Raw genomic sequence first — 72,089 nt, forward strand, 5'->3', positions numbered from 1 at the left:
GGTGAAAAAATGCAAAACGGAAGTGCAAAAATCGAAATTTGCTGTTTTTAAGGGGTTAAGAGCGTTACTCATATGTCTCAAAAAAACCAATGTAGGCATGTGTGCGGTGTGGAGCTGCTAACTAGTCACAGCTGGCAGGAAATCTTGCCAGTAATCACGCCTCCCTAGCAGTATCAGCTTATAGGAGACAGCAGCCTCAGAGAGGAGCCGTCCTTGAGCGCTGACACTCCCAGGGAGGCATGATTGCTGGGAGATTTTCCACAAGCCGTGACTAGCAAACATCTACACTTTGAATTTTCTTTTAAATGGGTTTCTTTTTTTAACTAATAATAAAAGTTCATTGTAAAAAAAAAAAACAATGATAGGCCAAACATGAAAATATTACAATATGCCCCCCCTCCATAAGTTATTCGGAATATAAAGGCTTGCATTCATACAGATCATATAACTCTACCATAATCTATGGTAGAGGGTAGGGCTGGGCGGTATACCGCAAAAATACCGATACCGTCACTGGCGTCGGTTAACCGACTTCAACTTGGCCAGGACGGTATTTGCGGTATTTTTGTATTTCTGTGTCCCTGCGCCCGTCCTGTCAGTGCCCCCCGCACACACACGAGCGGCCCGGCACTAGCGCTGGTATCAGCGGGAGGTGGAGGAGCAGCAGCAGGGTCCAGGTGAGAATGCTCCCCCCTCCCCAAGCGACCGCCCGTCCGGTCCGCGCACCTGTCCGCCCTACCCACCCGTCCGGTCCGAGGCTCCGTCCCACCGCACCTGTCCTGCCAAAGCGCCCACCACCCGTCCGGTCCGAGGCTCCGTCCCACCGCACCTGTCCTGCCAAAGCGCCCACCACCCGTCCGGTCCGGCGTCCCTGCACACTGAGGTGACTACAGGAAAGCCGCCGCCAAGTGCTGCTGTGACATGGCCGCGCCGGCCGGGTGTGGGGGCGATCGGATCGGACTGGTCCGGGACACACACACACACACACACGGCCGGCGAGCGCTGCACATGTTGTCCTGTGTGTGCAGGGACGCGGCCATGTCACAGCAGCACTTGGCAGCGGCTTTCCTGTAGTACAGTACAGGACTGTAACATAGGAGGAATAATGGGCTGCAGCAGGCAGGATAAGTTATAGGAGACATTGCTGTGTGTGGCATCCTGCCTGCTGCAGCCCATTATTCCTCCTATGTTACAGCCCTGTACTGAGGGGACTACAGGTCCCAGCATACACCTCCCTGTGCAGTAATACACCCCTATATAGTCATACACCCCAATCCGTCCCCCCCTATATAGTCATACACCCCAATCCGTCCCCCCCTATATAGTCATACACCCCAATCCGTCCCCCCCTGTATAGTCATACACCCCAATCCGTCCCCCCCTGTATAGTCATACACCCCTATCCCTATGTGCCCCCCCTGTATAGTCATACACCCCTATCCCTATCCCCCCCCCTGTATAGTCATACACCCCTATCTCTATCCCCCCCCCTGTATAGTCATACATCTCTATCCATATGCACTCCCATGTATAGACCCGTACCCCCATCCCTATGTACCTCCTGTATAGTCATACACCCCTATCCCTATGCCCCCCCCTGTATAGTCATACACCCCTATCCCTATGTGCCCCCCCTGTATAGTCATACACCCTTATCCCTATGCCCCCCCTGTATAGTCATACACCCCTATCCCTATGTGCCCCCCCTGTATAGTCATACACCCTTATCCCTATGCCCCCCCTGTATAGTCATACATCCCCTATCCCCCCCTGTATAGTCATACATCTCTATCCATATGCACTCCCATGTATAGACCCGTACCCCCATCCCTATGTACCGCCTGTATAGTAATACACCCCTAGCCACCACCCCCTCCCACCCCCGTATAGTCATACACAACAATCCCTATGTGACCCCCTGTGTATACACATCCTGTAGAGGCTGTATACCTGTATATACATGTCCAGGTCCCCTAATAATGACTAATAATAATGATAATAGACTAACCACGGGTTGCTGCTCAGTGAGTTCTTTTTTACTTTTTTTAATCAAAATGTCGTCAGTTTGGCACGGCAAGTGGGTGTGGTTTGCAAAAAGGGGCGTGTCATAATTATCGTTGAATTATCGTTACCGCGGCTACATGTGCGATAAACCGCGATATTGATTTAGGTCAATATCGCCCAGCCCTAGTAGAGGGACAGCACTGATTTACATACGAGCGGCCCGGCACTAGCGCTGGTATCAGCGGGAGGTGGAGGAGCAGCAGCAGGGTCCAGGTGAGAATGCTCCCCCCTCCCCAAGCGACCGCCCGTCCGGTCCGCGCACCTGTCCGCCCTACCCACCCGTCCGGTCCGAGGCTCCGTCCCACCGCACCTGTCCTGCCAAAGCGCCCACCACCCGTCCGGTCCGAGGCTCCGTCCCACCGCACCTGTCCTGCCAAAGCGCCCACCACCCGTCCGTTACTTTTTTTAATCAAAATGTCGTCAGTTTGGCACGGCAAGTGGGTGTGGTTTGCAAAAAGGGGCGTGTCATAATTATCGTTGAATTATCGTTACCGCGGCTACATGTGCGATAAACCGCGATATTGATTTAGGTCAATATCGCCCAGCCCTAGTAGAGGGACAGCACTGATTTACATTAAATTCCTTTGGGCCTAGTGCATCACTCCGGCTGTTATGCCAATAGATTGGCTTCCTGTGATCACTTCACCACCAATGACACTTATTGCTACTGTTGAAATGCTGCCATCAATTTACACAGTGGTGCTGTGTCCTGGTACCCGAATCTCAACTGCTGTACTAAAGGAACACTGTTATACTTTAGAGGAACATTTCTCAATAAAGTTGCCATTGTCATTTGAATCTTTCAATATTGTGAGTCTAACATGTATGAACAGTATTTCTGCATACACTGTAGTGCAATGTACAAGAATTAAATATTTCTTTGTGCTGCCAGCTATAGTGTATAACGTGTTAAAGATGGAAGTTTGGTCACATGACCTTTCCTCAGACTAGATTCAGCTAGAAGCTGCTAGAAGTTTCTGCAGAAAGAGTCTCCAAAATCAAACCCTCTCTCCCCAAAGAGTTGGATCACTCTACTTTAGCTCAAGCTAGTGGTCAGTAAAGTCTCTGAGCTGCAGAGATTGGGAAATCCCACAGACAAGGTCTGAGGACACCGGGAAGCGTGGATATGTAAGTAATAACTTTATTATTTTATACAGTGGCCACGCTACCTATTACACATAGCAAAGCGCGGTAGGCAAAGACAATGATCAGCCGATAATCAGCTCTTGAGCTCCCGATTCAGCCTGTTGCTGCACATAATAGGGCGCTAAATGTTCCCAGTAGTTCTTAATTTACTGTCTGTATACAGCTCTTCATACTGTTTATTTGTTTTTGATAGAGAAGATAAATCTAACCTACATACATACACTTTTAGGGTATGTTCACTCAGAAAATGTGGCGGAATTACACAGCGGAGCTCTCCGCAGAGAAATCCCGCCTGCCTTAGTGTAAAATTGTTTTTCTATGGGAGGGTTCGCATGCCTCTGCTCTCCTCTTAAAGAATTGACATGTCAATTCTTTGAGCAGAGAGCAGCAGGAGCGGAGGCGCGCGAGCCCTCCCATAAAGAATTCCGCTGCGAAACATGCCCTTAGTGCTCTCTTGTGCCATCTCTGGTGAACAGAATTGCTCTAGCTTTATATCTTGGAAAACTGTAATGAAGGGGAAGGAGATAGTGTAGTTTACTAGCTATAAATACCCAGGTTTGCCTAACCTCATGGGTAGGGATGAGTGTGACAGCCCACTCAGCTAATCTGTGACTGCTGAGACAAGAAAGCGTAGCAGCCAGTGATTGGTTGAGCAGGCTGTCACTTTTATCTGGAGAGTGACAGCCCCCTCAGCCAATCACTGGCTGCAGCACTGTCCCGTATCAGTCAGTGATTGGCTGAGCTGGCTGGAGGCGGCTGAAGACACCAGACACACAGAGGAGGACACCAGGCGAGCACAGACAGGTGAGCAAATGATTTTTGTTTCACAAACAAAGCTTGCCATTTTTTTATTTCAGTAGCCCAACATTTCGGACATACATAATTTTTTCACACAATCACTCCTATTATAATTTAATACATGCGTGTTATCTGTCACTTGTTTGAACGTGCATTGCTGCATTATATTATATTATTATTATTATTATATTATTTTGGCACCTTTATTTTACCATATAATGTATTACCAAGCCGCAAAAAAGTTATTTGCAAAAAAAAAATGCAATTGCAGAACTTGTTGGCCAATAATCCAATGGTAAAATTTACAAGCTATGTTTGTTCTATGGATCATTATGGTTTCTTATTATTATTCCAAGGATGCCAAATTTGTACTTTTATACAAATGTAGATAAAGCAGCAAAGTCACCACAGCCACCCATGGAGCTACAGGCTCTATTTACATAGCATACACACAGAAAATAAAAAAAATGCAACAGCTCACCGCAGTGGCAAGATACAGACCCACTACAGACATGAAAATAGTTAAAAGCAGCGCCGCGTGTAAACCACCCTACCAACAATAAGGTGGCCCCAGATGGGGGAGTGGCTGCCTCTACTTGGTTGTGCACTCCACCCATCCCACCCAGGTGGTGTAATTACTTTTGCCGGTATAAGATGGATCTTGCATGCCCAGAGCATAGGCGCATTACATGCCATGGAGAGGCCATAGTACAGTTTAGGTCCACCCTGGCATGGGGCCACCTTATCATTCGTGGGGTGGTTTACACTGTTTGCAAATGGTAACCAAGAGCCCCATTATTTTTGTGGGGATTTTTTTTTGCAGTTGGGGGGGCTGCTTTTAACTATTTTCATGTCTGCAGTGGGTCTGTATCTTGCCACTGCAGTGAGCTGTTGCATTTTTGTATTTTAGCCATTGCAACGTGCTACTGCCTAGTGTAAATGGTGTTCTAGGAGTGCTGACCAAATTTGTCTTTTTTTCTGTTTACATAGCATCCCTTACTTTGCAGAGGCAAGGTCCAGATTCCAGTTGAGGGATACAGCTTACGGCTATGTTCACATGGCAAAAGACACCGGCCGTTCTATGACCCAGTACTGCAGTACTGGCTGGATGATCTGCACTTCTGCTGAATTCGGATGCGGAGGGGACAGGACCGGAGAAGAAGAACCCAGAGGGAGCGTGAATATGTAAGTATAAAAAGTGGCCTTTAGAAAATAGCTAAAAACCTGCAGTCAGGGCCCCGGAGGACAAAAGACACACAGGACAAATGGGCCCTATGGCACTGAGGACAAGGAGAGTAACACTAAGGACAAGGCGAGGTACACTGTGGACAAGGCAAGGTACACTGAGGACAAGGCAAGGTACACTGAGGACAAGGCAAGGTACACAACCAAAAGATAAAGAATGGTAGAAACAGCAAATGGGTAAATAAATAAGAAATATAGACTGAAAGGCAAAAAGCCTGGATCTAGCTGAGCAAGGCTGCACAAGAGCCCAGACTGAGAGGAGAGAAATGCTTATAAGGAAACACAAGTCCCACACTCCAAGCTGATAGGTGAAGCAGGAGAAACACAGAAAGTCAGAGGTGAAGAGACCTGTCCATCAGAAAACAGCAGAGACAATTAGTGAGAAGACCACAGCAAAGGAAAGAGCAGGGAGAACTAAGAAACATGGAACAGATCACAAAAGACTACAACAAAGAGCATTATAAGGAGAAGCGAATGGAAAGTGTAAGAGCTGCAGCCCCAGCATTGGGAAGCACATTGTAAACTATTAGATTTTCTTGAAAAACACCTTTAATGGCCTGTCCTAAGATCTTACTGGATTAGGAGGACCAATAGCTTTGTGAGGTAACTCAATAGTTATTAAACCAAATGCAAATGTTTGTTTTTGTATTTTTCCTTAAGCATTAAGAGCTATTCTTACATGCTTTTTTCTCACAAGGGGAGATGTATAGCAATGTCTTACAAGATTCTCTCTGCTGCTTATTGGAACCAATCACAGCTTAGCTTTAAGAAGTGAAATTAAATAAAAATTGAGCGAGCTGTAAATTGGTTCCTATGGGCCACTTTTGAAATTTTGAGTAAAAAATATACTTATGCTGTATACACGTTTTAACCTTTTAAGAGTCGTTTTTTTATATCTAATCATATCAGTTTTAGTTATGTTCTCTGTGCTTCTTACGCAAGATTTTAATCTGTTGCATTTCACATTTTATATCTGCTGGTCCTGTGCTCATTTTTATCAGTCTGATGGAAAGTGAGATACAGAAATGCTTACATAAGTTCCATCAGGTAGCATCTCCATGGTTTTACATAAACTGTTAAAGGGAAATTGTCACAGACGCCTAACAGTTGCTCATGCACAAAATATGTCTAAGGACCTGAAGCTCTTGATATCTTTTAAGCGACCTTTTCAGTGGGTTGTCCAGGGTAAGAAAAGCACAGCAGCTTTCTCCTAGAAAAAAATAGGCTAAATAGGTAGCCCAAATATATAACTAGTAATGTATCTCACAAGGTAATATGCCTTTAGGGCAGCTTTACATACAGGACGGATTGCAGCGGGAATCTCATTGCGAGTTTTACAGCGAGATCCGTTACGATCCAAGGTCCTGTCAATTCCTAAGTGAATACATACTTTAAGCGGATCTTTCAGACCTCTGCAAGTATGTAAATCACCCACCCCCTTAACCCACATGCTGCCGGCACATACATCACCCATCCTTGCTCTTGCTTGCTGCGTGGGCTTCTGGCTTCCTGCTCTTAAGCTCAGCCAATCAGTGCTTTGCTCAGCACACAGCCAATGATTTAATAAAGTTATATGACTTTGTAATATTGTAATATAACCTGATCAAATTGTATCCTTTTTTCATCTACCATTCAATTTTCATTGACTGGCAGCAGTCAGGGGTGACACCAATGTTTGCATCAGGAACTGCAGGGTTGTCTAAAGGCCCTATTACCGATATCGGCCGTTACGGACGATAATTGTTTTGTGTAAAAGAAGATAACGATCAGCCGACATTAACGATGTCCGCTGATCCTTGTCCGTTGTTGTCTTTCAACAAGTTGAAAGGCAAATAAGATAGCAATGCTCTGCTGCATCGCTCCGTGGAATAGGAGTGGTGACAGAAGACCGCTGCTATCTTCTATAGGCTGCCTAGACAATCTATCGATCACCCGAGCAGCCCCCCCCCCCCCCCCCCCACACACACACACAGCTCCCCCCGGGACTTACCTGCTTGCTGCCAACGCATCTAATAGCGCCGTCAGGGAGCAGGGAACAAGGAGCAAATGAGCGCTGACAGATGCAGTACGTGTGTCATCCCGCTGTGTGTATGTCATCTCATTGTAAGAAAGTGTCGGAAAACTCCAGAAGGTATGGAGAAGGGTACCCTCTTAACCATAGCCCCTCCAACATGGAACTTCTGGGAAGATCTTATGCAAGCAGGAATGGAGGTGATACCAACACCACAGTACAACAGTATTTTAAAGTGTCACTAATGTTTATAAAAACTTTTGACATGTGTGTACCAATGTCTGAGACCTCCTTCAGTAGAACTCCACCCAACTTATAACACCTCCACCCACATCATCACATACAACATTCACCTTTCTTTCGTGGAATGTGGCCGGTTTAAACACCCCTCTTAAAACAAAGAGGGTTCTTAAATGATTCAAACCAGATGGTCTTATTACAAGAAACACACTGAAAACATACACCTACATAACTGTCCCATCTTCCAAGGCATTAGGTTTGGCACTATACCCCTACAATTCACCGACTTTGCAGAAAATGTTCTCTTCTTCGTCTTGCATCTCCAGCAAACCCTGCCTTCGCTCCTGGCAGAGATTTCAAAAATGGGAGCCATAATGGGTTTCAAAATAAATATTGAAAAATCAGAAATAAAGTTTGCTGCAGTGGACCCCAAAACTAATTTCGGTTCTGGAAAGACCATTCTTTATCCTGCCTAATAGGAACTGAAGAACACAGGTCCATTGTCAATGGGAAACATCTTGACTCTCTTATTACAGCACATCTATTGGACTGAGTCCTAATATAACATCCCTTCAAGCCTGATTTGATATGAACTCTTGGTCTGTCGCTTAGACTTGTTTCTTTCTTCCAATGCTACCTCCCCTACCTTCCCCTTTTTCCATCCCTACCCATATGTTATGTTATGATAAAAAGGTGATAAAGTATTTTGTACATTCAAATAAAAACAAGTTTTGGAGAAAAAAAAAAAACTTCGGAAATATCATTGTGACATGTTTAAAGTTTTTCTTAATTACCGGTTCTCTGTAAATGTTTCAGAGGGCTACTCCTTTTTTTCCGCACAAAATTCATTGATAAATTATCCTACATATAGAACATTAAACGGAGAAGTGAAGAACCGCCATAGGGATAACATTAAGCCTACCATTCAGCTCTACACCAGAGCTGTAGAAGCAGCATACACAGTAAAAGAAGGGAGCCCAGCTCTCATTTACTTTCATGTGATCTGAGCTGCAGTAATCCAGTATAGCTACTACAAAATGTACAGAGCTCCTTCCAGCTCTACATTAATGTTTATACTTTAATGTTTAAACAGCCAGGGACAAATTATAATATAGGGGTTTGGGTGGCCGTCCTGGTGGGCCCCTGAGTGATATGCTCCAGTGCCATCCAAAGACATGTGTATGCCCCTTTAAGGAGCGCTAACATGCAGCCGGGACTTCCGGCGCAGGAAGCGCCAGTAATATAAGCTGCCGGAAGACAGAAAAGGAGAGCATGCAGGAGAGTAAAGAGGACCAGGTTGGGTGGACAGCCTGGGGCCCAGGGTACATTGAAACTGCCCCTGGCCAAAGCTCTGGAGAACAGTTCTGTTAGGATATGGGACCAGAAGGACAAAAGATAGGTGCAGCCCTGAAGCTTGCGCCCGCCCTGCTGTCCCTGTCTACTTGCCTCAAAGCCCTAATGGAAGCAGACAACTGGTCGGCGGTCCCTAATACTTTCTAACTGTTAACACGGAACAAAAGACAAGACAAACGCAACACAATAGAGCAAGATCAGAGGTCCACGTCAGCAGCAAGACAAAACGTAATCCAGGGGAATAGTCGAAGTCCAAAAGCCAGAATACCAGGTACACGAATGCAGGAAGAAATACTAGGTCAAGACACACTAGACAACTAGGCTCTATCGCAAGGGAAAGCATGGTAGGATACTTATACTACAGGGGAGGATACTTATGGGGACTGGAGTCCCAGCCACAGGCGTGATTGTGACAGACACTCCAGCCCCGGACACATCTAACAGCTAACTGGTGGTGCCAGCCACCAGTCAATGTAAAAACACTTGAAACACCTGATGCCGTTCAGCCAGGGTTGGTGAAGCCCCATCAGGGGCGGTGTCAGCGTGCTCCCTGCACCCGGCCAGACCGGTTGCCAGGGACGTCATCGTCAGGGGGCCAGCCTAACAAAACACAACAATCACTGAGCTCAGGGAGATCAGTGAAAAAATATCCAATGGGTTACTCAATCAAGAGTCTCCATTGATACATTGGGGTCTGTGGAGCCACAATTGCAAGTCTTAAAACACGGGAATAGCCAGATATCCCTGGGGATATCACCAAACCACCCTGACAAGCTTTTCTTAGAACAAACAAAACTAACCAAATACTAAACACATGTGAGTTCACAGGAATATTCTGTCCGTTACACTTGGGTAATCAGTTATGTCGGCTTTATCTGATTTTACACCATTACTTATCAGCTTCATGGGTTATTGCACCTGAGCCATCAAGTTCCTAAAAATATAGTTATAAAAGAGAGGACTTTAAACAGCAGAACACAACTATAGAAGACCACCAGAAGTGAGAGCAGACATGTTGAGCCTTTTAATGCTGCTTTTGGTGGGGACCACCTTTGCTCAAGAATCTGGTGAGTTGAAAAAGGGGGGTGTGAAAAGCTTTGATCGGTCAGGGTCTGGGTGTTTAGGCCCCCACCAATCACTAGAAAAAGAATGGAAAAATGAGTGTGTAACAGCACTTTAATAGAAAGTCTATGGGCTTGTCTCCTGCCTCAGGTAGAGTTAGGGGAAAGCACCACTCAGCCGGTCACTTCTCTCAGCTCATTCTAATGATCTTACACTTATATAAGATATATTATATTTTATCTGAATACTCCTTGCCAATGCTGCCAGCCTATCAATGTCTTCTGTAAAATTTTACAATCAACCTTTAAAGTGTACTTGTTATCATAAAAAACTTTTGAAATGTTATAGAGACTTGTCAAAAGTTTTTATCGGTCTAGGTCTGAGTGGTCCGCTCCCTACTCTGTGTCAGTTAAAAGCGTTGGGCTCTATAGACTTACATTAGCAACCTGACTGATTACGTGACACAAAGACGGGAGAGGACCACGCTTAGTGCAGTCTTCTCCCGGCTCGTTCTCACGATCAGTACAGGTCTGAACACTCAGACCCAGACTGTTAAAAACTTTTAACATGTCTATATGGCATATCAAAAGTGTTTTTACACTTTAAGGCCGGGTTCAAGCTACGTAAAAACACGGCTGTATTTCATAAAACAACGCGCCTAAGGCTATGTTCACACAACGTAACTTTTGTATAAATCACAGCCGTTGTTGCCGATTTGTGATTAATACAACAGTTACGTTGCACTACAGTCTGAGGGAATCTCTGCCAGAGTGTATACTCATAGTATACACTCCGGCAGGCATCCCTAGCAGCCGCACAGTGTTGTGCGGCGGCTACTCAGTGAATAGCGGCCGCACAACACTGACAGCTCACACAATGGAGAGTGCCGGCTGGGATGAATTCAGCACAAATTAAGATCATCTGGCTGGTACTTTAGTATTGGCCGGAATGATCTTCACTGACACCGGCCGTTCTGTGATCCTACAGATCCCACAGAACAGCCGATGTTTCACGTAGTGTGAACCCAGCCTAAGTATCTAACAAAGCTTTGCGTCATCTGCATGAAATTATACTTTCTGTCCTTTCTTTTTTTAATTTGCATTATTTATTTGTTCCCAGGAGACTTTGCCCAGGAATCCTCCGGACAGTTGATTAAGAGTGACAATAATGAAGATGAGAAGTTTGATGCATCATTTGATGATGTTTACAATGAGAAGGAGAATGATGAAAAAGACTTGCCTCTAAGCCATGTGGAGCCAGAATTTATTGAAAAACCAGTGGACGATGTCTCACCTAATAAAGAAGGAACAACCCTTTACCATTTTTTCCCTAGCCCATTACCCTTCTCTTCTGCCCAGGTATGTTTATACACTGTAGGGGGGGGGGCAAGATTTATCAATGATTTCGCCAGAAAACTGGTGCAAATAGTTGCAAATTGTAATTGTTGCTCTAATTTACTCTAATGTTGCAAATCCGCACAAAATAGGTTCAGGCAAGGCATAGGCCTTATTCTAACAAACTATTAAATATGTTGCTTAGTTTATATATATTTGGCTGGAGGCATGTTACACAATAAAAAGATGTCATACTCACCTACTCCAAACAACCACAGCTGCCATTCCAATGGCTCCCAGTCCCTGCGTCAATGCTTTCTGCTTCCTAGGATAATGCGTCACAGGAACAAGGAAGCAGCAGTGAGGAACAGAGACAGAGAGACATAGAAACAGCAGATGTGGTTGATTGGGGTAGGTAAGTATGATTTATTTTGTATATTTGATTTTGTCTCTGATGTTGACTAAGATTAGGATGTAGACTAGGATCAGACTACGATAAGGATGTAGACTAGGATCACGATATAGTTAAGGATTAGAATATAGATAAGGGTGTAAACTTGGATCACGATGTAGACTAGGATCAGGATGTAGACAAGGCTCAAGATGTAGTGTAGGATCAGGATATAGACAAGGATAAGGATGTAGACCAGGATCAGGTTATAGAGAAGGATCAGTATATAGATAAGGATGTAGACTAGGATCAGGATATAGAAAAGGATTAGAATATAGATAAGGGTGTAAACTTGGATCACGATGTAGACTAGGATCAGGATGTAGACAAGGCTCAAGATGTAGTAAAGGATCAGGATATAGACTAGGATAAGGATGTAGACCAGGATCAGGTTATAGATAAGGATCAGTATATAGATAAGGATGTAGACTAGGATAAGAATGTAGACTAGGATGAGGATGTAGACAAAGCTCAGGATGTAAATGAGGATCAGCATGTAGACTAGGATCAGGATGTAGATGAGGCTCAAGATGTAGATGAGCATCAGGATGTAGACTAGGATCAGGATGTAGGGCAGGATCAGGATTTAGATAAGGACCTGAATGTAGACTAGGATCAGGATGTATGTTGGCGCTAGTGTAAGAGCAGATGCATAGTAATATACTTTGATGTAAAACATGGTACTGTACCTTTCTGAAAATTTTGCTATTAATTAGGGCTTTAAGTGGCAGTATATCATTCTGCTCCCTGTTATACACAAATGCAAGTTTACATTATATAAGTTAACCAATATTATAATATAAAATTAATAAATTTTCTTTTATTCTATTTATCTAATTTTCATAGCGTGTCTGCCGCAGTAAAGGAGGAAGTTTGACCTCCATTCGTAACCGTAAAGCAAATACTCGTCTGAAAAGATTTGTGTGGCGAGTTAGCGAAAATACCAACTTTGTCTGGATTGGTGTTTGGAAGAGAAGTAAAGTAAGTATAGAAACTATCTATACTATACTTTCTATGTGTGCCTGTTTTTTTTTGCATATTTACATATCTTATATAAAGGAGAATTAGGATTAGACCCATAGCAACTCTATATAAATAGCATGTACACCCTTGCAGTGGATTAGTCTTGCAGGTTTTTCTTCATATATTTTGTGGACTTTCCACAGCAAATCCAACCAATGTGGACCTGAATGTAGCTAAGATATCAGACATTTGAGTATTGGAGAATTAAATAAAATTCAAAGGCAAGCAAACAATGCTTTTCCATGAGAAAGTTCTATTTAAACTATTTTATTTCACATATTTTTTCCCCCAAACCTAACTTATTTTTAGAGGTCTCCATATTGTAACATTGACGGACGCAAACTGGGTTATACCAATTGGGCTAGTGGACGATGCAGGACTGACGGACAATGGTGTACTGCCATGCATATACACAGTAAGTACAGCAGAATCTTATCATTACTACATTATAGATTATATATATTATACATGCAGCCATAGATGAACATTTTTTGGACACTCAGCATTTTAAATGTTTACTTTGCTATTTCCTTTATGTGACAACAAACCTGAGTACCCTATGTTTCTCTATATATTTATCTGTAGATTTTTTTATTTTTTTGTCCTATAACATATTCCCCAAATTGTCAATTTAAACCTTTCCTGAGCACATTTGTACACTATTTTTCCTGCAGTGTATCTTAAAGTTAGAGTGGGTTCACACATAGCGGAATCGCAGCGGATTTCCCGAAATCCACTGTGATTCCCCTACTGTCAGTTTGCATAGGATTACATACTCACAGCGGAGTTTTCATCCCACTGCAAGTTTGTAAACGCCACCCCCCGTAACCTGCGGCGGCCTGGTGAATATTTTACCGGTCCGCACTGCGCTTCTGTGGCTCCTGGCATTCTGGAACGTCAGGGTGCCGGGAGCCACAGAAGAGAGACAGAACGTGGATCGGTAAAGCATTCACCGGGCCGCTGCGTGTTAAGAGGGACAGCATTGACATACTCTCTGCGGGGTATGTAATCCTATTCAAAGTGACAGTACGGGAATTGCAGTGTGAAATCTACTGCCATTACGTAATGTGTAAACCCACTCTAAGTTTAGTTGAACTCTACATGTGCTACATATGGATTTTCACTGGATTTTACCTTATAGATGTGCTCACACAACTTTTTTAAAGTGAAAATACGGGTGTATTTTGATACTTACAACCATATTTTCCCCTTAAAAAAGCATTGTAGCAACATAACCTAAAAATGGAATGGATAATCAGCATCTTGTAGCTTTGTATATAGCAAAATCCCATCCATATGTTTTGTACACTGAGGCTATGTTCATACACAGTAAAATAAAAGCAAAATACTGCCATAATTTTTAAGTAAAAATATGACCGTATTTTCAGTATAATAATAAGATTTACTCAAGTAAAATGGGAAATTGTCCGTCAGTGCACACACTGTATAAAATAGCAGTCGGATTGATTATGACAATACAAATAATGAACATGCTCATTATTTACCACCTGCTCTTACAAAATACGGCTGTTTTTATTTTAGCTGTTTACGCACTGTTTTATTTACAACCATATTGTGGTAGGCTTCTAGATCATTCTAGATTATTTAGCATGAGGCCCATACTGTCGAGTTGAGCGGTACTCAAGAATGCTCAAGAACGATCATTTGTCATTTGGATACCGGTGGCTGATAACGTTGGATGCAGCCCTAGGGAGTCCTGGAAAACATGGATATAGCCTAGGTCTGTATCCATGCTATGTCTTCAGCCATCTGTATTGAGATGCCAAATGGATGGTCTCAAGCATGCTCGAGTACCGCTCAACTCGACAACACTGTCAAATAAAAGTCTGTCCAGGCTGTCAATGCAACTGAAATAGAATCTGCTGTTACTACCGTTTTGTGTACACAGCTCTTATGCAGACCCATGTATTAACAGATTTATAAACTAGAAACCATCTCTGTATATGTTAAAGGGGTACTCCCTTGAAAATCTTTTTCTTTCAAATCAACTGGTTTCAGAACATTATATAGATTTGTAATTTACTTCTATTTACTTCAAGTCTTTCAGTACTTCTCAGCTTCTTTTCAGTCTGACACAGTGCTCTCTGCTGACATCTCTGTCTGAGACAGGAAATGTCCAGAGCAGTAGCAAATCCCTATAGAAAACCTCTCCTGCTCTGGACAGTTCCTGTCTGGGACAGAGCTTTCCTGCATGACATACAGAAGCTGATAAGTACTGGAAGACTTGAGATTTTTAAATAGAAGTAAATTACAATTCTATATAACTTTCTGACACCAGTTGATTTGAAAGAAAAAGATTCTCGCTGGACAACCCCTTTAAGATCCTGAAGTCGTGTTATTGAAATTGTCTTCTAATATAACCCTGTTACCTACCCCTCAGCTGGCAGGTGGCGGTCTGTGAGCTGCGGCAGTCGATTGCCATATATCTGCAGATACTGAGAATCAACCCAGTTCATCTCCCTTTATGCATCAGCTTTCAACCATTCTCTGAAGACGTATCAGTAAATCTTTTACCACATAGAGATGTTGGATTAGTAGCAGAGTCTTGGAAAAAGTCTCTGTCCTTCCTCCTGCACTGTCCATGCTCCAACTAGCTTCCCTCCAGCTGTGTAGCTTATAATAAAACTATAGTACTTTCTCATGCATTTGGATGTGCTCTGATTTCCTTTATTACTGTAACATTCATAGTTGTCCGTCCTGATGTCTCCATTTATAGGCTCGTTCAGCTGTTCAGCCTATAGCGCTGCTTATAAAAGAAGACACAGACTGGTAAGGGTGGTATTAGGGTGTATGCACACCGAACAATTCTTGCGGAATTCCGCCGCAAAAAGCGGGCGGAATCCGCACAGAATTCCACCGTGTAAATGCAATATTGCTCCTTTCCATAGAGAACAATGGGATTTCCGACTGCCCGTGCACACAGAGTAAATTTCCATCCGGAATCCGTGTTTCCGCCCGAAGAATTGACATGTCAATTCTTTGGGCGGATTCCGCTAGAGGAATCCTATAGAAGTCAATGGGATTTGAAATTCTGCTTGAAATTCTGCTTGAAATCCGCTTAAATTCTGCTCAAGTTTAGCTCCTATTTTGCCAGAGCAGAATAGGCGAGGAATTTGAAGCAGAAATCTTTCAGCTACAATTCCTCAAGAATTGCTCAGTGTGCATATACCCTTACATGGGACAATTTTTCAGTGATTACCGATTAACAATAAACAATGTCAAATGACACATATGACAAATGATCTAAAGTCGTTACACAGGACGATGATTATTACTTAGGGTCGTTCTTGGGCTTGTCCTTTCCTGGCTGATACATCAAGGAACGACTGAATGATGTGTTATTACATCGAACGATGTTCGAACGATTTGTGAACGATCACCGATGAAAATAGGTCTAATAATGCTATTGTGATAACATAATTAGAAGAAACATTTGATGTTTTCATTAAAGTAAAGTGATGATTAGTACAGAATGCTCTATTGCCGGCAATATGAATGAACGGCTTATGGAGCTTCCTGTACTAATTAATATTTAATTAATAAAACACATTTTCGTTGAAATAAAATCAGTTTTGTTGTTCAATAATTTAATTTAAACGAATCCATCATTGTGCAATTAAATATACTGTCAAAAAATAAATATATATATAAATATACATTTATTTATATATATTTTTTTTTTAACAGTATATTTAATTGCAAAATGATGGATTTGTTTAAATTTAATTATTGAACAATGAAAGGGACTTTATTACAACGAAAATGTGTTTTATTAATTTAATATATTAACCATGAGAGACATCGGCATACTGCAGAGGATCGCAAACCCCGGTAATAGCAATTCATGTAAACTGTGTTCCCTGCTTTCCCAGATGCATCCAGAGGTGTTTGCATCACTTTCTTAAGATTTTATTTGTTATTTTTAGTTGAACCAGATTTCCAAGTAAATGACCGTATATTTTGAGCCGCATGTCTATTTTTTCCCACGGCCGTAGTTTCATCCGCACATTTACAGCCGCATAAAAAATACAGCCGCACACATACATAGTGTGAACATAGCCTTAAGATACGAACACACATTGTATTGAATAACGGCCATTGTTCCTCTATGGCCGCATAAAAAATTGAGTTGTCAATTATTTTCAGTCAGTAATGCAGAAACAACGGCCGTTGTTGCCCCTTCGTTCACACAATGTATGGCCGTTCCCAGTGTCGGACTGGAGTGCCTTGGGCCCACCAGGGGAAATCATTCCTGGGGCCCACCCTTCAGTCACCATACTTATCTACTACTGTATCTTAATAATTGTCTATTTACACAGCGAGATATGGGGCAGTATGGGGCAAACCATTGCTAATCAGCAGGGCATGAGATGTGCGGCCGACTGCAATGATTTTTACAGATGCACAAAAGATCAAATCAGCCGACCATGGGGCATTTGCTCACTTGTCAGCTGATCTCTGGCACTTTTACACGTACACGGGCCGATCATTGGCTGAATATGTTTCCTGGGAGCGCTTTTACTAGAGATGAGCGAATCGGGTTCGGTATTTGATTAGCGGTGGCTGCTGAAGTTGGATAAAGCTCTAAGGTTGTCTGGAAAACATGGATACAGCCAATGACTATATCCATGATTTCCACATAGCCTTAGGGCTTTATCCAACTTCAGCAGCCACCGCTAATCAAATGCCGAAAGTTTGGGTTCGGATCGATTCGAGCATGCTCCAGGTTCGCTCATCTCTACTTGTTACCGATAATTAGCCTGTATAATCGGGCTATAAAACAATTATCTTTGCATGATAACACTGTATACTTAGATACAATAGCCATACAGCTACCAATAACACCAGTATATAAAGAGCAAACAGTATACAAGGGGGGAAATATTACCGCCACACCACAACCACTACTATCACCACCATATTGTTACTGACCAAAAGTATACTAAATCGAATAAAACATAGTACCAGATAAGTAACAAATAGTACCACCACATACTGACTAACCCCACCTCTGCTACTAATACAACCATATACTAAATAATAACACCACATACTGACTAACACCACCATATACTGACTAATACCACCACATACTAACTCCGCTGCTTCTACTGAATAATCCACTGTACACAGATCACTATCACCTCATCCAGTCATATAGAGGTAGCCCCAGCTCTACACAGGTTCTATACACTATATACATTACAGTTATATCAGGTGACTCACAGGGGACGTCTTCTCTGATCAGAGTTATTTCATTTTCTGTCCTGGGCCATTATGAGAATTTCTCCGAGCTACAAATCCACAGAATCTGCCAGAGAAATATATTAGGCTCCTAACTCTGCACATCTCCATTGGCCCCTTTACACCCTCATTTAGTGGGTAGGCTGACTATTTGTAGTATGTGTGTGTGTGTGTATACATACACTCACCGGCCACTTTATTAGGTACACCATGCTAGTAACGGGTGGTCTTCTGCTGCTGCAGCCCATCTGCCTCAAAGTTCGACGTACTGTGCGTTCAGAGATGCTCTTCTGCCTACCTTGGTTGTAACGGTTGGCTATTTGAGTCACTGTTGCCTTTCTATTAGCTCGAACCAGTCTGCCCATTCTCCTCTGACCTCTGGCATCAACAAGGCATTTCCGCCCACAGAACTGCCGCTCACTGGATGTTTTTTCTTTTTCGGACCATTCTCTGTAAACCCTAGAGATGGTTGTGCGTGAAAATCCCAGTAAATCAGCAGTTTCTGAAATACTCAGACCAGCCCTTCTAGCACCAACAACCATGCCACGTTCAAAGGCCCTCAAATCACCTTTCTTCCCCATACTGATGCTCGGTTTGAACTGCAGGAGATTGTCTTGACCATGTCTACATGCCTAAATGCACTGATTTGCCGCCATGTGATTGGCTGATTAGAAATTAAGTGGTAACGTGCAGTTGGACAGGTGTACCTAATAAAGTGGCCGGTGAGTGTATATAACCCTTATAGTTTATGCCCCCCTCTGTGTTGACACCTTATCGATGGTCCCTTGTTCAGTCCTCCATATAGATGGCCTTATGTGCATCTCCTATAGTAGGGACCCCCCTCTGTATAGTCCCTTTATAGTAGATGACACTTCTGTGCATCCCCTATACCAGGGGTAGGGAACCTCGGCCCTCCAGCTGTTGCAAAACTACAACTCTCATCATGCCTGGTCCTGGACAGCCAAAGCTAAAGCTGTAGTTTTGCAATAGCTGGTGAGCCAAGGTTCCCTATCCCTGCCCTATAGTATATGGCCCCCTCTGTGTATTCCCCTTATAGATGCCCCCTCTGTGTATTCCCTCTTATAGATGCCCCCTCTGTGTATTCCCTATTATAGATGCCCTACCCTCTGTGTAGTGCCCCTTATAGATGGCCCCTCTGTGTATTCCTCCTTATAGATGGCTCCTCTGTGTAGTGCCCCTTATAGATGCCCCCCTTTGTGTAGTGACCCTTATAGATGCCTTCTCTGTGTTGTCCTCCTTATAGATTGCCCCCCTCTGCTTCCCTTATAGATGCCACCAGTGCCCCTCAAAGATAACCCCCCTGTGTTGTCCCCCTCATAAATGTAGCCCCCCCTTATGTAGTCCAACCCCCATATAGCCCCTTATGTTGTCACCTCTCACAACTCACCTAACCACACGCTCCCCCATCACTGGTCTCTTCTGCTTTCTTCTCTGCCCGATGAGCAGCTCCGTGGTGAATTCCCAGCAGTGCGCACCACTGACCTCAGTATGTGTCGCGGCGTCTGGGACTTCCGGTATGCGCTCCCTGTATAGGAAGCCCCAGCCGCCGCCGCGCACGTCGAGGTCAGTGCTGATGCGATGCAAGGGACTCCACAACAGAGCTGCTCATCGGGCGTGTGTGCTTGGAATCAAAAGAGTTATTGACAGGGCGAAACTGTTAACTGTTAACACATTTAACTGGCAGCGATTGTTGCAATAGTTTCCAGTTAAAAAGGAACCTGGCGACCGATTGGGCGCCCAAGGAGCATGGGGCCCCAGCTGGGCTTGAGTGGAGACCACATTGCTGCAGTCTCCAGCCCTGTGCCCCCTGACTGGGGGCGAAGCCCCCGGTGGCCCAGTCCGAGCCTGGCCGTTCCGACTGATGTCTTTTGTATAGACTTCAATGGTTCATTAGAGTGCAGGTACACGCAAATGTGCCCGTATTCTAATTAAAATAAAATGATGATCCTGCGGCTGATATGATAATATCGGCCGCTGTGTGGCATGTTCCTATGGCATATCATCGTTTATGCACAGTGTGAACATAACCAAAGAATGTGGTCAATTCTTCTTTGTGTGTTTTCCTTCTCTCCTTCTCTTTTCCTCTCGGCCTCATATCTCTGATTTTTCCATCACTAGAGCTTTTTACCTCTCTGTTTTCTTGTGGGAACAATTGTCCTGTTGAATAAAGCCAATAAATAATCTTTTCTTCTTTATTTCTGTTCAAATAAATGAAATGAATAAAACTGCTTTAGGCTATGTTCACACTACGTAAATTAACGGCCGTTGTTTTTATCCAGCCGGACGTGTGCGCCTGAAAGTACGGCCGTAGAAATACGGCCATACGGTCTAGCCGTGAGACTACGGCCGTTGTATAATTTAGCTTCCTACCTTGTCTCTGAGCGGGATGAAACAAGTCATTTATTTGGAATACAGCGCCCAGCCCAATAAACCACACAGAAATTTTTTTATTTCAAAATCAAGTTTAATTTTGCAGAAATGAATATTCCACTCTGATTGCAGGGCAGTGCTCAAAACGCCCTTACCGATCCAAGGATTATAATAATATTGTGCAGGGCCAGCTCGGTGTGATCGGGGTGGCCAGTGCTCCTAACGGTGCTCCATGCCGTGGATTCAACTACTAACAGCACAGGAATGGCGCTAAGAATGGAGGTAAAAAACATAAATACCTTCAAACTCAGCGCCCTGTGCACAATCGGGAGATATTAGCAGGTTAGATTCGGCAATATATGTGGGTGTTATTAGTCTATTATTATTATTAGTGTCAGGTAAAATCTATAACAGCAGAAGGTGACTGACCCGACCAGTTTTAGGTTACACTAACCTGCAGATATTGGGCTTTGAATGAACAATTTCCCTTGAATTCTATAATCCCCCTTATGAGGTTATAAGTTTAATCCCTCCCAAAACAATATTACAGTTATGAAACTTGTGTGGACGGCTGGACTCTACACATTATATTCTATATACTGCCTGCCAATGTGTAACCAATGGTTGGTAATACCACAGGGCCCTATATAACACTAATCTGTATTCTCTGAACGGCAGTATTTGGCCGCAGTATTATACAACTTATGACATGATCCCTGACAGATATGACTGCTGACATGAAGGGGGTGAGTGGCAGGATTATTATAATGGGGCATTAGGTGTTAGTATTTTTGGCTGCTACATTCTAATACTATATGGACAAGGTGTCCATGCTGTCTGATCAGATGATCAGATCTGGGAACAGCAGACAAACACACACAGATATGGGGTGAAAACCTAAAAGATTCTTCAATTAAACATTGTAATCGGCCCAATAAACAATCAGTGTGATCTGACATTAACAATTCATGACTATTATTTAATGTTATAAAAGAAAGGATAAAATAACCCAGAGCGAGTGGATGGGAAATGTTATACCATTAGAGGTAATAAATGAGGCCAGATATAATCCTTATAGAGAAGAAATCATGGCCCATTTAACCCTATGGCACATAGGAGTGACTGTGATTGGTCAGTGGCATGCGGGCAGTTGAGATGTTGTGAATGGCATTTGGTTGCCAGGCGACAGTTGGCAGTGAGTGTGGATGCTGAGCGGCTTCAAGGAGCAGCCATCAAACATGGAGGACGAGGAGACTGGACGAAGGGGACAGAAGAGGAGAAGGGATGTCCATGACGCATCAAAAGATGAAGAGACATCAGGAGGACAGAAGAGGAGAAGAGATGTCATTGACCCATCGAAAGATGAAGAGACATCAGGAGGACAGAAGAGGAGGAGAGATTTCATTGACCCATCGAAAGATGAAGAGACATCAGGAGGACAGAAGAGGAGAAGAGATGTCATTGACCCATCGAAAGATGGAGACATCAGGAGGACAGAAGAGGAGAAAAGATGTCATTGACCCATCGAAAGATGAAGAGACATCTATAAAGAAGAGGAGGATCGGCCTAGGACCGGAGATCATCTGGGTGAGACATCATGAAGACCAGGAAGAAGAAGGACATGGAGAAGACGAGGGGATCCCTATCCTGGACTCAAGTGAGGAGAAGACCTCTGCTATCAAAAAAGAAGAGCAAGGGAAGAAGGACCTACCCTACCCTGGCAGCACAATCTCCGACAACATCAAGAGGCTGACCTTCCATCATGTGCTTGGCCGGGGTAGCTACGGACAGGTAAGACATCGCGGCAAACATAGCACAACCCAAACTGATGTAACAATGTTAGGGTTTTATATACATTGACACGCCATTTCTGTATATACACAGTGGTTATAATCGCAGTTCAGGCCTTAGATGGTCTGTTTTAAAGGGGTATTTCGTCCAAGAGATCGATGCAGCAGAGCTGATGATCCACATAGGTGTAGCAGAGTCAAAACCTACCCCCCCCCACGTAGCAGAGCTGATGATCCCCACTGATGTAGCATAGTCAAATACGCCCTTCCCATCAGCCACTTACAGGGCATATCCATCCCTTAATACACATGTTCAAACTGCCCAGATGCTGGAAACAGGCCACCTTCTCCTGGTCCTGCAGGGAGTCCGTAAGCCACTACAACCAGGTGTACGCTGGTGCCATAGTGCCCTGCATCCCCACTACTCAGGACACAAGTAACCCCGGCCATAGTTCGCCGTTGCTTTCTTCTCCCGGAGGTGACATCACTCATGTGCCAGGATGCCGGGAAAGAAGCAAAAGGGTACTACTGCAGGGGCTACATGTGTCAGAAGTAGTGGGGATGCAGGGTACTATAGCATCAACGTACACCCGGCTGCTGCGGGGGCTCACAGACTACCTGCAAGACCAGGGGAAGGTGGCCTGCTTCCCGTGTCTGTGCAGAGTACAGAGCTCGCCATCACTATTAGAAGAGGGACACACAGATGGCCGCCGGGAACTGGCCAACCACACACTGGCACCAGAGCGGGCTGGTGGAGAATGGAGCTGGACAATGCACTGAGGAGGGGAGAAGATGATGATGCAGGAGCTGCGGCAGAATTCTGTGATCAGTGTACCTTGTTTACACTGGGTACCGAGGGATGTAAGTAGGGGGAGGCTTAGGAACGGCCCACTGAAAGTGATGTGACAGAGCTGACCGTGGGTCAGGTGTCCTGCAGCTCTTCAGTGGGCAGGGTTATAATCTCTAGCCCCGCCCATTGAAGAGAAGGAGGACATGTGATTCCGATTCCGAAGGTGGGGGCCAGGAGGAAGAAACATGTCGGAGTGGACTCTGTTTAGCTCAGTTTTTGTGTTGAGAGGGGGAGAGTAAGGAGAAATAGCTTCATAGCGGCTCAGAACACTTAATTAGTGGCTTTGAACAATATATGCAACTATGGGTGGGCTTATTTGCAATGCAAAAAAGATTTTGGGTGGAATACCCCTTTAATGTCTCTAAAATACAATATAAACAGTAGAATGAAAAGGGGGTACTCTGGAGAAAAATACAGATTTAGGCTATATTCACACTACGTAAGAGACCGGCCATTCCGTGACCCCAGCCAGGTCACAGAATGGCCGGTCTCTGGCCGGATCATCTTTCGGGCGCAGAGCTGATGCGCCCGCATCAGAGCTTCCCATAGCGCAGTGTGAACTGACAGGTCTTTCTGCGGCCGGAATTCACAGAATTCCGGCTGCAGAAAACTGACATGTCAGTTGTTTGCGGCGGCGTATGGGATCCCGGCTGGAGCGTTTAGGATGTGTGTACGCTCCGGCCGGGATCCCATAGAACAACAGGCATTGTTCCACCGCGGTAAAAGTACAGCCGTTGTTGCCATCGGCAACAACGGCCGTACTTTTACGTAGTGTGAACATAGCCTTAAACTGGTGTCAGAATGTTACAAAGATCTGTACATTACTTTTAATTAAAATACTTAATCATTCCAGTACTTATCAGCTGCAATATGTCCTGCAGGAAGTGGTGTATTCTTTCCAGTCTGACACAGTGCTCTGTGCTGCCACCTCTGTCTGTGTCAGGAACTGTCCAGAGCAGCAGCAAATCCCCATAGAAAACCTCTCCTGCTCTGGACAGGGATAGAGGAGGCTGTAGAGAGCACTGTGTAGAACTGGAAAGAATACACAACTTTTTTGCAGGACATACAGCAGCTAATAAGTACTGAAATATTTACATTTACTAATCTGTATAACTTTCTGGCACCAGTTGATTTAAAAACAAGAGGTTTTCTCCCCCTTCCATGCAGGGCGTGAGGTGATGGTGCTAAGTCGCCATCTCTGATACTGCGGACATACTGTTCAGATCTGAGCATTGCATGGAAGTGTCATTTCCCCCCATGTGATGATGGTAACTTGGCCCCCACCCCCACATCTCAGAAGGTTTTCTTCCGAGGCGCGGCATCTCAAAAAGTGAGCATCGGTGAGCAATGAGCATTAGCCATCTTCTGCTCCATATTCTCCCTCCAGGAGCGCCCTACCAGGCCTGTGTTACTTCATCCGCTCTAAGTTATCCCCAGCATGGAGTATAGTATGATGCAGAGGTGTAGCTAGGCTCTCCTTCAATTTGGCGCCCCCCTTCCCCTTGTGTGCGCAGTAAGCATATATATATATATATATATATATATATATATATATATATATGCAGGTATATAACATATATATATATATATATATATATATATATATATTTTTTTTTTTTTATTTATTTATTTTTTTTTTTTTATGAAGTTTAGATGAACGATTGTTTAGATGTGCGATTAACTCATCTCTACTGGCAGCACTAGTGTGGTGGTCACAATATGGGATACATAATGTCATATTTACTGTGTACCTGGAATGTTTTTATGAATAATTATTATCAGGCAGCTCTGGGCTCAATCAGCATTTTTCAAAGTACTTCCTTTTTTCACATATAAAATTTGGTCCCTAAGTACCTTAACGGAGGCGTTGTTGTCTCCGCTCCCTGCTGTCTGTACCTGAGGAGGCGCCGTTGTCTCCACTCCCTGCTGTCTGTACCTGTGAATTAATGGGCGAAGCTTCCTGATCTATGTCCAGTGTGACGCCCAGTGTAATGTGATTCTATGGTGCTGTCTGCTAATGCACAGGTACGCTCAGTAGTGGAGTTGATGGACTCTCCGGAAATCCTAGTTTCGATCGAATTCGAACACTCACGAACCTGCCGCATTAGATTGCTGATGCCTTCCCGGTCCGTGGGGAAGGAGGAGACTGCCCGGGTACTGACTGGAATTCAGCCTACTACCTAGGCTGAATCCCAGAATTCCAGGCGGTACTTGGGCACTCTCCTCCTTCCCCACGTACCGGGAAGGCATCAGCAATCTAATGCGGCAGGTTTGTGAATGTTCGAGTTCGATCAAACCTAGGATTTCCCGAGGTTTGATCAACTCCACTCAGCAGCGGAGACAACAGCAGTAATACCTCCAGTAAGGTACTCCGTCACCTCCAGTAAGGTATTCCATCGCCAAATTCAAAATAGAAATAATTTAGGAAAATGACTCTTGTATCATGGTGACTGTATATACAGATACATTTGCTTTATAGATTGGCGTAGGGAACCTTGGCTCAAACATGGACAGTCAAAGCTAAAACTTTGGCTGTTCAGACATGATGGGAGTTGTAGTTCTGCAACAGCTGGAGAGCCAAGGTTCCCTACCCCTGCAGATAGTAGATAAGGTTTATATAACTGGGATATATATTTGGAGAGGGCAGTTATTAAGGGGTTAAGTATATAATAATGTACAACCAGACCGGACCCCTAAATAAACACTTGACACTCTCTTATAAACACTGGACACTCTCTTATAAATAAGCACTGGACACTCTCTCTCTACTTCCCCATCCCAGACTGGTCTCACCCTGTACACCCCTGTCCTCCTCCCCACTCCAGATTGGGCACCCTTCACCCTCCTCCCCACACTGGGCACCCTGTACCTCCTCCCCAGACTGGGCACCCTTCACCCTCCTCCCCAGACTGGGCACGCCTGATTGCCCTCCTCCCCAGACTGGGCACCCTTCACCCTCCTCACCAGACTGTGCACCCCTGATTGTCCTCCCCTTCCCACACACCTGTATTTTCTTTCTTCCTCCTCCATAGTGCAGTGTACATACAGGACCTGCGGGGACATCATAGTCACATGTCAAGGTCCTTTACCATGTACAGTAACTTTGCTGTATCTCCTGGCTGCTGTTTAGCCCTGATTTGCGCAAAATCTCGGTAAAAACGCAGCGATTTTGCACAAATTATAGCTAAACAGCAGCCAGGAGACAGGACAATATGGGAAATACCTCTTGATCAAGTAAAAATTGTCCCTGCCTCCTTACACTGACAGAGGGCAGGAGGCTTCCAGGCTGCCTCATCCACTGTGATCCTTCTCTCTCTGCTGCCTGTGATGGCGCCCCCTTGTCTTTGCGCCCAGGGCAGCTGCCCCCCCCCCCCCCCCCCCCCCGCTACACCCCTGGTATGATGTGCTTGCCGATGACATAACACATAGAGGAACAGTCCACAATGCAGCAGATATTGGGTTTGCTTTCCCCTGGATACTCTTCAAAAAGAAACTCCCCGCAGTGATGTAACTGAGACAAAACTGTGTTACCTATCACGTCACATACAGAGGGGCAGCAACAGCCATTCTTACAATAACCAATCTACAGTGTTAGAGATTTTCCAAGAAAAATTTACTTCTCCCCTATCCACAGTATAGAGAACACAGGGGTCCGACCTCTGTACCCCAAGCTGATCTCCGTATCTGGCTCCCGGCTTCTTTGTTATCAATAGATTGAGGTGATCAGCGGCTCTCTTCATTCCTATTGAGCCTCTGGAAATAGATGAGTAAGCACTCTCCCAGCTCTTCCAGCTCTCTGCGACGGCTCCATAGCAATGAATAAAGCCACGGGTCAGGGGCCGCACCCACAGCTGTATCTCTTACTTTCCTGTGGATAGGGGAAAACTTATTTTTTCTTGGAAAACATCTTTAGGCCATGGTCACGGAGTGGCCGGCCTCTAAAAAGATTATCTTTCCGGCCGCAGTGTTCTGATTCGGGCACATCAGCGCGCACCCGCATCAGAACCCTCATAGCGCACAATGAAGCAAGCGGCCAGAGCCGTTCGCTTCATTGTGTGAACTGACAGGTCTTTCTGCGGCCACGACCGACATGTCAGTTCTTTGCGGCGCCGTATGAGTTCCCGGCCGGAGCGTATACTATGTGTATACGCTCCGGCCAGGATCCCATAAAATGTTCATGCAGCTTTCCACCCACACAAAGTACAGCCGTTGTTGCCAATGGACACAACGGCCTTACTTTTACACTGTGCGAACATAGCCTTAAATATTATGTTATTACATGTCCACAGGACTGTCCCATCACTTATACCAGGGAGAGGGAACCTTCAGCCCTCCAGCTGTTGCAGAACTACTATTCCCATCATGCCTGGACAGCCAAGGCATTAGTTGTCAGGGCAGGATAGGAGTTGTAGTTGTGCAGGAGCTGGAGGCCTATGTTGTGCTCCTTGTACTTAGATGCTACGGTTGTTACTACATCATCACAATAGAGAAATGGTAGGGATTAGATTTATCTCTCATCTCAGATATTCAGGCTTCAAAAAAAATATTACATTTTATTTACTCATTTACAATAGTTTTTTGAATATTTTCACATATTACAATGTAAAAAAAAAAATTATATATAAAAGTGGGATATCACTCACCAATCTTACGTACAAACAAATCACAGTATTTCATCCTTCTATCCATCGTAATATCATATATAACATGAACGGGACCCTGTTGTCCTGTACATATGGTTGTAGCTGTTTATTGTGGACAAAGCGCGGCCTCAGAACTTCTCAGAGAATTAAAAAATAAAACTATAGTTGGCCTGTAAGATTGGTGAGTGCTATCCTGCTTCTTCTTTTATTTCCTTCCATTATGAATGGAATTTGCTCTTGGAATTGGTCACGGCCTGAAGCTTGTATATCTCTGCTGTCTCTGTATCTTGCCGCACAGTTATTGAATGGAATATTACGCTGGCTGGGCCATCCGCTGCGTCTTGCTTTACGTTGCTCTTTGTACAAACATCATTGCAGTTTTTTTAGCCAAAGCCAGAAGGACATTTACAGGGGAGAGGAAATATAAAGGAAGGATTAGGGAGGTTTCAGAGATCTATGAAGTCAAGATTTATATTTCTTCTTCCTGTTGGATCCACTTCTGGATTTGGCTCAAAAAACTGCAGTGGTATTTTTACTAAAACGAAATGAAAAACTTCCCCAACATATCCCTTTAAATGACTCGATCAGCAAATTCGGGCTACCTTATCCATCCAGCACACCTTACACACAGTGCCAGGAATACTGAGCTTGGCAGGTTAGAAGCATATAACCTGCTGTCACTCCTCTATAGTGCATGGGGCACCGGGGATTACCTTATTTCCTTACCTTGATTCTCAGCACCTCATTGACTCTCATCACCATTTTTGGAAAATTTGTGGTTCATTTTATATGTAAATAGGGCAGTTTGGGGAGGTGGGGCTACCACTCTCAGCTCACCAATCTATCCTAGCCGCTCAGACGCTCTGGAGGGGGGGGGGGGGGGCGAGTTGAAGGGGAGGGCAGGCACACCCCAAGTGCCACCAGCCCCAACCTATGTGCCGTGGACGGGGCTGCTGACACTTGTGATGCATTTGGGGTGGCCACTATAGCTTGGGGGGGGGATAGGGGTTATACTACAGGGCGGGGGGTGGTTCAGGGGGCCACTATAGCTGCATTTTGTGAATAAAAGCAGAGTAAATGCCCTAATTAGTTTTACAATTTAATTTCTCCATATACTGGAGAAATACTGGAAATATGAATTACTCTCTATTCGTAACTTCGCCTTTTTTAGAGAAATTGAAGCCTGAACTACTAAATTGAGGGAAATAGCACTATATGTACATTTCCCATAATAAGTGTACATTAGAAATTTGTCTAACTTTCCTTATGTAATAACATAAAAAAATACATTTCTAAGAGCCATAGCACTTTTATTTTTCCACCTAAAGGGCTGGTTAGGGTGTCATTTTGTGCCATGATCTTTAGTTTTTATTAGTATCATATTGGTATAAACAAAAAAATTTGATCGCTGTTTATGAATTTTTTTCCAATATATAACAGCAATTCTGGTGTTTTTTTTCCGTTTATGCCGCTCCCCGTGCAGGAACAATAATGTTATATTTTAATAGATCAGACAATTTCGCGTGCTACGATATATAATATGTTTATTTTTTTCTCACTATTTTTATAATGGGCAAGGAGGTATTTTAAACTTTTATTGGGGGGGTATAAGGGTTTTTTTTACTACTTTTAAAATCTTTTATTATTACATTTTTTTTACACTTTTATTCTTCTGTTAAACATGCAATCATTAGATTGCATATACTTATCTATGCTATGTCATAGTTTAGCATAGATCAGTATAGAGCCTGCCTGAGAGCAGACTCTCTCTACAAAATGCCGAACTGACAGGACAAGTACAAGTCTCTTACCCAGCCTATTGGTACGAGTGACGGGGACCCCACCGACACGGCTGCGGGGGACCGGATTAGACAGTGACAGGTGCTTAACCTGTCACCGACTTCCAAAAATGCAGCAATCACTATAGATTGGAGTGTTTAAGAGGTTAATGACAGGCAGCTGTTGAATCGCAGCTGCCTGTCATAATCCTCGGCTCCGGATACACTGATGTGTGCGGGGCCCCTTACACTACAGCCACTCATTGTAAGCAACGTATATATAAGTTCCTTCTGTATGGAGCATCTGCAGCAGGTACGATTATATATGTATTGTTGATGTAAAGGGGTTAACTAGGCTTTTAATCAACAGAGGCCTTTGGGTGCACCGGGGTCTGCCTATTGGTGCAATGATATGGACCGTGTCCTCTCCACTTACCACATCCCCAAGTAAGCATGGAGGCTGCACCTCTGCAGTGGCGGACACAGCAGCAGCACAGTGGCCTCCATACTCCTTACGGGGTGTGGTAAGAGAATCGAGAAAGCGGCTGTATCAATGCACCAAGCGGCAAAGGACTAATTGGCCTCCCTACCATATTGACATATGAAAGGCACTATGGGGAGAATTTATCAATGCTTGTCCCAGGAAAAGTTGCAAATTGTTAAGCAAATAAAAAACTGCTCAAACATTTTCATCAATTTGACACTAAAATCTCTACAAGCCTCTGGGTAAGGTGTGCTATATGGATCCATCAGCAGGTTAGGTGCTGATAAATTCCCTTTATGTTACACACAGCTTGGTGAGACAATTGTTTCATCAGTTCTTTTAAATCTCTGTATTGACCTACTGCAAACATTTCTAAGCTGCGCGTTTTAATTGGAAAAAAATTCAGCCAGAAAAATGCTACATTAGGGTATGTTCACACTGAGTAAATGTGGCAGAAATTTCCGCTGCAGAATCCCGTCTGCCTCAGTGTCCCATAGCCTGTCTATGGGGGGCTCGCATACATCCATTTTGCCGCTCTCTGTGCAAAGAAATGACATGTCAATTCTTTGTGCGGAGAGCGGCAGGAGTGGAGGCGCGCAAGCCCTCCCATAGACAGGCTATGAGACACTGAGGCAGGCGGGATTCTGCAGTGGAGAGCTCCACCAAGGAATTCTGCCACATTTACTCAGTGTGAACATAACCTAAGGGTCTACTCATACTTATAGGGGAAAATTGATCAGTAAAGGAGAGGTCTCAAAAGCGGGGGACTGCAGGAACATAATAAACAAAATATACTTACCCATTTTCGTGTCTCAGGTCTCGCTGAAAGCTGTCGGCCTCCTGCAGCTCTTCCAGCTGCAACGTCACGTACCCAGCTGATCGATAGCTCGTTTATCCAATCAGTGACAGAGGAAAACGCATTCCTGCTCTCCCGTCCAGCCAATCAGTGCCGGCGGCTGGGCAATGCACTGATTGGCTGGGTGAGAGAGCAGGGAGCCGGGACCCTGTACAGCAAGTTGGATTAAAGAAGGATAATGTATGCGCCGGCAGCGTGTGGGTTAAGTGGGCGGGTCATTTACATACAGCGCTCTGAAAGATCCGCCGCAAGTCAATATTTACAAGGAACTGCCAGGATCGTAACAGATGTCGCTGTAAAACTCGCAGCAAGATTTCTGCTGCAATCCGTCCTGTATGAAGCTGCCCCTAAGTAACTCGCCACCAGCACCCACAGGAACTAGGTAGAGGTGATTGCCTCTCCACATATCCAGGCACATCTGAGGCTGCCCCAGCGCCCACAGGGAGATCTACAGCCCTTGCTTACAAGTATATATAAGAATACTTTGGCACAGATTGAGGCCACGCCTGCATTGCACCATGCCATGCCCCCGACCCGACATTTCTTATGGCACAGGGCGATGTGCCTAAAGGTTTCCAACAAAATGTTGAAAAACTACCAGATATGCGCCTGGCACAACCGTTCTATTCTTTATGTGTACAAACATCCTAAAGCTTTACAAAGCACTTTCTATGTAAGTATGCAATTCCGCTGCAAGTATGTAATCCTAGTGAAAGTGACAGTTACGAGATCCGCAGTGGATTTCGCTGTGAACTCGCAGCGTGAAATCCGCTGCAGATCCGTTATGTGTAAACCTACCCATAAAGAGGGAATTCCCATTTTGGGGAGATATCTCTTATTCACAGGATAAATAATAACCAGATGATCACAAGGGGTCGGACCACAAAAACAGTGAAAGCACAAACTCATAAACAGCAGCAAAAAAGTGTCTGGTCCTTTTAATAACTCCATGTTGGTCATTCGAAAAAAAAAAAAAAAACATGGTTAAAAACCTGTGATTATATACGCTGCAAATTGATATGTGCGACACCACTGGAAAACGGTTATTCCACTAACAGTATTTATCACCTCAGACAGGTGGCATAAAGGGGCCACTTACTTTACATGCACACAGACCGTCCCTATGGTAAATCTGGTGGCTGCAGTATACAGCAATCTTCTGCCAGTCCCTGTACCTGGATACAGAGTTTTCTTGCCCTCAGCTCCTCATTCCCCAGGCCAAACAGGACTGAAATGAAAAATAAAGTGTTTCCATTATAAGTATATGTAAAATATAAAATGCCTAATAACATTATAGTGAAAAAAGACTGAGAAAATAATGCATCATTTGAGGATAGCCACCATAGGTAAAAGAGAGGACTCTGCTGAGCCTGACTGATGGCTGTTTCTGTAGGTGGTGCTGGCAGAAGACATCTATACCCATCAGGAATTCGCTGTCAAAGTCATCACCAAGAGGAGCCTGCTGAACGAAGGAAACGATCGCGTGACGGTGGAGCGGCGTGTGCTACAGCTTGCATCTGGCAGCCCCTTCCTTATCCAAGGCCACTTTGCTCTCCAGACCAACGGACACGTGCTGCTTGGAATGGAGTACATCACGTGCGGAGACTTCCATCAACTCCTGCAGCAGAAGGGGCGTCTGACCATCGCCAATGCACGGTAATGTGGTTGTAGGCTAATAATATCCTCTACATATCACACATTAAAGGGGAACTATTAGCAGGTTAGACAAATCGAACCAGCTGATAGCTCCCTAATGCGCATGGGGCGCAAAGGAGGAGGGTATGTCTCTTACCTTTCTCCTTGGCGTCATTCCCATGCAGATAGTAGTTGAATCCACGTCCCGGAGCACTGTTAGGAGCACTGCCCCTACCCCATGGCAACATTCCAGCCTGCCTGCTCCACTGATTATTATTAAGGAGTGGGCAAGCTTGGCGCTATGGGGGCAGGGCAGTGCTCCTAACGGTGCTCCAGGCTTTGGATTTAACTGCTAACTGCACGGGAACAATGCAGAGGAATAAGATAAAAGACATACCTTCCTCCTTGGTGCCACGTGCGCATTAGGGGGCTATAGGCAGGTAAGATTTGTCTAGGTAATGTAGTTGTAAGTTAATAAGATCCTCTACATGTCACAAGGGGGATATCCGGGATCAGATAACCTTAGCTTATTTCTGGAGTTGGGGATCACTGGTGTATAGCAGAGAGGGTTAGTGTTACAGAAATACTTTATGTAACTAGCAGATGGAATAAAGCAGGTGTAGCAGAACATGTAGCATAAAGAATAAAATATGTGTCATTTACCCCCCGGTATAGAGATCACATGGTCAGATATTCTGCCTGTGTACTCTGTGCTGTACTATGTATTTCTGAGAGCTTGCTGTCATCCTTTAGATACTATTGTTTTCTATTATTCTATTGTTTACTACTGTTTTCTTTTTTCTTTTTGCCAGATTCTACGCCGCAGAACTTCTGTGTGGACTCCAACATCTGCATTCCAAGGGCATCGTCCACCGGTAAGAACATTCATCCTGTCTTTTAGGTGTAATAGTCTGACATCTGCTGTATAATCCCAGATAATATTTATAAAGTCTGCTGTGACTGCTATGTATTCTATATCATACCTGAAGGTGTGTGTACAATGTACATATCCCTGGAGTCCAGTATAGACACCATCCTGCTGACTGTAGTGACTCCTAGGATCCAAGTATAAAATGATACAAGAATACACAGATAACTAACTGTAGGGTGAGCACCGGTCTTACAACTAATGTTTTTCTCTATTTTGCAGAGATCTCAAGCCCGGAAACATCCTAGTGGCTGCAACAGGACATGTGAAGATCTGCGATTTCGGATTGGCAATCAGGATCACCTGTGGAGAGCGGCTGCCACCTGACTGCGTAGGAACACCAGGATTCGTGGCCCCTGAGATGCTGGCTGGGGAGGAGTACGACGCTGGTATCGACTGGTTTGCCTTTGGCATCATTCTCAACATCATGGTCACCGGCAAGTCCAGATACCACCGAAGACAATTCAAGGCCTCCAATATGGAGGCGAAGACCATCATCAAAGAGGTGACTATTCTCTCTATGTAACACAGGTTATACTATACTAAAACAGTTGTTTTCTCACTAGTATTATTCTCTTTAGATGTATAAACAGAAATCCCAGTTAACATGTCACACTAAACATTTATGTCCTGGAATTACCATCTGCTATGAAATGTTAGATTCCAGTTATGTGCGCTCTACCGCCTCATTCCCATGTTCTCATCATTAAATATATATCTGTTTCATTTTCAGCTCCTCCAGGAAGATCCTGACATGCGTTTAGGGGTCAACGGTGACATCAGAGCCCATCCATTTTTTGAGAACATCAACTGGGACTCGGTACAAGCCCTTGGAATGGAACCACCACACACTCCATCAGAAGAAAACATCCGGCGCGGCTTTAGACCATTTGACATCACCAAGATGAAGGCAGAAGAAAAGGAGAGCAAGCCCCTGTCAGCAGACGAACAGGCCTTATTCGCAGGATTTTCATTTATCACCTCGAACTGGAAAACCCTGGACAGCGCACCAGCTCCATAACATCCTGAGAGCAACCTGTAGCAATAACAATAAGAAGACCATCTGGAGAAAGATGACCATTGAGAAAACCATTAAGAGGAAGGGGACCACCAAGAGGAGGAAGAACATCAAGAGGAAAGGGACCACCAAGAGGAGGAAGAACATCAAGAGGAAGGGGACCACCAAGAGGAGGAAGAACATCAAGAGGAAGGGGACCACCAAAGGAGGAAGAAATCAAGAGGAAGGGGACCACCAAAGGAGAAAGAACATCAAGAGGAAGAAGAACATCAAGAATAGAAGATCAGAACAGGCAAGCAGAGGAATGGACATCAATCTTAGAGGACAGGACCTCAGCACCTCATGAGAATAGAATTTCCCTCGCTGGACCAGGCTGGAGGACGGCTTCCAGATTATTGAAATCTGGTGTAAGGAGGTGAGATTTATTTTTTTTTACTCTTTATTTGGCATTTGGCTGTGCCTGATAATATCAGACACGCCACATGCACATAAGATAAGATTCTTATGATACTATATATATATATATAGTGGTTCACTATGTATATACCTCATAAAAATACTACAATTACATTTATCGGTGACCGGATGACCGGTGAGTGTAATTTCACATTTCCCCCTCTTCAATGACATCTAATGGTAGTGTCATTGGCGATGGGGAAAGTAGGTGAGTGATGGCCGGCTATTAAGGGGTGGAGGAGGCCGGAATTTTTTTATTTTTTTACATAAGTTACATAAGTTTTAAGGCTAAAAAAAAAGACATTTCCATCAAGGGGAAGAACATTGTGAAAAAGAAAACCTACCAGGAGGAAGAATACCATGAGCAAGAAAACCATCAAGAGGAAGAACACCATGGACAAGAAAACCATCAGGTGGAAGAAAGCCATGGGCAAGAAAACTATCAAGAGAAAAACCACAATTGACAAGAAAACCATCAAGAGGAAGAACACAATTGGCAAGAAAATCTGTCAGGAGGAAGAACACCATGGGCAAGAAAACCATCAGGAGGAAGAACACCATGGGCAAGAAAACCATCAGGAGGAAGAACACCATGGGCAAGAAAACCATCAGGAGGAAGAACACCATGGGCAAGAAAACCATCAGGAGGAAGAACACCATGGACAAGAAAACCATCAGGTGGAAGAAAGCCATGGGCAAGAAAACTATCAAGAGAAAAACCACAATGGACAAGAAAATCTGTCAGGAGGAAGAATATCGTGGACAAGAAAACCTATCAGGAGGAAGAACACCATGGGCAAGAAAACCATCAGGAGGAAGAACACCATGGGCAAGAAAATCATCAGGAGGAAGAACACCATGGGCAAGAAAACCATCAGGAGGAAGAACACCATGGGCAAGAAAACCATCAGGAAGAAGAACACCATGGGCAAGAAAACCATCAGGAGGAAGAAAGCCATGAACAAGAAAACCATCAAGAGAAAGAACACCATGGGTAAGTAAATCCATCAGGGGAAAGGGAACCATGAAGTAAACATACTGAGAAGAGAAAGACCATCAAGATATGGAATACCATCAATAGGAAAGAAAACATAAAAAGAAGTAGACAATAACAAACAGAAGATCAGAACGGGCAAGCAAAGGAAGGAACATAAAGATCACAGGACAAGACAAGACCAGGAACTCATCAGAAGAAGGCCCGGAACTTCCATCGCTGGATCAGGCTGGAATACGGCTTCAGGATTACTAACATCTGGTGTAAGTAGGTGAGGTGGTTGTTTTTTAAAGTTGTATATTTGGCATTTGGTTGTGTCTGATTATATCTGGTATGCCACATGCCCACAAGAGAAGAATTTGATCATACTATATATATAGTGGTTCACTGTGTAAATACTTCATGGACGGCTATTAAGGGGTGGAGGAGGACGGCTTTTTTATTTTAAAGTTACGTAGTTTTTAAGCCTGAAAAAAACATCTATATATCCAGTTCAGCCCAGAATTTTCATCACTGGAGGACGGCTTCTAGATGACCAAAATCTGTTGTAAGGAGGTGAGGTGTTTTATTTTTAAAGGGTTAGATGAATCTAACCTGACAGCTACCTAGCGGGCACGGGGCGCTGAGTATGAAGGTATGTCAGTTACCTTCAGACTCAGCGTCGTTCCCATGCTGTTTATTTTTAAAACATCTACCCAGTAAGCCATTAGGAGCATTGTGGGTGAGCCTATCGCCCTCCGAGCACCGATCTGTTGGTCACTAGAATGGGTGGGCCGGCAGGAGCCATAGCCCCGCTGCCCGCATGGCCATCTGCCCCCCTAATGATTATCATTGGAGGGGGCTACCTAGGGAAAGGGTATATAGGTGGTCGGGAAGCGGGAGCCTGTCCCCAGTACTCCTGGCTTATGGTGCCATGGATGAAGGTGGATAAACAGATCCTTAGCTCCCTAGGACCATTAGGGAGCTATCAGCAGATAAGATTTGTCTAACCTGCTGACAGTACCCCTTTAATTTCTATATTTGCTATTTGGATGAGGCTGATTATATCAGGCGCACCATATGCCCACAAGAGAAGAATATTACAAATATTTATTTATATATATATTTAGTCTTACACTATGTATATACTTCATAAATACATAAAACTACTACTGTACTGTTACATTTTCCAGTGACTACTGGTGAGTGGGACTTCACATTTCCCCCCTCTTCTATGACATCTAATGGTAGTGTCATTGGCAACGGGGAAATATGGTGAGAGAAGGCCGGCTATTAAAGGGGTTATCCAGTGCTACAAAAACATGGTCACTTTCTTTCAGAGACAACACGACTCTTGTCTCCAGTTCAGCTGCGGTTTGCAATTAAGCTCTATTCAGTTCAATGGAACTGAGCAGCAAAACCCCGCCCAAGCTGGAGACAAGAGAAGGGCTGTCTCTGGAAGAAAGTGGCCATGTTTTTGTAGCGCTGGATAACCCTTTTAAGGGGTGAAGGAGGCCGGACATTTTATTTTTGGCACATGCCCACGAGTGAAGAATTTTATGATACTATATATAGTGGTTAGCTGTGTATATACTTCATGGCCGGCTATTAAGGGGTGAAGGAGGTCTTTTTTTCTTTTTAAGTTACATCATTTTTAGGGCGAAAAAAAGACATCTATGCATCCAGTTCATCCTCCTACTCTACAGTGTTAATCCAGCAGAAGAACCATTAGGAGGAAGAACACCATGGACAAGAACACCATCAAGAGGAAGAAAGCCATGAACAAGAAAACAATCAAGGGGAAGACTGAACTCCAAGACGAAGTAGACATCAAGAAAAGAAAATCAGAATAAACAGGCAATGAAATGGAAATGAATTCCATAAGACAGGACAAGATCAGGACCTCATTAGGAGAAGGCCTAGAATTTTCATCGCTGGAGGACGGCTTCCAGATGACCAAAATCTCTTGTAATGAGGTGTTTTATTTTTCATTTCTATATTTGGTATTTGGATCAGGCTGATTATATCAGGCGCACCATATGCCCACAAGAGAAGAATCTTACAATATATAGATATATATATATATATATATATATATATATATATATATATATATAGTCTTAAACTATGTATACACTTCATAAAAGCAGAAAACTACTACTGTACAGTTACATTTACCAGTGACTGGTGAGTGTGACTTCACATTTCCCCCTCTCCTATGACATCTAATGGTAGTGTCATTGGTAACGGGGAAATATGGTGAGAGAAGGCCAGCTATTAAGGGGTGTAGGAGGCCGGATTCTTTTTTTTTTTTTTCGTTAAGCAATACTTTTAAAAAATATTAATTTTTGGCATTAGGATGTACCTAGGCATACTAGGTGCACTGTATGTAGAGGAGAACATTATGATACAATATAGTGTTGCCTAAAGTGTGCAGTGGCCCCATAGAGAATGAATAGAGCACTGGCCACGGTGGGTGTGCAGGTGCATTGAGTGCTTTATTCACTGTGGGGCACTAGTATCACCGTTCATGGCATCAGTGTATGTCTGAGAAGTCGGACCCCCTATCTTTTGGGTGGGGGGGGAGTATATTTGAAATATATATTTTCTGAAATATTTAATCTCTGTCAGTCTTGTGGACAGTTCTCCTAATCTGATGGAAACTGAGATACAGACCTCTTACACTTGCACCCACTAAGCACCCCCTTAGAATAACTAATATAAGAACCAGAAGCACTTGTTATTAGATACAAGATATTTTCTGTATTTATTTATAGGCAGAATGTGGAGATGTCTCATAAACCTTACTTTTTTTTTTTTTTTTAGATGGCGCAATAGGTGACATTTTTTGGAAAAAAAATTTTTGGGGTCAGATTCTATCAAATCGGTTGTCTGTTTCGATATAAAGGCAGATTTGGATATTACAAATGCCCACATTTTTAAAGAAAAGTTGTGTATGGGTTTGCTCCGGTCTTCTAAGACTATATTCAAACCCTTACAAGCTTCTTAATTAGAGATGAGCAATGCTACAGAAAGTTTGGTTTCCAGAAACGCTAAACATTTAGCGTGATGTGCAGGAGTTATGCAGCTAGTAGTAGCGACAGAAGATTTACACTATAGAACATGGTGGACAGACAGACAGTGACAGTAGCATCATTATTAGGCTGATATAAATAGCCAGTCCTCTTATTATATATTGAGTGGCAATTGTCAACTCAATGTTGTCACCCGCCACTCTAAATATCCTGTATAACAGTATACTGGAGGGTGGACAAGACAGTAGCCATGATGGCAAACCAGACCAGTTCTTGCCATTGGACCAATCTGCCAACCCAGAACTTTATAGGATCAGGGCTCTGGGTATTTGCTGCTGGAGAAAAGTCACAACTCAGATATGCCTGAACTTAGATAGTTACATAGTTAGTACGGTTGAAAAAAGACATATTTCCAACAACCAAGGAGGGGATGGATGATGGGTAGGTTCTATACATATGCAATAAAAAAAAATGTTCTAAGAACTTGTCTAAGTCTGTTTTTAAGCCCTCCACTGTTTTTGCTGTGACCAGATCCTGGGGTTCTGTTCCACAAATTCACTGTTCTCATGGTAAAGAAGGCTTGTGGCCTCCAGAGACTGAACCTTTTTCTCTCCAGGCGGATTAACTTTACCATAGGCCCCGGGCTGTTCACCAAGCCTGGGCCCCCTAACTCTACTAAATCTATGGCAGCAATAGCGTAGTGTTCATAGTACAGGATAGATAATGCCATGATGCCCTGATTTGTGCAAAATTGCTGCAAAAAAGCAAAAAAAATTTTGCAAATTATGGCAGAACAGTAGCCAGGAGACAATACACCCCTGAAAGTATAAGTCTTTTTGGGTGGCCATGGGCCCCCCAAGAGCTCAGGGCCCCAGGCTACCACCCGAAACGGACCTATTATAATTCACTACTGCTGCCCCCTTGTCTTTTGAGAGGGGGGGTGTTTAGGCAATGAGTTTCCCTTTTCTGTTCTTGTGATTTCACATCCAGCACTGGGAGATACCAGCTTTCTTAATTATGTCTAGTTAATTAAGAATTCTTCAAGCCATGTCCGCCTTAGCAAAGTTGGATGAGATGTGTGTGCAGAATTCAGCTGAACATTACCTGAATACCACATAACATCATGTCATATAACTACATATGACATCTTTATTTTCATCACTCTGGTTCATTTGTATAAAACAATATATACAGTATAAATATATCCATAAACCACCATCTTATATGCCATTAACTATGTCCTGGATCTAATTTTAGCAGGCAGCACACAACAGAACTATGGGAAATGAGGTTTCCTAGGACTGATCACACTGCCCATATACAAGCTCACCAATGAGTGCGATCATTATTAGAGATGAGTCAGTATGCTCTACTTAGTATAGTATTCACTATTCGTTCAGCTGAGCAGGGGGCACCTGGTTAAAGTGTCACTGTCGTTAGAACTTTCAAAATCGAAATCAACTGTAGATGTGATATAAAGCAAGTTTGCAATATACATTCATTATTTTTATTGTTGTTATAATGCTGTATAACAAAGAACTTGCCAGAACTCTAGGCCCAGTCTCCTGAATGCAGAATTTTGGTCTGGTTGAATGAAAGAGACTAAACACATCAATTCTGGCGAGTACAAAAAGTTACGGCTCAATGTGTCCATCAATCACATGACTGCCTTCTCTCTGTGGGCGTGTAGACAACGTGGGAAACACTGGACTTCCTTTTTTTAGACTCTTTGGGAAAAAAAAAACTATCAGAAAACAGGAAGTGTTGTGTTTTCCATAATAACTAAACAATGAATGTAAATTGCAGACTTGCTTTATATCACATCTACTGATTTAGATTTTGAAAGTTATAACAGTTACACTTTTAATATTTGAGTCTCCCATTGTTTTCAGTGGGGCTCGTTGCTCGAGTCAACCACTTATGCATTGGAAAATACTTGACTTTTGAGTAAGAAGCATTCGAGTATTTTGCTGTTGGCTCATCTCCAGTCATTTAGGCTTCTACCTAATACTTAAAGGAATTATTCTGAAAATAAAAATAAAAAATAAATTTTTCCATAAAGCTTCCTATCATAACAGTTAGCATACATAAATAGCCCTAGGCAGGAATAAACTTTCTTTGGTGTCCCATTGCCTGTTATGGGGTCCCTACCTGTCCAGTGGGCAGTCTGTTTCACAGTGCAAATTGGGCAATCATGCTTCAGGGACATTGGGGCCCCCTGGAAACTATACCTGAGACTAGGAAAGCTAGGTAACAACAATGTGAAAACAGGTCAATTCCAATGGATGACACATGGCAAGGATCGTGACATATAGGTATATACTGTAGTAGATGATTTGGGTATCATAGATCAACACAGAGATCTCTCTCATTATCTACTCACTGTATACCCAGCACTGAATCTATAACAAGGCAGCATCCTCAACGTCTAGATGTGAAAAGGTATCTACAACTAAATGGAAGGGGATTCTTTACTGTAAGAGCATTGAGACTATGGAACTCAAATCCCTCTAAATAATTGATCATTGTGTTGTTTAAAACTATTTGAAATGAATTTAACAAAAATCTAAATAAAATATCAGTTACTAAGAAGTGTGAGTTCACAGTAATATTCTGTCCGTTACACTTGGGTAATCAGTTATGTCGGGTTTATCTGATTTTACACCATTACTTATCAGCTTCATGGGCTATTGCACCTGAGCCGTCAAGTTCCTAAAAATATAGTTATAAAAGAGAAGACTTTAAACAGCAGAACACAACTATAGAAGACCACCAGAAGTGTGAGAAGACACCTTGCAACCATGTTGAGCCTTCTACTGCTGCTTTTGGTGGGGACCACCTTTGCTCAAGAATCTGGTGAGTTAAAACATAAATTATCACTGATGCTCATAAAATACTTGGATACATTCAGATCAAATTTCTGAGCTAAAAAATTGTTATGCACATTCAAAAAATGTATCTTCATGCAAAACTATACTCTACAGCACAGGTATCAAACTGCGGCCCACCAGCTGTTGCAAAACAACAATTTCCATCATGCCCTGTATAGATAAAGCTTTGACTTTGGCTATCCAGGCATGATGGGAATTGTAGTTTCGCAATAGCTGGAAGGCAGAAAGTTTGAAACCCCTGCCCTTCAGAATACACTGCCTGATTTGCTGCTCAGTTATCATTCCTGGGTACAGAGCACCAGGCCCAATACATTTTCAGGCTGCATCAATGCTGTATGCATATGCTAGCCTGGGCAATCCACAGACAACATGGAGAATGTTAGCAAAGTGGCGCGGAATACAGAGTATGTCTTAATAGTATAAATAAGCAGGAAATCCTGTCTTTTTAATAGGAGTCCCTGTTCCAGTAAACCTTCCAAAACTTATTGCAGTGGATTTGCTCATCTCTTATGGTTACATAGGTTATAATTGGCCTAGCTATTTTACACATATTAAGATTACTTCCAAGATAAAGTCATTTATGTATCCATAAATCTCTAAATCCTCTCCAGCCTTGTATACTCTGGTATGGAGACCATAACGGCATCTCATACTCAAGAAAAGAAATTATGAGGGATTTATTGAGAGGCATAAATTAGCTTTTGTAGCTAGTGACTGACATTGAGTACCTCCAGGGCCGTTTCTAGCACGGTGCAGGCGGGGCCACTGCACGGGGCGCTGACAGCTAGGGGGCGCCCTCCCGCCCTCCCTCACCACACACAGCATCAGTGACGTTCTGCACAGGGCAGCAGGCTCTGATGTCTGATGCGCCCCCACACACAGCACCTGGCTCCTGGGGGCTCCTTTGTGGCCTGGGAGTTAACTGAAGAGGATAGAGGAGGCAGCAGGGTCTTCCCCACGTTCCTCCCTGCGGCTCTGCAGAGCATCCAGCACAGGCCGCAGCTCCTGTGTGAGGCGTCTCCTCCCCCGACCCGGCCTGCACAAGGCTAAAGAGAGCATCCCTGTAAGTGCTGCTGCTGTCTGCAGGGGGAGAGGGGGGGTAACTGTGGGGGATCAGCAGTACAGTGTTGGGGTGTATGTAATTGTGGGGTGGGGGGTGATGGGCAGCTTCATACCCCACAGTCTATACTTTCTCATCTTTCTCATCCTTTCCACCTTAGCTCAGGAGCCTCTGCAGCTTCAGTCCGGAGGAGGAGGAGGGGGAGGGTTATTAGCATAGGACCTCTGCCTGATGGTTTAACCCTTTCTAGACTGCACCCAGCTACAAAAAGTTACTGCACTGTGTGTGAGAAGAGTTCAATGTGCAAAGTGTGATATCTTATGGTATGTAGAGTGTGCTGCTAATGCTCTATGTATGTGTGATGTCCTATGTTATGTATACTGTGCTATTTGTATTGTGTGATGTCCATACTGTGTAGTATACTAGTGTGTGTATGTATATGTATGTATGTGTGTGTGTGTGTATATATATATATATATATATATATATATATATATATATATATATATATAAATGTATGTAAGGGTACAAACACACACGGCTTATACGCTGCGTATTTACTGCTGCGATACGCAGCAGATTAGATCTAAATAATTTAACCCAGTATCAAATCTGCTGCGTATCGGCTGCGTATCTGCTGCGTGTGTTTGTACCCTAAGTACATATCTATTGATCTGTCTGTATATATACTAGAGATGAGAGAACTTAGGGTAGCTTCACACGTACCAGATTCGCAGCGGATTTCAAGCTGCGAGTCTGGTAGTGTGATTTTCAATAGGGTTACATACCCGCAGCAGAACTTACTTTCCCCTGCAAGTATGTAACCCAGCCCCTTTAACCCCCTGATGCCCGCAGCATACATTACCTCAGTCGGTCCAGCTCAGCCAATCAGTGCACAGCCGCGCTGCAGTCACTGATTGGCTGAGCAGGACTGACGGGAGCCTCACATGCAGCAGCGGCACTGAGCAGGTAATATATGCTGGGTGGTGGGGGGGGTTAAAGGGGTTGGGTTACATACGTGCAGCAGGATGTAAATTCTGCTGCGGATATGTAACCCCATTGAAAATCACACTGCGAGGATTCGCAGCGGATTTCGCTGCAAACTCACAGCGTGAAATCCACTGTGAATCCACCCTTACAGTAAGTTCCACAACCAGACCCAGATAGTGCAGCTGTTGAATAATGCAGCCTGGAAAAAAAAAAGATACAGCTACAACATCCGGTTCTGGTTTAAACTTACCATAGGTTTATTAGGGTACATCCACACATACCACATGTGAGGTAGATTTAATGCTGGGAGTATCACAGTGAAATCTGCTGCGATACTGATTTCTATTACAGTCTATGGCACTCCATTCTTGAGGCGGATTTTCATTCTGCTGGAAGAATGTATAGTGCCATAGACTTGTAAAAGATAAAGCAAACCAATCACTTAGTCCCGGTAGCGCTACTAGCGATGCCCGGAAGATGCCAGAACGCTCCCTTACCATGTGTTCTCTGTCTTCTGTAGAATGTTTAGCTGCTGAAATGAAGTCTATTATTTTGGCACATGAAACAAGCAGAAAGCCAGGAACTAGTCACGGCTCTCTGCCTGTCCACGAACGTTTTTGTGTACGTTAAAAAAGCAGATGCGTTTTTTTTTTTTATAATGGAAGTCAGTGGAAAAACGAATCAAAATAAATGCACACAAGTACAAAAACATAGCGTGAACCCAGCATTAGTAAATTCAGTGGGACCTGCGCCTGCTCCAGAGGAGGTGGGGGGGGGGGCTTTTTTCAGAGTCGCCCTGTTGCCAAAATGGCCTAGAAACTGCCCTGAGTACCTCTACTTAATTTATTTATAACCCAAGTACCCAAGTCCTCTTGTTTTGTATTACATTATTTTTGCACTCCATTTTTATAACATATTACATGTTCTCTATCCACCTTTTTTGCAATGCTCCCACTTTATTATTGGCTTTCTGTAATATTTTACAATCAAGTTTTAAAGGTTATATATTGCCTATTCATCAGAGCCAAATACTAAAACATCTTCTAATCTGTTTCTATTTTCCGAAAGTAATTTTAGTATTTAATTTTTTGTACATTATTATGGGGGCCATCTTGCCTGAAAACATTTGTAGATATGGTTTACAGCAGGTATGGGGACCCATCTGCTTTGCCTTTGGCTGTTCAGGCATGATGGGAATAGCATAGCAGTCCTGTGTCAGCCGTGGCCTAGATTGTGTATGCATTAGGCTGGCACAACCTCTCTGTCCCTCCTCCCCGCCCTCTTCATCATTAGGAATGCTCCAAGCAGATTGCCTACTATTCATCAGCTGTGTGAATACTGGACATGGGCTGGATCGTTAAGGCACCTGTGCAATGTTCAGACAGGAGAAAATGTTCTAGAGGCATTCCTAATGATGAAGAGGGTGGGGAGGAGGGACGGAGGGGTGGTGCAAAGTTAGGGGACAGACACTGTAGGCCACGGCCGTTTGACATAGGGCTGCAAGCTTAAAAGTTGTTTTTTAGGACAATAACCATCATCTGCTAAACGTACCCCAGGACAGATCTTGGATTAAAAGCAGCTATCCGAAGGTACAAGCGGTTTGGGGGGGACAGAGTCGCTTTTAATCTCACATTCAGACCCTGACTCCCAGACTCCTGCCACCTTCACCTCAAAAACATTTCCTGAATGTGCTCTTTTCTCAACCCTTTACAAACTGCTGGTACATGCTCTCAATGAATTCATTTTAAATTGTTGACCATGACATACAAGGCCGTCCACAACCTGTGCCCTCTGTATATCTCTGACCTGATATCCCACTACCTGATGTCCCTCACGCAACCACCAATCCTCCAGTGACCTCCTTTTGCGCTTCCCCTTCTTCATACCTCACACAACCTCCTCCAAGGTTTTGCCAGAGCCTCCCTCATACTCTGGAGCTCAATACCCCGACATATCCGACTCTCATCCACCATCAGGACCTTCAAAAGTAACCCAAAAACCCATCTCTTTATAGAAGGCTACAACCTATAATAATTCTGCAGCACACTTTGACTAGCCGCCTTTTACCTTCTGTCTCCCTCCCCTTACCGTGTAGATTGTAAGCCTTTGCAGGCAAGGTGCTCTATCCCTATGGACCAGTCTGCCATTTACCTTATTCATGTAACATGTTTTGATTTTGTAATGTTCGGTTTGCCATCCCCTATTGCTTGTATAGCGCTCTGGACTAGAGGGAGCTTTAAAAAATAAATAATAAAAATAATGTCCAATAGAAAAACCTATTTAAGGAATGTTTAAACCTACAGTAGAAATTACATTCTTTAAATCTAACTTTTTTGTTCCCAGGAGACTTTGCTCCGGAAAACTCAGATCAGTTAACTAAGGTTGTGAATGATGAGAAGTTTCATGAGTCATTTGATGATTTCTATGCAGAGGAGAAAAGTGATGAAGAAGACCAAGAAAGTGACCATATTGAGCCAGATTTTACTATTAAGGCAGTGGATGATGTCTGTCCTAATAGAGGAACATGTCACTACCATGCTTTCCTCAGCCCTAAAGCCTTCTTTAATGCCCAGGTATCTTTATATGCCTAATTCAATAGCCTTAGCACAAAGAAAAAGTGATAAAAGCTGTGGCTTCCCTGGCACAGTCCGTCTGGATCAGGAGTCTGATGGCTGGATCACTGGGTTTGCTCAATGTTATCAGACACTGACTCCAAGTTCTGGTGAAAAAAGTTCTTTATTTGCATTCAGCTACATGTTTCGAGGAGGCCACCCTCCTCTTAATCAGGCACGAATTCTATAGCCTTAAAGCGAATGTACCAGTCATACATCGCTTTGTGTTTTCTTATATGAATAGACCAACGCCGGAACAGGGATGCCGCTGCTGCAGTCCTTTTTTTTAACCGTGCCCCGATTCCCGGTGCTCAGGAACCAGGCCGCGATTCACAAAAAGGACCGCGCCACCAGCATCCCCTTGCCAGCGTCGGTCTATTCATATAAAAAAACAACAAAGTGATGTATTACTGGTACATTTGCTTTAACATTGCATGTTATATGTAAGATTTTACATGATATCCATTCACTTATATCAAGATTCCAATGTGTTTATGTTCTTTGAACAGATAATGTACCAAATTTAAACGTTAACTGGCCCATGATATTCCCCAACGCTCAGATAAGGTATAGCCAGATGACATTAGTATTTGGGGCCATAACAAGATATCAAATACATCTCTTTGATTGTTACTATTACTATTAATGCTATATATTATGTATAAAATAAAAAAAAATGAAAATTGGACCACTTGAGATGACAAGTTTACCAATTTTTAAATTAAAAATTTTGTACACAAAGTTACTGATAGGATGAAAATGATTTTAGACATGTTTAACATGCCCCCCTTGGTCTTAAACAATGCTGTCATTTGCAAAACTATGTTCCACTACTGAATGCAGAGGGGGGGGAGGGGATCTCTTTTTTTCTGTCTGAAATAGCACTAAACTTGTTCTTTTATGGTGTCCATCTTGGCAGTTTTGAACTGCAGTTTCATCAACAACCTATAGACAACAGTGGTGTAATTTAAAAAAGAATTAATTTGAATTTGAAAAAAGGAAAAGTTAGGCATACCCTGATTGTTTATAACGCCTTCTCCTCCAAACAGATGGTGTGCATAGCGCCATTAGACAGCTCGACAGTGTATGAACAAGTTTCTGTAAATCCTTCTCTTCCATACTATACACACTTACCATTATAGAACTAATCTAATTCTGTAATATATAATTAACAAATTTCTTTCTTTCTATTTATTTCCATAGAATGCCTGCCGTAGAGCAGGAGGCAATCTGAGCTCCATTCATAACCGGGCAACAAATGCTTTTCTGACCACATTCATGAAGAAAGCTGCAAATTCCAACTTTGTTTGGATTGGTGTTTGGAAGCCAAGCAGTGTAAGTACAGCAAATATCCGTGTGTTCTATGAGTCCCATAGAAGGAAATAATATGGGGGACCCTGCTATGGCTTGACAACGCATCACACCCCACTATTCTGGTGCAGTATTTTTCTGTGTATAAGACTACTTTTTAACCCAGGAAAATCTTCTCAAAAGTCAATGCGAACAGATTCGTTCTTCGCACGGATGGCGGAATCTGGCTGATCATAGAATGGAGTCTATGGCACAGGCGGATATGTGCGCAGTCATGAGTTGTGGGTGGAGCTGAGGAATTAGCGACAGGTTATCCGCCAGGATTCCGTAGTGTGCACATTCCGTAACATTGGCAAATAAACAGGCAATAGCAGTATTTCAGTACTTAATTCACGTGGGCAACCACAATGCAAATGCATTACGTTTGTTCCAAAAACATCTTATGTCATATATATATATATATATATATATATATATATATATATATATATATATATAGCACAAGATAATATCTGAGCAGCCGTGGAATATATTTTGCTACATATATATATATATATATATATATATAATTTTTTTAAACTTTGTTTACTCTTCTTAGAGCTCTACATACTGGAACCTTGATGAAAGCCCCCTGAATTATACCAACTGGCAGTACGGAAAACGCAAAACCAGTGGACAATGGTGTACTGCCATGAATATACGCAGTAAGTACTTTGGAATGAAGGGACACGAACAGTAGGTTTAAAGACTCTAACCTTCTGTTATGTTCCTACGGGGCAGGAGATGCTGAGGAAGAAGATTGTTTTCTTACCTTCATCCACAGCACCATTTTCTTGAAATCCTTCTTTAGGGTACATTCACATGTAGCGGATTTCACGCTGTATTTGCTGAGAAACCAGCGGCGGGTCCATTGTCATTCATCTCTATTGACATTACATACTCGCAGCAGGATTGACACCTCGCTGCAAGTATGTTAATTAACCCCCTGGCGGCCAGAGCGTAGCACTGACAGCGGCCGGAGCGGAACCCATCCTCCTGCACAGAGCACTGTTAAATTGTGCAGGCTCCGCTGTGCTGCTGCTGCTGTTGGGCACGGCTCTCTCCTCACGGCTTGGGACGCTACACACACCGGTCCAGCTTTCTGCGGGGGGGGGGGGGGGCATGCAGCGTCCCGAGCCGTGAGGAGAGAGCCGTACCCTACAGCAGCAGCGGAGCGGAGCCTGCACGATTTAACAGGAGGATGGGTGCTGTTCCACTCCAGCAGCTGGCAGTGTAAGTCACACTCCGGCCGCCGGGAGGTTAATTAACATCATCGCAGCAGGATGTCAATGTAAGTATGTAATGTAAATAGGGTTGAATGACAATGGATCTGCAGCGAATTTTGCTGGGAACTCGCAGCGTGAAATCCGCTGCGGATCCTGTACGCGTGAAAGTACCCTTATATTAAAGTAGCAGTTCACATAAATAAAAAAATTGCCCCCGCCCCGGTAGCAGCTGGCATGTATACTCACGTAAGCTGATCGATGTCCCGCGGCGCAGCTCCGTTCCCGTCCCGCTTTGCTGTTCAGATCCGGCGCGCGCTTACATCCACCAACGCTGTGACTCCTCTTCTCTGCCTTGTAAATTAAACGCCCGAAGTCACGCGCTTCCATAGAGAATGCATGGAAGCAAGTGACTTCCGGCCTATAATGACAGGTCAGAGAAGAGGACTTACAGCGCCGGCGGATGTGAGCGCGCACCGGATTTTAACGGCAAAGCGGGACGGGAACGGAGCTGCGCCGCGGGACATCGTTCAGCTTACGTGAGTATACATGCCAGTGGCTACCAGTGGGGGGGGCAAAAAAAATTTTTGGTGAACTGCTTCTATGTGCAACAATCCGCCCCACTGGCCTGCTCCTACTCATGAATATAATATACAAAAATTATTAAACTGTAAAATTATTAAAATTAGGGAAAAAAAGGTTTCTACCTCTCATTGCACAAGCCCCTATTTCAGACACCCTGCGTGACACAAGCGCGTTTTGCATGTCAGGTCAGCGCTCGCTTGCTCCTTGTTCCCTGCTCGCTGCCTGTGCGGGGGGAGGGGGATTGAGCTGCGGAAGCGCCTGTCCACTGAAGTCAGCAGCAGTCTTCCTCTGCCGCTTCTATTACACGGAGTGAAGAGCAGCAGACTGTCACTGCATTGATTGTTACATTTTAACATGTTGTAAGACTACGATCAGCCGACATCATGCATGTCCTATTACACCAAACAATGGTAATTGACCAAGTACAGACAATAATTGTTTGGTGTAATAGGACCTTTAGGCTTTGTTCACACACAGTAAAATAAAACTTACATAAGGCTAGAAGTGATGGTGATTATTTTATCTTTGGTGTAATGTACATTCTGCATGATAAGAACGTGTGAATGCCTAAGAAACTTGATTTTTTTCTCGAATTTTATTAATTTGTTTGATTTTTAGTCTATTTTTTGTATCTTTTTTCCTGTATACTGCGGATATTGAAGTAGCAGCGTTCCAGTAAACTGAACTTCTAGATCAGTTATTTAGTATGAGGCCCATACTGTCTAATGGAAATATGTTCCCTCTCTAAGAGCAATTGAAATAGAAACTGCTATTTATAGCATTTTGTGTTCACGACTTCTATGCAGACCCATGTGTCAATATAGCTACAGACTAGAAACTTACACCATGTATAGTCAGATCCTGCAGTCATGTGTTATAGTAACCCTAACCCTGTTCTCTACCTCTCAGCCGGCAGGTGGTGGTCCGTGAACTGCAATGCACGATTGCCATTTCTTTGCACTTATGAAGAATAAACCCCGGTTCATCTCCCTTCATGCATCGGCTTTGAATCATACTAATTCTGACGTAATAGACGTAATACATTTTTTTTACCACATAAAGATGTTTGATTAGCATCAGTTTTGTAATACAAAAGCCACTGGCCTCCCTCAATTGTTGTATGTACTACTCATGTTTCAACTCTTTACCCTCCTGCTTTGTAGCTTATAATAAAACTATAATACCTTTTCATGCAATTGGATGTGCTCTGATTTCCTTTATTATTGTATAACCTTTATGACTGACAATACAGACTATTTTTTGGTTTTAGTGCTGAAAAGCCACCATATGCATGTAGTGCTGCTTATAAGGGTAGAAACAGGATCAGGCTATGGTCACACGGCCGGTGTCAGAAAACCGCATCAGAACTCCCCACTGCACACAATGGAGTGTGCGGCTGGAGCCGCTCGCTCCATTGTGTGCACTGACAGGGTTTTTTGCAGCTGCTATTCACTGAATAGCAGCCGCAGAAAACTGACATGTCAGTATTCTACGGCCCCGCTAGGGATCCCGGCCGGAGTGTATACTATGTGTATACACTACGTCCGTGATTCCCTCAGCCTGCAGGACTATGTAAGTACCACAGAAATCACGTTGTAACAACAGCCGTGATTTCTGTAGAACTTACGTAGTGTGAACATAGCCTCAGAGAGGGAAGAATCAAACCGCTGTGATCCATGTTCTCTGTGTTGCCTAACAGGAGATACATAAAGACAACCAGGCAGCTACCATAGACATGAGGTTGTCAGTGAATAATGTCATTATTGGAGGCATCATTCAACATAAAATTCCTATTTGTAGCCTGTTTTACTAACTAATAAGGTAAGGTAACTGCACAGTTATGTCATCACAGTCAATGATCAATTATGTCATCACAGTCACTTGTTTACAAAGAGTAAGTAGATACCACTAGATTGTATATGGTACATATAAAGTGTAATATTAAAGGGATTGTCCAGGATAAAACAATCAATAGTTGACTGGTAGGTCAGATAGGTAGGTAGGTAGCCACAATACCCCTCATCATTGTTACATTCATTGCTCTCATAAAGTGATAGCCACAGCACCCATATGATAATGATTAGAGATGAGCGAACCTGGAGCTTGCTGGAGTCGATCCAAACCCGAACTTTCGGCATTTGATTATCGGTGGCTTCTGAAGTTGGATAAAGCCATAAGGCTATGTGAAAAACATGGATATAGTCATTGGCTGTATCCATGTTTTCCAGACAACCTTAGAGCTTTATCCAAGTTCAGCAGCCCCAGCTAATCAAATACCGAACGTTCGGGTTCCGATCGACTCTAACCCGAACCCGGTTCGCTCATCTCTAATAATGATACCATATCAAGGATAACCAAAAAACCCTATATTAATGAAAAACCCAATATGCCCGTCATGTACCTGGTTCCTCCAGCTGCAATGCCATGGCCACGTATCCTCACATAGACGCAGAGTGGGGAAAGCATGGAGTGGTAATGCAGTCCTCTCTATGCTCATTGCTGTGATCAGTCAGGGTTTGACATGTCTAGTTTTTTTTACTGCCAGTATGAAGAACTGGTGCTACATATAGTGATTTTTAATCCATTGCTGTTGTGTATAGAAGTAGTAGCATCTGTTTATTATTCTGTCTTATTTATTATAATCCACACCTTGTTTTGGCGTCATAGTGTCATCATGAAAGCTGAGTAAAACAAAACTGTCACACACGGTGCCCCTGAACATAATGTTGTCACAGGCTGTACCCTGGAATGAATCACAGCAATGTGCCCCTCTAATAAATTGTGTGCATGCACCCTTATAAACTGTGCCACCCCTCACCCCCTATTGTGCCACTGTCCCTTTAAGAACTGTGACACCTCCCTAACTGGGCCACTGCTCCCCTAACTTTGCTACTGCCCCCAATGAACCCTGACAACGGCCTCCTAATTGTACCACTGCCCCCAATAATCCTTGCCTCTGTCCCTGACTTCTTACCTTAGAATACTCACCTGCCCCCTATGCCACTCCACTGCTATGGCCCCTTCTAGAGCAGGACGATATAGACAATAATTGTGCCATCTGCATATAAGGGGGGAGGGGGGGAGGAAGGGTGCTGAGCATAAGCGAAATTTGGGGGGTGCAGGGGGGGCAGTGGCTCCTGGGCCCACACTGGCAGGGGCCCACTGAGGTCTCAGAGGCTTGCTGTCTGCAAAAGCTATTTCTTTTGCAGACAGCCTGCAGAGCGATGAGGAAGGACCTGTGGTGACGTTATAAGGGGGCGGGCAGGGGCGTAGCTAATGTCTCCTGGGCCCTGGTGCGAGAGGTCAACTTGGGCCCCCCCCCCCTTTCACGACCAAGTGATGCTACTGGTAGGTGTATGTGTGTGTATGTAAATATATATATATATATATATATATATATATATACACACTCCAAGACAGATATTACCAATAACACCAGCATATAGGAAGTGAAAATATTATCACCATATATATTACCGCCATACTTTTACTGTATACTGAGACCAATATTGCCAATAATACAAGTATACAAGGGGCAAATATTAACGCCACAACACAACCGTCACCACCATATTGTTACTGACCAGAACCAGTATACTGAGACCAATAAAACACAGAACCAGATAACAAGTAACAAATATTACCACCACATACTGACTATCACCACTGCTGCTACTGAATAAGATCCACTGTACACAGATCACTATCACCTCATACAGTCATATAGAGGTGGAAGCAGCTCCACACAGGTTGTATACACCATATACATTACAGTGCAGTTATATCAGGTGACTCACAGGGGACGTCTTCTCTGATCGGAGTTCTTTCCTTTTCATCTTCTTCTCCATCTGTCCTGTGCCGTTATGAGAATTTCTCCGAGCCACGAATCCACAGAATCTGCCAGACAGACATATTAGTCTCCTCACACTGACACCATCCTCATCTCTATACACACTGCACATCTGTACTGTCCCCTTTACACCCTTATTTAGTAGGTATAGTATACATAGATGGCCCCCACTGCATGTTGCACCCCCTTCCCTTATAGATGGCCCCCTCTCCCCCTCCCCTTATAGATGACCCCCTCCCCTTATAGATGACCCCCTCTTCCCCCATCATAGATGCCCCCCCTCCCATTATAGATGCCCCCTCTCCCCCCCCATTATAGATGCCCCCCTCCCCTTATAGATGACCCCCTCTACCCCCATTATGGATGCCCCCCTGCCCTTATAGATGGCCCCCACTCCCCCCCCTTGAAGATGGCCCCCTTTTCTCCCCCCCTTATAGATACCCCCTCCCCTTATAGATGGCCCCCTGTCCCCCCCTTGAAGATGGCCCCTCTTCTCCCCCACTTATAGATGCCCCCCTCTCCCCCCATTATAGATGCCCCCCTCTCCCCCCCCCTTGAAGATGGCACCCTCTTCTCCACCCTTATAGATGCCCCCCTCTCCCCCATTATAGATGCCCCCTCTTCTCTTCCCCCCTTATAGATGCCCTCCTCTCCCCCATTATAGATGCCCCCCCTCTCCCCCCATTATAGATGCCCCCTGTTCTCTTTCCCCCATTATAGATGCCCCCCTCTCCCCCATTATAGATGCCCCCCTCTCCCCCCATTATAGATGGCCCCCTCTCCCCCGCCTTGAAGATGGCCCCTCTTCTCCCCCCCTTATAGATGCCCCCCTCTCCCCCATTATAGATGGCCCCCTCTCCCCCCCCCTTGAAGATGGCCCCTCTTCTCCCCCCCTTATAGATGCCCCCCTCTCCCCCCATTATAGATGCCCCCCTCTCCCCCCATTATAGATGCCCCCTCTTCTCTTCCCCCCTTATAGATGCCCCCTCTTCTCTTCCCCCCTTATAGATGCCCCCCTCTCCCCCATTATAGATGCCCCCCCTCTCCCCCCATTATAGATGCCCCCCTGTTCTCTTTCCCCCCTTATAGATGCCCCCCTCTCCCCCCATTATAGATGCCCCCCTCTCCCCCCATTATAGATGGCCCCCTCTCCCCCCCCCTTGAAGATGGCCCCTCTTCTCCCCCCCTTATAGATGCCACCCTCTCCCCCCATTATAGATGGCCCCCTCTCCCCCCCCCTTGAAGATGGCCCCTCTTATCCCCCCCTTATAGATGCCCCCCTCTCCCCCCCTTATAGATGTCCCCCTCTCCCCCCATTATAGATGCCCCCCTCTCCCCCCATTATAGATGCCCCCTCTTCTCTTCCCCCCTTATAGATGCCCCCCTCTCCCCCATTATAGATGCCCCTCCTCTCCCCCCATTATAGATGCCCCCCTGTTCTCTTTCCCCCCTTATAGATGCCCCCCTCTCCCCCATTATAGATGCCCCCCCTCTCCCCCATTATAGATGCCCCCCTCTCCCCCATTATAGATGCCCCCTGTTCTCTTTCCCCCCTTATAGATGCCCCCCTCTCCCCCCCATTATAGATGCCCCCCTGTTCTCTTCCCCCATTATAGATGCCCCCCCTTCTCTTCCCCCCATTATAGATGCTTCCCCTTCTCTTCCCCCCATTATAGATGCCCCCCCTCTCCCCCATTATAGATGCCTCCCCTTCTCTTCCCCCCATTATAGATGCCCCTCCTCTCCCCCCATTATAGATGCCCCCCTGTTCTCTTTCCCCCATTATAGATGCCCCCCCTCTCCCCCATTATAGATGCCCCCCTTCTCTTCCCCCCATTATAAATGCCCCCCCCCTCTCCTCTATGCTAAGCAGTATTTAAAAAAAAACAAACACACAAACTCACCTGACAACCCGCTCCCCCGGCGATCCTCTTCTTCTTCAGGCGCTGTCCCCGGCTGATGCGCGGCTGCCGGGGGTGTCCCGTCCTATCCCCAGTGAGCTCCCTGTACGCCGGGGCTGGGACTTCTGACACAGGAAGGGTCTCTGACGTGCGCTTCCTGTGCCGGAAGTCAGGGCCCCAGGCAGCTCACTGATGCGCCGCGCTGCCGGGGATAGGACGGGACACCCCCGGCAGCCGCGCATCAGCCGGGGGCCCTGACGAGCACGCTCTTGTGACCGCAAGCAAATCAATGCTTGCGGTCACAAGAGTAATTTAAGGGGTGAGCAGTGCATTGGCAAGGGGGCCGGGTCGAAGCGGCGACCGCTGCGACCCTGGTAGCTACGCCACTGCCTACCCCCCACGACATGCAGCTGATTAGCTTAGCACCTGTGGAACACAGCCAGCCCGCTCCCTCTGTGTCACCCCGCCAGCACATCCCCACTCCCCCTCGCGGTATTCAGTTGATTAGCATACTGGGACCCGCGGAACACCACAGCGGGGCTGCTGATTTGGACAGATAGGAGCTTGCTGGGACCTGTAGTTCAACAGCAGCTCTGTGACCTGATATAGTGTGTAGAACTACAGGTCCCAGAAAGCTGCTATCAATCCACATCACAGTATACCAGGTCAAGGAGCTGAAGATGTGGATGGATAGCAGCTTGCTGGGACCTGTAGTTCTACACAATATATCAGGTCTCAGAGTTTCTGTAGTACTACAGATCCCAGCAAGCTGCTATCTGTCCACATCTGAAGCTCTGTGACCTGATATACTGTGATGTGGATGGATAACAGCTTGCTGGGTCCTATAGTTCTATAGAAGCTCTGAGACCTGATATATTGTGGAGAACTACAGGTCCCAGCAAACTGCTATCCATCCACATGACAATATATCAGGTCACAGAGCTTCTGTAGAATTAGAGGTCCCAGCAATCAGGGAGAAGCAATGCATCTTGAATATAGATCGGCTTTTAGAAAAACTTTAACTCAGGAACGGCAGCAGCTAGAAAGACGGGAGACGGGTCAAAATACTCAGGGGGACGTGGTGAGTAGGACCAGCTAGGAGCTTTGGGAGCAATTGATTTTTTAGCTCTTGGGGTGGAATACCACTTTAAGGGGTTAAACAGAATTAGTGAATTTTGTATCTTCCTCCAGTATATTCATAATGAAGGCAGGCTTTATGTCATGTCCCTCCAACTATCTTTTAAAAAGGATTGTTAAAAGGGAACTATCAGGAGGATAGAGGAATTAAACCTGCTGATAGCTCCCTAGTGGGCACGGGGCACTGAGGATGAAGGTATGTCAGTTACTTTCCTCTTCTGCATTGTTTCCTTGCTGTTAGTTGAATATAGCCCAGCCCCAACCCAGCGATCTCCCCCTTCATCACCCCTCTCCATTAATAGTCATTAGGGAAAGCAGACTACCATGTGGAAGAGAGGACACGGCATCCCCCTTCTAATGATTGTCAATGGATGGCCGGATGGGGGCAAGCCAGATCAGTGCTGGGGGGGGGGGGGGGCTTCTAATAATTCACTGCTTGGTATTGCAGATCATATTCTGCAGACCCTTCAAGTGTCTATACAGGAAAACACTAGGAGCCCCTCCTGCTGCATCTTCTTCATAATCAGGTTGTGTCTAGATAATAAAGGAAAGAATTATTTTTATCCCAGCTCTATTATATTATTATTATTATTATTATCATGATCACTGTATAATACTACTACTACTACTACTAATAATAATAATAATAGGCTTCCTGTATATCTATGTATTTCCTGTATAATGCATTGCAGTGTAACCCGACCCTGCTGCACATGATGACATCATCAGGCCCATTGTGACATCAGCCCCATAATGACATCACTAGGCATCAGCAGAGAATTGTCTTCCAGTTGTAGTGTTGCTGCGGTAAGAGTAAGTATGGCCGTCCTTACCTCCTGTCTCTATTATTTCCTCTCTTCTACCTATAACTCTTATAGACCGCTGTCACACATCACAGTTTCTTACTAAGAATTCTCAATGCCTTTCTAAAGCCAAATTCAAGTGGAGTCAGAGCTGATAGGAAATATAAAGGACGGGCTTGTATGTCTCCTCTGGGCTGGATCCACTTCCAGGTTTGGCTCAGAAACTGCAGCGACTGTTTTCCAAACCAACCGCCATGTGCGGCACCTGCCCTCCCCTCCTCCTGCCATGTGCGGCACCTGCCCTACCCTCCTCCTGCCATGTGCGGCACCTGCCCTCCCCTCCTCCTCCTGCCATGTGCGGCACCTGCCCTCCCCTCCTCCTCCTGCCATGTGCGGCACCTGCCCTCCCCTCCTCCTCCTGCCATATGCGGCACCTGCCCTCCCCTCCTCCTGCCATGTGCGGCACCTGCCCTCCCCTCCTCCTCCTGCCATGTGCGGCACCTGCCCTCCCCTCCTCCTCCTCCTGCCATGTGCGGCACCTGCCCTCTCCTCTTCCTGCCATGTGCGGCACCTGTCATAAGGCCCAGTGTAATAACACATCTTTTTATTCTTCATATCAAGGATTTATTCTACAATTACTGTGACAACCACAACTTCTGCTTCTACTGAGACTTCAACTGGGACTTTGAATCCTTCTTTAAGAAGAATGGAGAAACCACATCACGTAAGTCAGAAACAGATTAATTAAAGGGGTAATCTGACGAAAATCATTCTCTTTCAAGTCAACTGGTTTCAGAAAGTTATATAGATTTGTAATTTACTTCTATTCATAAATCTCCAGACTTCAAGTACTTATCAGCTGCTGTATGTCCTGCAGGAAGTAGTGTATTCTTTCCAGTCTGGCACAGTGCTGTCTGCTGCCACCTCTGTCCATGTCAGGAACTGCCCAGAGCAGGAGCAAATATCTATAAAAAACCTCTCTTGCTCTGGACAGTTCCAGACATGGACAGAGGTGACAGCAGAGAATTGTGTCAGACTGAAAAGAATATACCACATCCTGCAGGACATACAGCAGCTGATAAGTACAGGAAGTCTGGAGATTTATGAATAGAAGTAAATTACAAATCTATATAACTTTCTGAAACCAGTTGACTTGAAAGAGAAAGACTTTTGCTGAATAACCACTTTAATGTAATGTAAAGACAGTATATAATACTGATATCCCATATGCATTATTGACATGGAGGGGGGTGTATGGGGGTATCCTAATGCATCTTTTTTTAGCGCATCCTTTTTTTTTATCGGATGAGATTTGATCTAAAGGGTGACAGAAATGGGGGTCAGCAGGGGTGTGTCATCCCATTGATGATGACTCTAGAATTGTTGGGCATTATACATCATACATGGTGGTGCTGGGAGATTTTGAATACGTAGCTGCACTGGTTAAACCCTGGTGGCCCCAACTGCCAGACATGTGCTCTCTGTTATCAGCCAACTCATATAGACAATCCTGCCCAGTCATAGGGGCTGCAGTCTTGTCAGGGATTGCTGCGTCATCTATACACACATTCAGGCTGGAGCTCCACACTAACTTAGATCTTGAAAGCTCTCGACTTAAAGGAGAAGTCTGGTGTCAGATATCTTTTTCAGAAGACCGGGGTGGGGGGGCACTGAATATAACAATATGCACCTACCCCCCAGCTCCAGCGCAGGAGTCCGCTGTCCTCCTCTCCCGTTCCTGATCCCTCAGCCATCTACTGGTCTGAGTCGGGTTCCAGGTCGTGGCGTGACAGCCCCGCTCAGCCAGTCAGCGCCCGGGGGACTGAGAACTGGAATGGATGACAGCAGACCCCTGTGAAGTACGACACTGGACTTTAACTATATTTTACATGGAAACCAAATCAATCAATGCGTGCATGGAGGAGCACACCGGGTGTTGGAGGCCTGCTGGGGGGGTTAGGAGGGGTAGTGTGTGTGTGTGGGGGGGGGGGGGGGTAAGGTGGAGTAGTGTGTGTGGAGGGTCAGGTGTGGTAGTGTGTGTGTGTGGGGTCAGGTGGGGTAGTATGTGTGTGGAGGGTCAGGTGTGGTAGTGTGTGTGTGTGGGGGGGGGGGGTAAGGTGGAGTAGTGTGTGTGGAGGGTCAGGTGTGGTAGTGTGTGTGTGTGTGGGGTCAGGTGTGGTAGTGTGTGTGGGGGGGGGGTCAGGTGGGATAGTGTGTGGAGGTCAGGAGGGGTACTGTGTGGGGTCAGGTGGGGTAGTGTGTGGGGTCATATGGGGTAGTGTGTGAGGGGTCAGGTGGGGTAGTATGTTTGTGGGGAGGGAGGGGTCAGGTGGGGTAGTGTGTGAGGGGTCAGGTGGGATAGTATGTTTGTGGGGAGGGAGGGGTCAGGTGGGGTAGTATGTTTGTGGGGAGGGAGGGGTCAGGTGGGGTAGTGTGTGAGGGGTCAGGTGGGGTAGTGGTGTGTATGTGGGGTTAGGTGGGGGTAGTGTGTGTGGGGTCAGGTGGGGGTAGAGTGTGTGGGAGGGGTCAGGTGGGGTAGTGTGTGTATGTGGGGTAGTGTGTGTGAGGTCAGGTGGGGTGGGGTGTGTGCGGTGACATCAACAAAACCATGCAGCACCATAAGTCACAGTAATGGTAAGAAGTGTGTTATTCTTCGTTGGTAGCAGCAGCAGAACAAGTTTATTACAAAGGATTCAGAGATTTAGTGCACTCAGTAACTGAGTAAAATCGGTGAAACTCTCCGCCATGGAATCCTGCCTGCCTCAGTGTCCCACAGTATCTCTATTGGAGGGCTCGCCCACCTCCGCCGCTCAAAGAACTAATTCCGCCGATGGCAACAACGGCCGTACTTATACGTAGTGTGAACATAGCCTTACATTTAAAGAATTTGGTGTTCATGGCTCTCTCAGACAAAAAGCCTCCCTACCCCTAAGGTAGCTGATTATGTGCTTGTTCCCCCTCCGGGACTCTGAAGCCCGGCCAGGGCCGTAACTACCACCATAGCGGCTGCAATACATCCCCATCCCTGCAATACACTGAGCCTCCTGAGCTGTCATCATATACCAGGAAGATGCCTAATATGGGGGACACTATGGGAGATACTAACCATGGGGAACACTAGGGGAGATACTAACCATGGGGGACACTAGGGGAGATACCTACCATGGGGGACACTAGGGGAGATACATACCATGGGGAACACTAGGGGAGATACTAACCATGGGGGACACTAGGGGAGATACCTACCATGGGGGACACTAGGGGAGATACCTACCATGGGGAACACTAGGGGAGATACTAACCATGGGGGACACTAGGGGAGATACCTACCATGGGGAACACTAGGGGAGATACTAACCATGGGGAACAGTAGAGGAAATACATACCATGGGGGACACTAGAGGAGATACATACCATGGGGGATACTAGAGGAGATACGTACCATGGGGAACACTAGGGGAGATACATACCATGGGGAACAGTAGGGGAGATGCTCACCATGGGGGACACTAGGGGAGATACATACCATGAGGGACACTAGAGGAGATACATACCATGGGGAACAGTAGGGGAGATGCTCACCATGAGGGACACTAGAGGAGATACGTACCATGGGGAATACTAGGGGAGATACATACCATGGGGGACACTAGGGGAGATGCTCACCATGGGGGACACTAGAGGAGATACATACCATGGGGAACACTAGGGGAGATACATACCATGGGAAACACTAGAGGAGATACATACCATGGGGAACAGTAGAGGAGATACATACCATGGGGGACACTAGAGGAGATACATACTATGGGGGACACTAGAGGAGATACATACCATGGGGGACACTAGAGGAGATACATACCATGGGGGACACTAGAGGAGATACATACCATGGGGGACACTAGAGGAGATACATACCATGGGGGACACTAGAGGAGATACATACCATGGGGGACACTAGAGGAGCCCCCCTAAGGAAGTCTCTATGTGAGACGGGATGCGGGGGGCTGAGTGGACCCCGACATTGATCTCTCCTAAGCAGCAGGAATTTGGGGGATACATTTCTTATGTAGTGAATGTTGCTCCGGCCTCCTTGCACGTCCTTTTTTGCACACCTTTCTCCCATGTATGTATCTGTGGTATATTGTGATGTTGCACTATACATAGAAGCTCTTGCAGTGTAACATTGCGGCCACATACAGGCAGGTTTGTATAACATCCTCATCTCTAGCAGCAGCTCTTGCCCTCTATACATGTCCTCGGACACCTCCTTATTGATAACGCTTCCTCACAGGGTTCTGCTATTACATGATGTTATTAGGTGTTGTATTACTTATTGTCTGTGAGATGGACCCAATAAAGAATCTGCAGTGATGACTACTTGGAGTGCCGCTTATTTCTATATGACAGAGCTTTTCTCCTTTCTGTATCCTGTAGTTTTCCTATATGTCAGTGACTGGGCCCCCTTGTCACTATAGGCCGTGCATGGTCTATATGTTGGGGTTTTGTAATGTTATATGTTCCATGGACTTCATCTACTTGTCTGCTTACACACTTTATTTTCCTTTTACAGTCTGCAGAGAGCGACTGGCAATGTAAGTAGTGACATTCTCAGACCCATCTACCTTATTATAGCTTTATGATTGTGGTAGTTACATAGTTGTCTTTATTACATGGAGCAATAATCTGCAGAATCGGCTGAAATCTATAGGCCCTAAGTCTATGGGATTATCTCAGTTGGGGAGAAAGCTGCGCACTCCTTTCCCTCCTCATTCTAGTGATAAATAATGTTTTCACTGTTTTTATAGAATTTTTTGTGACATTTTTTTTTAATTTTCCATTTTTCTTTCTATATTATCATGCAGTTTTCACTCTCATCACTGGGGCTAATACTAAGCTGAGACTTCCTGTTGTGTCTATGGTTATAAGAGGAGGCTGCTGTAAAGTGACCTGTACAGCATTGCAGCGTCCTGTGACACCAGTAGAGAGAGTCAAAAAATAGAAACAAATTTGAATAAAAGAAGTTGTTTTATCTGACTCAAATCAGTAATAGAAAATCTAGGTGACACATTCCCTTTAAAATGATACCAACATAAGTAACTTTTAGTATTCTACATTCTGAGCAAATCTAATTCCTGTTCTCTTTGTTCTTTAGCTGCAGACTTAAAAAAACTGTAAGTAAATCTTTCCACTAATTGTTTGACTTTCCTGAGGAACCCCTTGTTATACTACCGTGTTTCCCTAAAAATAAGACAGTGCCTTACATAAATTTTTCATCCTAAAGAGGCACTGTGTCTTATTTTCGGGAGATGTCTTATTTCTCTGCCTGGCTCTGCCTCTGCTCTTCCCGTGGCCTTTCCTCCCCCCCGCTCTCCTCCCCGCCTTCCCCCTCGGCTCTCCCCAGCATACTCACCAACGTCCTGTAGGAGCGCCGCAGCACGCATCATTATGACGGGAATCTCCGCTCCGTGTTCCCCACAACACAGAGAGACAGGAGCAGGCGGCTGTTCATACCACCCTGTTCCTGCTTCTCTCAGCTATGAGGAACATCCAACATTATGAAGGGAATCCCTGCGTCTCTACAGGGCGTTCCCTGCAGCAGAGAGAAGCAGGAGCAGGCTGGCAAGTTTAAACAGCCTCAAGCTCCTGCCTTTCTGTGGGGAAGACTCTGTAAAGAGGGGGAATTCCCATCATATTGAAGGGTATCCCCTGCGCTGCCTGCCCCTCACTGCTTAGCTATCATCTTCCGCTGCTCCTTGCCACCAGTGACCTCAGTCCTCCTTGCTCCCTGCCACCAGTGACCCCTGTCCCCGCTGCAGGGATCTCCCTTTCGCAGGCCCGGAGCATCTCCCGCACCCTTCCCCATCCCACTGGCACCCATGCTGACACTCACAACTCCTCAGCCGCCTGTTCCCCCTGCTCCCCGCTGCCTCGACAAGTAATGGAGTCTGTAAAGGCAGTGGGGAGCAGCGCTGAGGAGTAGGCGAGTGAGGCCGCCAGCACAACAGCACAAGCGCTGGCGGTAATCTCCCAAGCGGAGACAGAGGTCACTGGTTTCAGGGAAAAACAGGAGATGATAGCTGAGCAATAGCGTGGGAATCCCCCTTCTCAGCAGGGTGTTCCCCTGAAAGATGCAGGAGCGGGCGGCAGGAACACTCTGTAAAGAAGCAGGGGTGCCCATCATAATGGGCGGAATCCCGGCTTCTTTACAGGATGTTCCACGTAGCTGACACAGGCGCCTGTTTAAACACCATCTACAAAGTTCAGTGATGGACATCAGTGTGATCTATGTCAGTGATTCTCAAACTGTGAGGTGGGCCTCACCAGTAAGGCACCCCTTAGTTATTGGTGATTGTAAAAATCTCCATTTTAGTAACATTATTAATTTATTTTGTACTTGATTTATTAGTATATAAAGCTTGGGAGACGGGTGAAAGGTAGCCCTAGCATTATTTTCAGCTTTTAAATGGACTTTTACCACAGATGGTGAGGCCCAGGCATTGCCATGGTCTGTTGGGTGAGGCTCCAGTAGAAAAAGTTTGAGAAGCACTGATCTATACATTAGGCTCCCTCTAGTGGCAGCTGCAGGAAGAGAGAATATTTTCATTTACCTATGTAATTTAATGAAGGTTGAAAGATTAAAACATGAGAAGGATCTAGTCTAGAAAGAAGCGGAGAAATCTCACTATCTCTGTCATAGTTTAAAAATCCTCATTGCTCCTGTTTATACTGTATGTTCTATGTGAAACAGGATCGAGATGACTGATCAGCTCCTGTTGGAGATAGAGGAGGAGCTAGGACCTGGAGAGCACCCGTCACAGCTGACAATGTAAGCAGAGAAATTTATTGTACTAATATACACACACAATATAGATGACACAGCAATATAGATGTCTCCCTGCACCTAGTATGGGACTCATTCAGGGAGAAGTAGCTGCCAATATACGATCTCAGAGACTGTAACACTGATTGCCCATCCTAAGTCCTTATTCACACGTCCCGTAAAATTGTCAGTGATCGCGGATCCGCAACCACGGACAAATTTTAGCCCCCACTGAAGTGAATGTGGCCATTCACATGATCCGTGCCGCGACCCGCACCATGATAAAAGAGGACATGTCCTAGTGCGGATCGCGGCACATATCTCCCCCTGCCCCATGCTGATATACTCTCCTGTCATCTCTGCTGGCGATGGGGGGGTCTGTGCCGAAAAGCGGTGGGGGCTCCGGCTTGGGGACCCGTGCTGCTTGGGGATTAGGATTGTGTGAATGAGCCCTTAGGGCCCTTAGTAGTAGTGTTTGATCTATAGGGTGATCTGCAATATCAGGGTTAGATGGTCATCTATGCTATAAATGGAGGTCACTGCATACTGTACAGTAATGGGTCACAGTGCTAGGTCTCATGTATCATCACTATGTAAGATTAACCCCTATGTGACCGCTAACAAGTTTTTATGGGAGACACTAAGGTCATTTTGGTTAGACTGAAGCTTTTCTACTATTTGGCAAAATGAAAATTATTTCTCATTGAGGTACATAAAGTTTAGGCACTAAGGCTTGGACAATACATAACATACGCTTTCTTACCCTGCAACCTTATGTTACCCTGCAGGATGGGTGATGGTGTTATACAATATTCACATTGGCTGCTCCAGTGTATTTTATGTTTCTCTAGTAATCTTACAAAGAAAAAAACTCAGATCTTTTAAGTACTTCAGCTGCTGTATGTCCTACAGGAAGTGGTGTATCCTCTCCAGTCTGACACAGTGCTCTCTGCTGCCACCTCTATCCATGTCAGAAACTGTCCAGAGCAGCAGCGAATCCCCATAGAAAACCTCTCCTGCTCTGGACAGTTCCTGACATGGACAGAGGTGGCAGCAAAGAGCACTGTGCCAGACTGGAAAGAATATAGAGTAGGTAGAGAGGAGGGCACTCCAACAGTGGGGTGGTGCGCGAGGTGGGTAAATCCAGTGACAGGTGAATAGAAGAACCCTGCACTCACCAGTAGATTTGTTTATTTATTCAAGTGCAGCAAGCATCAGTGTTACAGACAGGACGCATTTCAGCCAAGCATAGCCTTCATCAGCTAAGGGTCCTATTCCACGGGCCGAGGAGGGCACGATCAATGATGTAAACGAGCGGCTAGATCGCCGCTCGTTTACTGGGCCTATTCCACGGCCTGATGATCGTTGAGCGAGGACGGCGGTCCCGGCCTGTGATTGGCTGAGCGCTCCGTCAGCTGACGGCCATTCTGAAGATAGAGAGCGCGGGACCCGGGGATGAAGACAGCGCGGAGAAGAAGCCTAGACAGGTAATGTATGATGCTACTGCTTGTCAAATCGTCGGTCGCCCGCCGCGCACCGCTATTCAACCGTAGCGATGCGCGGTGGGGGAACGATGATTTTAGGTCTGGCCCTAAATGAACGATTAGCCGATGACACGATCATCGGCTGAGCGTTCTCTCTATTTCACCGAACGATAATCGGCCAAAATGGGGCCGATTATCGTTACTGTGGAATAGGGCCCTAAGTCTGGACAGTTCCTTACATGGACAGAGGTGGCAGCAAAGAGCACTGTTTCAGACTGAAAAGAATACACCACTTCCTGCAGAACATACTGCAGCTGGGAAGTACTTGAAGGCTTGAAGGGGAAGGATTTTTTGCTGGAGTGTGATTAGACATATATAGGTTTTCTCTCTCCTAACCCCTTTAGGACTGGGCTAATTTATTTTTTTCCTCTTTGTGTATAAAGGCCATAGCACTTGTATTTTTTCACCTACACAACTACATGAGCCTTTATTTTTTGCAACACAAATTGTACTTTCCAATTGCAGACTTAATATTTCCACAAAATATGTTTTGAAAAAAACAAAAACTATTTTTTTTTATTTTTATTTTGTGTTTATGTAGTTCGTCCTATAGTAAAACTGACATGTTCATTAAGTGAGTACGATTACAAAGATATGTAAACTATATAACTTTTATTTTACCTGACTGCTCCCCCCACTAGACACCAGGGATGGCAATCAGTTTTGACAGATGCAATTGAATAGCTAATTAGCGGACGCGGCAGACAGACCGCTCCCACTAATAGCTGCGGTCCTCAGCTGCAGAGAGCACCTGCGTGATCGCTGTGGTTCAGAACGAACAGGGTTACCGCTCGACCACTCTCTAAACCCCCCACCTGCAGCAGAGCGTACATTTAGGTACTGGTGTGGGAAGGGGTTAAAATAGTGTTCTCTATCAGTGGAAGCAAACGCTTATCTTGAAAATGGTCGTGAATTAAAACTGATCAGCACCCTGCACTGCTGATCACTGCCTCAACATGACAGGCATCTGTTTAAACACCATCTAAAGTATTTTTTGACGGCCATCAATGTGATCTATGTGATGTATACATTAGGCTCCCTCTAGTGGCCGCTGCAGGAGGGAGAAATTTTTCATTTTTAATTTTGTAAAAGGGAACCTGTCACCCAACGTGTCGGGGTGACAGGCTCCCGACCCCCGCTACAGTCCCCTATACTCACCTGATCCCGCCGGGTCCCGCTTCTGGATCCGGTCGGGTCACGGAGATATCAGCCGCTGCAGCCCGGCGCACGCGCTGAGAGATGAGTCCAACGCTCATAGAGAATGACAGAGCGCTGGACTCTCCGTCATTCTCTATGAGCGTTGGACTCATCTCTCGGGCTGCAGCGGCTGAGATCTCCGTGACCCGACCGGATCCAGAAGCGGGACCCGACAGAATGAGGTGAGTATAGGGGGCTGTAGCGGGGGGTCAGGAGCCTGTCACCCCAGCACGGGGGGTGAAAGGTTCCCTTAAAAGTTTAAAAAATGACTTCATGATAGAAGAGGAGGAATCTCACTATCTCTGTCATAATGTAAAAGTCCTTGTGGCTCCTGTTTATATTGTATATTCTATATATAATAGGGAGGACACCCCTGAAAAGCTGATTATGGAGATAGAGGAACTGCTCAGACCTGCGGAGAACCCTCCAGAGATGACAATGTAAGCAGAGAGATTTATTGTACTAATATACACACACTATAGATGTCTCCCTGCAACTAGTATGGGACTCATTTAGGGAGAAGTAGCTGCCAATATGGGATCTCAGAGACTGTAACATCCTTAGGACCCTTAGTAGTAGTGTTTGATCTATAGGGTGATCTGCAATATCAGGGTTAGATGGTCCTATATACCGTATTTTCCGGCGTATAAGACAACCCCTGACTTTTAATCAGATTGTCAGGGATTCGCTTTATAAGCCCGAAAATGTTAACCCCAGCCTGACCGCAGCCCTGCTGTGGTCAGGCAGGGGTTAACTGCAGCTAAACTAATGAAAAAGACAAACAGTTAACTCACCCGGGCCCGTTCCCGGCCTCCGGGCGTCGTCTTCTCTGCTCCCGTTGGCGCCGCAGCCAGTGTGATGTACACTTATTGCGTCGGGGATGCACAAAGCTCTCCCCAGCAGCCGAGTGTCTCCGATTAGATGCTCCGCAGAGCTTCGGAAGAATGATAGAAGCTTTAGGTGCTTCCGGAGTCTCCTGAAGCCGAGCATCTCCGATTAGACGCTGGGCTGCTGGGGAGAGCTTTGGGCATCCCCGGCGCAATCAGTGTACATCACACTGGCTGCAACGGCAACGGGAGCGGAGAAGAAGACGCTCGGAGGCCGGGAACGGGCCCGGGTGAGCTAACTGTTTGGTTGTTTTTAAATAATCGCCCTATAAGGTGGGAATGCAGGCCATTTTTGAGCCCCCCCCACCGTATGGGGCGACCATACCCTGCGTATAAGACGACCCCCGACTTTAACCCCGATAAAAAGTCGAAAAATACAGTACTATAAATGGAGATCACTTCATACTGTACAATAATGGGTCACAATGCTAGGTCTCATACTGTATATTATCACTATGTAAGATTAACCCCTATGTGACCACTAACACAAGTATTTATGGGAGTCTAAAGCCCTTTTAATCTTTGACAAAATAAAAATACTCATACACAAAAAAGTGCTACTGAAATGTGATCAGTAAGTTATATGAAGCGTAAGATATATCCAGTAACGGTACAACATGTCCTGCATAACCAGCCTTCATATGGCTATGTGGACAAAAATGTAAAAAATGGTACAGGTGATAGAATGTGACAATGTACAAATATAAAGAAACACATCCGCTGCTCAAGTGCATTCTGTCTTTCCCTAGTAATCTATATGGTCTCCTACCCTCCTTTTTAGTGCATATAGGGGTATTCAGAAGGAAAAAATAACCTGGTATCAGAAAGTTATTCAGACTTCTAAGTTACTTCCAGTAAAAACAAAAAAAAAAATAATGCCTCCCAGTACTTATCAGCTGCTGTATGTCCTGCAAGAAGTGATATCTCCTTTCCAGTCTGACACTGTGCTCTCTGCTGCCACCTCTGTCCATGTTAGGAACTGTCCAGAGCAGTAGCAAATCAATATAGAAAACCTCTCCTGCTCTGGACAGTTCCTGACCTGGACAGAGGTGGCAGCAGAGAGCACTGTGTCATGCTGGAAAGAAATTAGCACTTCTTGCAGGACATACAGCAGTTAGAACTAACTTAAAGGCTTTGTTTTTTTTAAAATAGAAATTATTAAAAAAATCTCTGGAGTATCCCTTTAATTCTAATAATGAAATATATAATGATATCCGCCTGTTAGCCTTAAGTGTGATCAGACATATACAGGTTTCCTCTCCCTAACGGACAGTTCACACAGAGTAAGGCTATGTTCCCACTGCGAGAGAGTGTGTGATTCCTAGCAGATAGCGGGATATGATAAGAGTGTCCCCACTTATGGGTAAACAAACAGGAAAGAAAATTGTATCAAGGAATAAGTGGTGGACTAGACACTTGATTATGCAGTGTAATGCAGAAGTTTATTAGGTAAAACCTAGTGTTTCATATATACAGTGAAAAAAAAAAAATGTGGTCAAAATGCATCCATGTACTTGATACATGCGTAGAAGGTAAACAAGGATGTGTCCACGGTATGATTAGCTAGTATGCCCTGCCTCACTCTAGGAGTCTGCTAGGACTGAGCCCTCTCAGTGCCTAGCAGAGACAATCCCTAGTCAGATATGTGAGACAGTCTATTTCAGGATGAAGAGTAGCGTGGCCTCAAGAGAGGTCTTGTCGTCTGTATGTGGTACGTCAATACAGGGCTGTGCAATAAATATTCACATATAACATAGATTCTGGTAGAGACAGGAGTTTTTAGAACGGCAAAAAATGCTTTTCCACAGGTCATCCGACGCGTTTCCCCCTTGGTTATATACAGGATAACTGGGTTCATCAGGGATGTTAATTTATGTGGATTGTCAGCCGTATAACATATCTCTCCAAACTGTTGGTTTCCTATAGCAGTCTTAGCACAGAAATCCAATAGTATTGATATAACATAGGTGTAGAAAATGATATCATATGCCACTGTGGGGAGATCCCAGTGTGGGTGACACGATGATGCCTGTGATCGGGATAAATCATAGTTCCTCCATGGTGAGGATAGAACGTATAGTTCAGGCAGGCATACAGCACGGTCCCCGTGAGGATGCAGCAGGGCCGGTAAGATGCGGTGTCCAGGCGGCAGATGTGCGTCTCACCTCATCTCATTTTCTACACCTATGTTATATCAATACTATTGGATTTCTGTGCTAAAGACTGCTATAGGAAACCGACAGTTTGGAGAGATTTGTTATACGGCTGACAATCCACATAAATTAACATCCCTGATGAACCCAGTTATCCTGTATATAACCAAGTGGGAAACGCGTCGGATGACCTGTGGAAAAGCATTTTTTGCCGTTCTAAAAACTCCTGTCTCTACCAGAATCTATGTTATATGTGAATATTTATTGCACATCCCTGTATTGACGTACCACATACAGACGACAAGACCTCTCTTGAGGCCACGCTACTCTTCATCCTGAAATAGACTGTCTCACATATCTGACTAGGGATTGTCTCTGCTAGGCACTGAGAGGGCTCAGTCCTAGCAGACTCCTAGAGTGAGGCAGGGCATACTAGCTAATCATACCGTGGACACATCCTTGTTTACCTTCTACGCATGTATCATGTACATGGATGCATTTTGACCACATTTTTTTTATTTATTTTTTTTCACTGTATATATGAAACACTAGGTTTTACCTAATAAACTTCTGCATTACACTGCATAATCAAGTGTCTAGTCCACCACTTATTCCTTGATACAATTTTCTTTCCTGTATGTTCCCACTGCGTATTAGACCGGCCGTTCCGTGACCCGGCCGGGTCACAGAACGGCCAGTCTCTGCCCGGATCTTAAGTACCGGACGGATACTTAAGTACCAGATGGATGATCTTTCCGGCCGCAGTGTTGTAATGCGGGCACATCAGCGTGCGCCCGCATCAGAACCTCGCACAGCACACAATGAAGCAAGCGGCCGGAGCCGCTCGCTTCATTGTGTGAACTGACAGGGATCCCATAATCCCATAGATCAATATGCTATGTTCCACTCCGCACAAAGTACTTTTACGTAGTGTGAACATAGCCTAAAAGCGGCAGAATTCTGTGGTGGAATGTTTCTGTTTCAAAAGGGAGGACTTACCCACCTGTGCTTCCGTGACTCTACGCTCAAAGAATTGACTTGACAATTCTTTGAGTGGAGAGCGGTAAAAGCAGAGATGTACGAGCCCTCCCACAGAAACAGGCAGCAGGCGGGCAGCTCCACCCCGAAATTCTGCCGTATTTACTCTGTGTGAACATACCCTAAAAGTAAACAAGTTTCCTTATTCACTGTCAGCAAACTTAATGCTTAAAAATGGTCGGGAAATCGAACCAGATCAGCACCCTGCAATGCTGATCGCCGCCCTTACATGACAGGCACCTGTTTAAACACCATCTACTAAGTTTAAAGGGATTATCCAGCGAAAATCGTTTTCTTTCAAATCAACTGGTTTCAGAAAGTTATGTAGATTTGTAATTTATTTCTATTTAAAAATCTTAAGTCATTCCATACCAGCTGCATTGAAAGAAAATGATTTTCACTGGATAACCCCTTTACTGATGGACATCAGTGTGATCTATGTGATGTATACATTAGGCTCCCTCTAGTGGCCGCTGTAGAAAAAGAGAATATTTTCATTTACCTATGTGATTTGTAAGGAACAAAGATTATAAGATGAGGATCTAGTCTAGAAAGAAGCAGAGGAATCTAACTATCTCTGTCATAGTTTAAAAATCCTTATGGCTCCTATTTATACTGTATATTCTATGTGAAACAGGGAAGACCATATTGAACAGCTCCTGATGGATATAGAGAAGGAGCTAGGACCTGAGAAACACCCGCCACTGCTGACAATGTAAGCAGACAAATATATTGTACTAATATACACAACCCTTATAGATGACACAACACTAGAGATGTCTCCCAGCACCTAGTATGGGACTCATTCAGGGAGAAGTAGCTGCCAATATGGGATCTCAGAGACTGTATCACTGATCGCCCATCCTTAGGACCCTTAGTAGTAGTGTTTCATCTATAGGGTGATCTGCAATATCAGGGTTAGATGGTTATCTATGCTATAAATGGCGGTCACTGCATACTGTACAGCAGGGGTGGGGAACCTCCGGCCAGCGTGCCACATCCGGCCCCTGGGATCTCATGATGACATGCGTCGCTCTGGTAGGGAAGGAGCGGGCACGCAGAGCATCCTCCTGTGTCTGTGAATGCGACAGCCGCCATACCCAGGAGTATGCTATGTGTGCGGACTCCTTCCCTACAAGAACTGTACACGTCTTTTTTCTCCTGTGGGCCGCATGTGATGACGTAATTTTATCACTCGCTGCCTGCAAAAGAAGAC

General features: G+C 44.8%; 3 protein-coding genes across 3 annotated transcripts; all 3 read left to right on the forward strand.

The window, feature by feature from the left end:
• The first annotated feature begins 9,829 nt into the window (after positions 1 to 9,829).
• Positions 9,830 to 15,393, forward strand: LOC138798750 (proteoglycan 3-like). Its single transcript, XM_069979325.1, has 5 exons — positions 9,830 to 9,924; positions 11,039 to 11,277; positions 12,551 to 12,685; positions 13,037 to 13,142; positions 15,129 to 15,393. Exons 1-5 carry the CDS (start codon positions 9,870 to 9,872, stop codon positions 15,185 to 15,187), a joined length of 594 nt encoding a protein of 197 aa, XP_069835426.1. The 5' UTR covers positions 9,830 to 9,869; the 3' UTR covers positions 15,188 to 15,393.
• Positions 15,394 to 21,583: 6,190 nt separating this feature from the next.
• Positions 21,584 to 34,880, forward strand: LOC138798752 (protein kinase C delta type-like). Its single transcript, XM_069979328.1, has 5 exons — positions 21,584 to 22,174; positions 32,178 to 32,440; positions 33,232 to 33,294; positions 33,570 to 33,852; positions 34,081 to 34,880. Exons 1-5 carry the CDS (start codon positions 21,668 to 21,670, stop codon positions 34,366 to 34,368), a joined length of 1,404 nt encoding a protein of 467 aa, XP_069835429.1. The 5' UTR covers positions 21,584 to 21,667; the 3' UTR covers positions 34,369 to 34,880.
• A 6,696-nt stretch (positions 34,881 to 41,576) lies between these two features.
• LOC138798751 (regenerating islet-derived protein 3-alpha-like) lies at positions 41,577 to 50,736 on the forward strand. The gene is made up of 5 exons (XM_069979327.1): positions 41,577 to 41,685; positions 46,114 to 46,343; positions 47,586 to 47,717; positions 48,292 to 48,397; positions 50,450 to 50,736. Exons 1-5 carry the CDS (start codon positions 41,631 to 41,633, stop codon positions 50,512 to 50,514), a joined length of 588 nt encoding a protein of 195 aa, XP_069835428.1. The 5' UTR covers positions 41,577 to 41,630; the 3' UTR covers positions 50,515 to 50,736.
• Positions 50,737 to 72,089: the final 21,353 nt, after the last annotated feature.

This window comes from Dendropsophus ebraccatus, chromosome 8, assembly GCF_027789765.1.
Source record: "Dendropsophus ebraccatus isolate aDenEbr1 chromosome 8, aDenEbr1.pat, whole genome shotgun sequence".
NCBI lineage: Eukaryota > Metazoa > Chordata > Amphibia > Anura > Hylidae > Dendropsophus > Dendropsophus ebraccatus.

Bases quoted from the DNA above. Each gene is read 5' to 3' on its own strand.
- LOC138798751 (XM_069979327.1), top strand. From the start codon at position 41,631: ATGTTGAGCCTTCTACTGCTGCTTTTGGTGGGGACCACCTTTGCTCAA. The intron at 41,686-46,113 runs GTGAGTTAAAAC...TTTTGTTCCCAG, and splicing joins CACCTTTGCTCAAGAATCTG to GAGACTTTGCTCCGGAAAAC. The intron at 46,344-47,585 runs GTATCTTTATAT...TTATTTCCATAG, and splicing joins AAGCCTTCTTTAATGCCCAG to AATGCCTGCCGTAGAGCAGG.
- LOC138798750 (XM_069979325.1), top strand. From the start codon at position 9,870: ATGTTGAGCCTTTTAATGCTGCTTTTGGTGGGGACCACCTTTGCTCAA. The intron at 9,925-11,038 runs GTGAGTTGAAAA...ATTTGTTCCCAG, and splicing joins CACCTTTGCTCAAGAATCTG to GAGACTTTGCCCAGGAATCC. The intron at 11,278-12,550 runs GTATGTTTATAC...TAATTTTCATAG, and splicing joins TACCCTTCTCTTCTGCCCAG to CGTGTCTGCCGCAGTAAAGG.
- LOC138798752 (XM_069979328.1), top strand. From the start codon at position 21,668: ATGTCCATGACGCATCAAAAGATGAAGAGACATCAGGAGGACAGAAGA. The intron at 22,175-32,177 runs GTAAGACATCGC...CTGTTTCTGTAG, and splicing joins GCCGGGGTAGCTACGGACAG to GTGGTGCTGGCAGAAGACAT. The intron at 33,295-33,569 runs GTAAGAACATTC...TCTATTTTGCAG, and splicing joins TCCAAGGGCATCGTCCACCG to AGATCTCAAGCCCGGAAACA.